The sequence below is a fragment of the Anas platyrhynchos genome, chromosome 3 (assembly GCF_047663525.1).
Source record: "Anas platyrhynchos isolate ZD024472 breed Pekin duck chromosome 3, IASCAAS_PekinDuck_T2T, whole genome shotgun sequence".
Taxonomy (NCBI): domain Eukaryota; kingdom Metazoa; phylum Chordata; class Aves; order Anseriformes; family Anatidae; genus Anas; species Anas platyrhynchos.
In genome coordinates this window covers 114,600,759-114,672,656 of record NC_092589.1, presented here as the reverse complement: position 1 = coordinate 114,672,656, position 71,898 = coordinate 114,600,759, and the positions used below count along the sequence as shown (strand labels likewise).

General features: G+C 42.6%; 2 protein-coding genes across 3 annotated transcripts; both read right to left on the bottom strand.

The window, feature by feature from the left end:
* Positions 1-26,824: 26,824 nt before the first annotated feature.
* Positions 26,825-61,171, bottom strand: CDC5L (cell division cycle 5 like). Of its 2 annotated transcripts, none has more exons than XM_027455331.3 (16): positions 61,003-61,171; positions 57,484-57,587; positions 56,346-56,507; positions 55,790-55,917; positions 54,849-54,948; positions 54,399-54,617; positions 52,875-53,019; positions 52,217-52,405; positions 51,165-51,313; positions 48,394-48,556; positions 46,843-47,007; positions 45,432-45,512; positions 44,850-45,095; positions 42,004-42,201; positions 28,497-28,709; positions 26,825-27,317 (listed from the first exon to the last, which is right to left on the bottom strand). In XM_027455331.3, exons 1-16 carry the CDS (start codon positions 61,045-61,047, stop codon positions 27,213-27,215), a joined length of 2,412 nt encoding a protein of 803 aa, XP_027311132.1. In that variant the 5' UTR covers positions 61,048-61,171; the 3' UTR covers positions 26,825-27,212. The 2 variants fall into 2 exon arrangements, with proteins under 2 accessions (XP_027311132.1, XP_027311133.1); XM_027455332.3 differs by lacking the exon at positions 61,003-61,171 and adding an exon at positions 56,896-57,112.
* A 1,843-nt stretch (positions 61,172-63,014) lies between these two features.
* LOC101790579 (uncharacterized) lies at positions 63,015-69,688 on the bottom strand. The gene is made up of 3 exons (XM_027455330.3): positions 69,526-69,688; positions 68,529-69,143; positions 63,015-67,726 (listed from the first exon to the last, which is right to left on the bottom strand). The coding sequence occupies exons 1-3, from the start codon at positions 69,668-69,670 to the stop codon at positions 65,124-65,126; spliced, it is 3,363 nt and encodes a 1,120-aa protein (XP_027311131.3). The 5' UTR covers positions 69,671-69,688; the 3' UTR covers positions 63,015-65,123.
* Positions 69,689-71,898: the final 2,210 nt, after the last annotated feature.

Genomic DNA, 71,898 nt, shown 5'->3' with positions numbered 1-71,898 from the left:
CCAAACCCAGGCCAACATATCCAATGTGTCAAAGATGTTTTAGCTGCCCTATAGGAACAAAAACACTGATTAAACAGGACTTGCCCCTGTAGATTTTACAGTGTGTGTTGGTGCCCTGCAGGCATTCTTTTATGGGATGATGGGCAGTCCTCAGTGCGGCAGCTTTAATTGTTGTGATGGGGTTTCCTAGCAGGAATGAGGTTTCTGTTAGATGTGATTACGGTTGCTTGTGCTAGGTATTTGACTATGCAGCAGAAATGGCAAATAGGAAGTGTGAAGTCCCAGCGACCTGCAAATCAAATATACCCACAGCCAGAGAGAGCCCACGCATGGGGGAGCACGCAAGAGATGGACAAGGGGAAAGAGAGGAGCTGCAGGTGCAGTCCCTCCACACATGGAGAACAATCTGAGGAAGATTCAGGACAGATTTATAATGAGCTCCTTGCCCTGCATTGGTGGCATTCATCTTTTAGGTACTAACTTAAGTGGCAGTGTTTCCTAAGGCTTGGGTGACCTACAGTTGCCATCTCTGGCCACCAGCATCACATAATTGGTGGTTTTAACACACTCTGCCTTCATTTACACATTAGACTGGGCCTGTGCTCTCCTATGAGCTCTGAGGATGGGTCCTGTCACATGCAGCACTGAGTCAGGAGCTGCATCCTCTGGTCATGCCCCAAAGGCCATCACTGTGCAAAGCTTTTCCTTCATGTGGTGTTGGCAAGGGTCTAATTAGCACAAGGGCATATTAATTTACATCAGAAAGTCTTCAGGAAAATCTACTATCATTTTCTAGTTATTGAGAAGGGAGCAGCCAAGCTGGAAAATCTTACTGAAGAGGCTGACCACCCTGTGCAATGGGGCCTGTAACACTGCAATCCTTGTTGTTTTCCTCAAATACAGGATGTGTAGGTCCTTCACTGGAGAACACACTCACACCAGTGTTGTTTTTTTGGTCTTAGTCAGCACAAGTTCTGCAGAAATCCCAGTTCTTGTTGGCTGAGGGTCTTGTGGGCATCACTCGTGATTCATGTTTGCATGGAGCACCATCAGTGAAAGCACAGGACACTTCCAGCTACAGGTTTTTAATTGCTAATGTTAACAAACAAGATGTCTTATTGATCTTTGTAAAGAGGTAGGGACCCACAAGGAAGAGGAGAGCTGCATTTATCTGGCTGGCATTCCCTGATACATGAGCTGGGGCACACATCATAAGCCTTTTGCTCACAGACAGAAAGTAATGAATAACAGGAACATTCCTCCTTCAGCTCATCTGAAAAAAAAAAAAAAAAAGAAAAAAAAAAAAAAGTGTGCCAAGAAAACTCCTATCTAGGGCCTCCTAGACACTTTCCCAGTGCCAAAGGATGATCTTTAAACATCTGTTACAGCTCTGCAGATGAAAGGCTCCCAAGCACATTAGTTTGCATGTTCAGTCATCCTATCTCCGAGGGGAATGCGCTCATCGGCTGACAGAGCTATCTGCAGGATGTGCTCATTCGTGCTGCATCCAGGTACTTGGCAAGCGAAGCGGGTGACGATGTTCTTGGCATCACACCTGCCTTGTGTAATCAGCCAGGGGCGGCGATTTCCACGTTGCTATCTCCCCCTGCCCGGGGAGGAGAGCTGCTGCGAGCTCACAGCTGGAGCTGGCCAAGCCAGCAGCTCGGGAGGAAGGATTTCGTCTCCCACGTTCAAGGCAGAGCTGTGAAAAGACTTGCGCTCATCAGGTTTTCCTCTCTGGCTAGACTGAAGTAGCTTGGCAGATGGTCTTCAGCTTCTAAAATGTGTTCTCCTGCCCTGGGAGGGGTGGAGGTGACTTGCAGGAGGTGACACACAGCCAGGACACCGTCCTTGCCCCACCAAGTGCATTTGTAGCTTTCCTGGTTGGTGTCAGAGCAGCCTCAAAAAGCATTAAGGCAGTGCCAGGAGCTGAGTCCAGCTGTTATTATCTCCTGTTGGTTTGCCCTGAGTGGGAAACCCACCTTCACATGTTGGGGTTCCTTGTGACATCAATCCCCATCACCTGTTAAAGGGGCATTAAGTGTCGTAAGAGGCCAAATAGTCACACAAATCCTTTCATATCTCAGCCTGGAAATGGTGTTGCTCACAGCAACTGCGTACGGAGCCCTGGGACCCACTGGACATCTCCAGCCTCTGCTTGTTGTGTAAGTGCTGCAGTGCTATGGTAGCAGAAGCATCCTTTCATCTGCCACCAGGATATCAACATATGTCATAACAAGTTTCCTAACCATACTTTTATACTAAATATGGTAGAAATGATCCCAGAAAAGTCTTTTTTTTTTTTTTTTTCTGAAATTCTGCTTCTTGGTATTTGCCCAGCCAGAAATGTTTGCCATATGCAAAGCCTCCCTGGCCAGCTCTTTCAGGTGAGGAGGCACCAACAAAATAGGGCTGCTGAGATGCCCTGGGGTCCGTGTCACACGCACATTCAAGCTGTGCTTTTTCTTACATAAAGCTCTTCAGACAGCTCTCTCTGCTCCTATCTCTTCTCTCTTCACAGATTTATTTCAAAGAAAGTGTTTGGACCATTCATTCATAGGCCAAAGTCCTCTCTTCAGTTCAGTCCCCTGCCATACATAGCAATGAGTCCCCCTTAAGCCTGGATTTAAGAATTGTTGTGTGGTGTGGGTAATTGTCTGCTCAAAACCAGGCAGAGACCAAGGCTTGGTTTCATGCAGCACACTGGGGAAATGCCACATGAGCAACAGTTTTTGCTCACCAGCAATAGGGTTACACCAGCAATAATGGTTTAGGGTTACAGCTACTTGCTTGGAAATGAAAAAACATTGCTTCTTGGGCCAAATGTTGATCTGTTTCTGCATGGTCATGGGACTGTCTCCTTCAGAACAAGGAGGTGCAGAGATGGGGCAAAACTCAATCCTAAATCTTACGAGAGCTTCAATTGTTCTCTCTCTTTTTCCTGTCTCACCCCATTTAATTCAACTCCTGCTTTCCAAATTTGCAATAGCAAGTTATTTTGTATCTGTAGACACAAATCCAAATCCTGATCCCATTAAAGTTAGTGGCAGAACTTCCAATAACTTTAGCTGAACCAGGACTTGGCTCACTGTGAAGAAAATGTTGTTCTAAAGGCAATATGTACTGCCACACAGATTCAGACACCCATAAATCCATCAGGGCAATGAGTACTTCCATCTGCCACCCAGCATTTGGAGCCGGGTGTGTTAACAATATGAGCTAGAGAGTGAAAGTTACCAGCAAACGCATTTCTGCAACCATTTCTCCCGCTCTTATTAATGAATTGTGTTTTTTTTTTCATTTACTGGCAGAAGGATAAAGAACAACTTCCAGAGCCCAGTGGTTTACGTCTAGGTCAAGCTTCTGGGACAGGAGCTTGGATACCAGGGTGATGAACACCTTAAAAATGCTGCAGCTAGACCTCTTTTAAAGAGGTTGGTTTGGGTCTCTGGGTAGCTGAGCTCATTTCCGAGCTCTGCCACCAACCTCCTGTGTGTCCTAGGGCAAATCGTCTGATCTCATCATGCTTTGGTTCCTCTACTGCAGCATTCCTCACTTCCATCCTTTGTCTGCCTGTGCAAGCTATTGGATAGGGCTGTAACACACGTAATAACTGTAATAGTGACATCAATAATGACAATCTGATATATACCCTGCATCAAATCTCAGCCACCCGCATCTGGCCGGCTGCATGCTGGCAGGGCTTACACAGCCAAGCTGCGCACACACGGGAAGCCTTTAGCTGGGGAGAAAAACAATAAAAAAAGAAGAAAAAAAAAAAAGAAAAAAAAAAAAAAAAACCTTTCCCTTTCCCAGTGAGTAATTTTAAGGACTAGACGGGTACCAAAGCCAGAGTGAAACCTGGAGGCAATTTCGCCAGCGTTCGAAAATGAGTTTCATTCAAGTCCATAAACGTGTTTGAAAAGTCTGTTTTAACAGAGGCCAGCGTGCCCTGGGGTGACTCTCTTTAAAGCGCTTTGTTTGGCTAATAACGATTTGTAAATGCTGTCTGTCGGAAGTGCCACTGCCACTATCTTGGAAACGTCTCAGCTGGGAAACACAGGTACCTTGTGTTACACACGTGCTTCAAGTGTTTTCCCTTGCAATAATGTCTGTTAGGGCTGCGAGCCTGCATGGCCACAGCTGCCGGGGCAAAACGATGCTCTGCTGGGTGGGCAAGGACTCAGACAAGATTTGGCCATCCCTTCCTCCGGTGGCACATGGGAGGCCTCCAAGGGGAGCAGGTGACACTAAGCAGGAGCCTGGGGAGACAAACATCTTGAGAAGCTCATCAGATCGTTTCTCAGGGAGGGCTTTTTGTCCCTGGGAGACCCCTGCTGGAACCACAGCAGGAAGGTGCTGTTGTGTGAGTCCGTTTGCCAGAGGAAGGACCCAACTCATGGCATGGGCAGTTTCCCTCTGGGATGGCGAACAACACTTACAGGTATGCCCTGAGAAAAGCAAAAAGGCCAAAACCACCAATCCTCACACTAATTGTCCAAGAAAGGATAAAAATTGGTTATTTCAAAGTCTATATCTGTATTTTGTGTCTGTATGTATTATGAGTTAAGACCCCCGAGCGCCTTTAAGAAACAGCCGGAGTTGTACCTGCTGCAGATATTTCTCACGTATGAAGCCATGCTCACTGCTACTTACCTTTAAAAGCCCACAATTTGTTTTGTCTACAAGCTCTGCTTCAAGCCTCAGGGTCCTTTCAGAGGATCCGGCCTCATCTTCCAGCGATCCGCGGCACTATTTCCGCCCCTCAAATCTACTCCAGCAGCTTCAGTTGGGATAAGATTACAACGGCCATCAATCCCGCCCCTGTACTTCAGAGCACAAGCTAATCACCATGGAGGGGAAGGAAGCAATTTTCTTCACACTTTATTACGGCCCGACCACGTACGTTACGGGCCTGGGTGCTGCTCTTTGTTTGGCTTCCTCACGGAGCATCCGTCATCGGCCGCTGACGGAAAGCCTGACGGAAAGCCAGGCTGGACAGACCACCGCGATGTCTGGGCGGGATTCACCCAGCCTGACTGCAAGTGTCTGAAGCTTGGCTAATGCCAGATATCCTCCTCGAGTCGGTGGAGGGGGTCAGGGGATGATTCATCCCATGCTAAGATAGGTGTCCCGGGCAGCTGAGATAAATCACCCTGCGGAGGCCCCAGCTCTTTGCGTTGGCCGTAGGTGGAGCCCTTATGTGAGATATTTAACTTTTAGATGGCCAAAGTGGAACGGGGTGCCTCCCTCCTGCCTTGGCCATGCTTCTTGTACCCCTGCTCCTCTGCAGGATCCTTTCCTCAGATAGATGAACTACTGGAAGTTGTGCTTCTACTTAATAAAAAGCTGCACCGAGCACGCTGCCTCTTAGCAGATTGATGCCAGGACACTAGCACAATATGAATGAGAAAAGATAATAATAATAATTGCTATTTTGGAATAGGGAGAGTGAGTGCACACTGGAAGGGGCTTGCAAGATGTGCTGTCCCGAAGTGATTGCTGACTGACATGGGGCGAAAGAGGAGGAGAAGTTTTATTAATTATTGTGCTTAAACCTGAGTGAAATGGCAAACATTGCTGCTTTTAAAACCTCCCAGCTGTTCCTTCCTTTGTTCTAGTGACTGCTTGGAAGTTTGAGCAGTGATAAAAGCAAGGACTCTTAAAGCAGTTTGCAAAGTTGTAGGAGACTTTAAACAGCTGGTATGATAAAACGCCCACATTTCCCCTGACAAATGTAAGCTCCACCGGTAGCTTTTAGAGAAGGGTTTCATACCAGAGCCATTAAAAAAAAATGGTTAAGTGTAGAGGTGACGTCCTGGGTTTTCCCAGCTCAGTGAGGATATATCTAACCAGCCATTATCACACAGGTGCACATATATCATTCAACATCAGACATCAAGGAAAAATAATCGCCTGGAGCGAGAGAGTAAAGTTCAATGAAAGTTTGAAAGCATTACACACCAGCACTCCTGGAAGTATAATCAGGCACTGAAAAAAAATGAGTCTCGTGCTTTTGTTTGGTTGATGAGTTTGGGTTTGCTGGCTGCATCAAATGAGATCTCATACAAATCTGTCTTCATTAGACTTCTTCTAAAAACAATTGTACATTTCCTGGAAGCTCATTAACAGGGGAGCATTGCCAGGCTCTCGTTCATAATGGCCTTGATTCAGCAAAGTACTTACACACGTGCTCTGGGCCCAGTGATTTATAACAGGGCGTCTACAATTCTCCCAAACTTTTTCTACATTGTAGATAATACGAAGTCCAACTTCCATTTGTATTTTCAGTGAAAATTCTGTCAAATCCTCTTATCTTTGATCTGATCACTTTTATGTAACGTGTTTAATTTCTGTGTAACTATTATTCTAATAGTGAGCATAAAGTCATGCTGCACTTAAGATTGTTGGGGACTCCACCTCTGCATCTGCTGATTCCTCCTCTGCTGGAATACTTCAAATTCTATTGCAGGACGGAAGGTGTGTGCGGGGACATCTCTGTCATTGTCCTGGGTTGTCCTAACCAGCCAAAAATTCAACACAAACACTTGAGTTAATTAACTCTTAGTCTAAATGTCTCTTTTCCCACCAGTAATATACATTTCTTGCATTTTTTTTTTCTCCTGCATTCCTCTGCTGCAAGCTGTTGCCTGTGTTGAACATTCAACTATCTCAGGCATTGCATCGAGCCTGCCTACTGAAATGCATTGCAAGGTAAATGCAGACCTGGAAGGGCACTGAGTTAGGTCATTCTGAGCTTCTCCAAGTTATGTAGTATGTTCTGACATCACAGTTTCAAAGTACAGTGGCTTTTCCCTGGTTTGCTGTTTGTGTTTTGTTTTTTTGTTTTTTTTTTCTCTTCCCAAATGAGTTGTAGTGGAGATGTTGAAGGTGTTGTAGAATGGCAAAGTTATGAGCAGTGCAGGTCGTTAAGCTCTGCTGGCTGTCCTGCTTCAAAACATCAAAAGCCTCCAAAGATTGCTCAGGGTTCTTCTGGTTTTGATCATCCAACTCAAGCACCTCAGTAGAAGAAAGATTTTCAGAAAGCTGTAAGTTCCGGCCTTTGCAAACCCTCCACTTGGTTGGGCAGTCATCTCTCCTTCTTCTCTGCATGAATATCTCACTTCTTTCAGCTCTCAGGTCTAGGGGATGGCTCCTCGGTGGAATGGACTGCATCACACGAAAAGAGAGCTGTTTCTACACCCTTACCCATTGAGAGGTCATCTCACCCCCATGAGGTCATCCAGACCCTGAATGGCAGCAGGACTGCTCCCAGCTCTGGCCAGCACTGGAATGGCTGTAAGCAAAATATTAAAGTGTTCACCAACATCTTATCTGTCTTCCCCTATTGCATCTTCCTTATCAGAATAGATTCGCTGTTCCCTGCTGAAATGTCATCCAACTTTGGTCTTCTAGTGGAAGACCTTATCTTAACCACTCCTTAGGGAACCGTCTCTACTGATGCCGTGCCCAATTTATTGCTACTTCACTGTTCCTAGTACTGTAGACTGATAACCCCAATTGTGATTTAATCCTCACTACATATTAGATGCTGTATAAACATGTAGGCAGAAGCTACATGTTTTTTTTCCCTCCAAAAATTCTATAATCTAGAGAGAGGAAATGAGAAGGTGCAATGATTTGCAAGGCAGTCAAGGGAGCTCCTGCCAAGCCAGGAGGAAAACTCTGATCTCCTGGCTTTTGGATTTGAACTTGACCTCGCCACATCTCAGTGCCCAGTCATGAAGCTTTGATTGTGCTGGGGACCACATGAGTTACCAGCTAGAGAATTCCCACTGAAATTCTGTGGGAGGCAAATTGCTCCTTGCGTGATGCATAGTCCAATTACAGAAAATGTTTTATGCTGCCAATCTTGTAAAGTATCATCACTGGCAGCAGGGCAACCAGCTTCAGAATGGGTGGATTGTGCTTCCAAAAGCTAATTAAAATCATTAGCAACACTCTCAGATCGGTTGCCAGAAGCTATCCTTCATGACAGTAACCTCATATCCCCCCTTGGCTGCTTGGGTACATTTAAGAGTTACTCTGAAGTTTATTATCTACCTTTTTAAAAATAATTCATGGTTATTTCATGGTAAGTAAGGGGAGACATCTTAAAATGATTATGTATACCCAGATAAGCAATAAAAATCACGGAGGTCAAGAAAGAGAGGGCCTACTTTGGATGTTACAAATGCTCTGTATCTGCTGCTAGGTTCCAGCCCAGAATGTTTGCCAAATCCCCTGAAGTCAGATATCTTTGTGCTTTCTGCCTGCTGCAAGTGGTAGCCACATCACTGCTCAATGGGAAGGGGCAGGAAGGATGAAAGGGCAATTCTCAAGTAGAAAATAGTTCTCATTTGCATCTCCATGTACAATGTCACCATTTAGGAATTTTATTTTTTTTTCCCTGAGTTTCTGATTTTCTCATTCTCTGCTGTTCCCAGCTTCGTATCCTTTGGAAATGGATAGAAATGGGATCTTTGTGCAGGCTAGTGGATGTGTATTTGGGATATGGATTAAAACTTTGGCATGGATTTATACTGCTTACCTGAATACTTGTGTTAAGAGTCCAGCTGCTCTGAGTCCCTGGACAGGGGAGGGTGACTCAGTTCACTGAATATAGCCTATGACCCTCAATAAATCAAAGCAGTACTGCTCCCCTCTGAACCCTTACAGCTCTTGTCTCTTTAGAGTCTATTTTAATGGCCTGTACTCTATCGTATAGAGCATTCCCCTGGTACTGACATCAAGCACTTTGAGATTTGCAAGCCACATTACACCTGCAACGTGCTGGGTGAACCCTGCAAGAGGTGCAGTCGTTTTGGATCTGCTGAGAGCTGCTTGCTGCGAGCACGTTTGGCAGTGAAATTCAGTGGCCAAAACAAAGGATTTGGGGCTACTGTGAGCTATTCTTTGTGCAGCTGATTGCTTTCATAGCTGAGGAAATTTACACTGGAAACATGGTTCTAATCATTAAGTTCGTTTGGATATTTATTATGGAGTGTTGGTTTAGTTCTGTAATGATAAATTAATTCCAGTTTTTCTTCTAGTCTGTTTGCAGAAAATTAACTCTTACTGGGAGAATCATTTCTGTTCTGCTTTCCAATCTCATTAACTCTAGTGCTTTCTACTAAAAGAATTTATCCATCTATGTAAAAGCATGGGATTCCAGTGGTTTCTGCATATTTTATATATTATATTCTATTTCATATATATGTTTATCAAACTAGTGAATATGAATCTATGAATCCAAAGTGATTAAACCATGACCGAAGTTGCTTAATGACCCTCTGGTTGTGCTCTGACTTTTTAGGTGGGCTGTTTTGTCAGGCCTTGTGCAGCTCTCCCAGAATCACAGTCCTCTTATTCTGCTACCCTTGAGCAAAAATCATAGTTCCCATTAACAATGACTAGTAGCAACTATCTTGCTGAAGAACTGATGTTGGCTGAGCACAGCCCAGGCTGTAGGAGAGTGCCCAGGTGAGGAGGAAAAGACCCGCAGGACTATTTGGCCACAAACAGAGGCTGATTTATGGAGATGCTGACAGTAGTCAGCATCTCAGGGTGCACAGCATCCTCCTGGGCACAAAACCCCAGCAAGCTGGACCCCATTTCTCTCTTCAAACTACAGTGCTTGTTGGCTGTCAGCACTGGCCATCGTTGTGACACTTGCTGCAGGGTATGGGTCTTGCTGATGGGCTCCTGGCTGAGATTTTTTGGCTTTCCTTTCCCCTGTCTGCTTGTTGTGCAGGAGGCTGTTGGCGAGGCTCTTCTGGTCTCACAGAGGTGGCTTCTCCGTGCTGAGGAAGCACTTCCAGTGCCTACAAGAATGTTAATCTAGGCCTGAATCCAGTGACCTTTATTGAACTTCTGCTCTGTTAGGAGAATAAGGGTAGAAATAGGAGCAGAGAGGATTTAAAACCGTTTGAGGGAATGCATTTCCCATATGGTGCCATGGGATGGGAAGGAGAGAACCAAAACCTGCCCTGCTTTAGGGCCACACATTAATTAGTCTTTGGCTAGCGGCTCAGCTCTGCTGGTACTCTGTTGGTATGCAAAGAGCAGTCTTGAGGGAACCTCCTCCATCTGCAGTAACCTGCAGTTATTTTGGTATTTAGAGTGCCCTTAGGAAGGTGAAGGGAATCCAAAGCTGTCCTTACCCAAGAAGGAGGAATTCATTCAAGTGATTGTCTTTGATTAAAGGGTTATCCCACTTTGCTCCCTGGCCTGCTGCTCAGACCTGACCCTCTAGATTAAGGTCTGACCTCTGAGTGCGTCGCACACTCAGGACCATCACAAGGAACCTGGAAGATGGGGCTCCCTCACAGCCAGCTCAGTTTGTGAGCATCTCTCCTGCACATAGATGCCAGTGATTTCAGCCCAGCAAAGAGCTGCTGTGGATGCTTTGACTCAAATAGGATCATAGAAACAATGTTCTCTATGGCTGGCTCCTACAGTGAACATTTCCAATGGTGATGGAAAGGGATGGGCCAGATCCTGCCTCTGTCTGAGGAGATGTAACCTCTCTCTCCCATCTGGACAGCTACAGAATAAAACACTCCTTCTTGGTCTTTGGACCTCTGCAAGATACTTGGGCACGGGACGAAAACAGGTATAAGTATGCTTTTGGTTGCATCCTCATCTGGGAGACAGGCTGCCCAGGCAGATTAGGTACTGCAAGTTACACTCCGTGGCTGTAAAATGAAATTATCTCAAGAACCTAGTTGGGAGGGTCGGACTGCCTCCTGCCCGACTGTGGGCTACTTGGCTGCAAGCAGGAGCTACTTGCTGGACTAGAGGTGTCTAAAACCATGTGTGAGTGCTGATTGCCACTGTGAAGTTTGCCCCAAAGGCTGATCGGTTGTCATTTAGTCGGGATCCCTATCTGCTTGTTGGAACACAAGGTTTTGGAGGCAGTGTCTCAGACAGCAGGACAAAAAATATAAAAATTAATGCAATTCCATGGCTTTAACGGGGTTTCTGCTCTCCTGGAATTTGCTCAAACTCTTTGAAGTACCCAGTTCACCCCAAATATGCCCAGAAACAGAAAGAAAGATTTTGCAAGCCTTATTCCTGCCATGCACCATGCACAAAGGCTGTACCTGCAGTGGCTGAGCCACACCACCCAGTGAGAGCCAGCCCTGCAGCCATCCTGGAGGGAAGCAGCAATCCAGCTACATTCATCAGCTCCTGGTGAAAAAATACAGCAGCTCTGTGCATCGTTCACCTAGTGGCAGGCTGTTTTCAAAAGTTTTACAGCTTTTTTTTTTTTTTTTTTTTTTTTGTAGTAGGAAGCGTCCTTTGAGCGAACATAAGACCATTTGATGTTACAATAAACCATTCTGTTGGCTCAAATCAAAGATGAGGCACCGAGGTGTTGTAAAAATCTTTGAGTCAACGAAAGACAGCTGGTTGAATCATTTCCCAGATTTTCATATGACTCATAAATTTGTTACATAGTGAGGAAATTCCCTGAAAGCTTTTTGGCAGGCACCACCAGTCTGACCAGTAGCTAAGAAACACATAACCTTCCAGTTATAGGGGGGTGGTGGTGGTGGGGAAACAAAGAAGGCTCTGCCTTCAGATTTAAGTGTGGGGTCAGTTTAAAATGCGTTCTTGCCACCAAAGCCAGCATCCTTCAGCACAAAGAAGCGGGAAGATTTAAGGAATAGCTTCTCAGTTGTAATGTATTTGTCCCAAATATTCTGCCTTCTCCCTCTCCCTGCTTCCACCTACGGACAGGGGTGCACATGTACATAAAGACATGCATGGGCAGGCTCTGTGGTGGTGACCTGATGGTATAGATACATGAATATCAGTCTGACTCACAAAATTAGCTCCTGTCCCTGTTAACCAAGAACATGACAGAGCTCATCTGGTTTCCTTTCTTGACCAGCAGCCCAAATCCTGTCTTATTTAGCCGTGTAGCTAATGGCAAAATTGTAAATGTTTCTATCACCAAGAGCCACATTTATTTGTATAGTCAGTGGTGAGAACCCTGGAAAACCTCTGAAGAGAAAAGTCCATCTGCGCTTGACTTTCTTCAAATACCTTCAAAGTCTCTCGTGTCACCACTGACTATCGGAAGGGAGGAATGACTTCCTCCAAGAGAACCAAGTCATTAGATATCTACAATTTTGGCATAGACTGAGGTCTCACTGATGTGGACCTCAGCTCCCTCATGTAGTCTCTCCAGTTTGAAGTGTGAATAAGACGCAGAGACCTTCTGCTTTAATATGATTATTGGGCCCAAATCTTTTCTGGCATCTCAGAGACCTTTTCTGAGCCTGGAGTTGTCTCCACTACCCCCAAAAAATGGAGCATTACCCCCAAAACTCCCCCAGTTTCAGTCATCCCTGGTGCAGACATCTGCATCTGAGCTACTCATTTATCTCTTCTTCATAGCCAAAGGAGAGGAGGGGCATGTTCCTTTCATCCCAAGTTAGGAAAGATGAAGCTCCACCCTGAAGTGGCTTTCCATGTCCCTGGCATTGTATGGATAAGTTCACAACAAATTATTTTCATGTCCCCATGTTAGATCAAGTATCAAACAAAACAATGAACATGTTGAAAACTGTGACATAACATATCAGGACCTCTATCATAAGATGCTACCAGGCAACTTTGGGTTGCTCTGTTAGGTCTCCAAACTTTGTGCTTAGTTATCATTTGAGAAACCATGAGGGAGGACATCTGTGGGGCTTGGTGTGCCAACCTCTTGGTGGAAGACCACCTCGTGCTGCGGATATGGGTGTCTCAGGAGGCAGCAGAGAAGTCACGGTGGTTTTGTGTGTTGGGGGCCGGTCATCTCACCATGGTTCCCCACCCCAGGGACCATGGGAGGGCTCCATGCACCACCAGAAGCAATGGGGTTGCTTCAGAGGGCATGAAGATGATGAGGGACACCTTGCAGAGTCTAGGGGACCGCCAGAGAGATGTGGGCTCCAGTATGGGAACCGTGGAGCTTGGATAATTTTAAATAGTGCTTCGGAGGCTCTGTGAGTTGGCAATCTGCCCCCAAGGAGTTTGCACGTGTTTAATTAATTAATTAGGTAATTCAGCAGCCCCAGACAACCAAGTGTAAGACAGGCAGAGGCAGGCACATGGACATTTAATGTAACATTGCTCCGGCTCCCCAAATCCTGCCCTGTGTAAACAAGCCGAAGGAAACACAAATGCCATTTTGTTTCTTCTCTGTGAAAAACACTTGCAAAGTCTGACCAGCAAGAATGGATTGTATTTCAGGCACTTGTTTATTCACCCGAAGCTCAAAAGATTTAAGAGTTTAAATAAAATGTCTGAATGAGGCTCCGTGGATGTGAGCCTCTGAAATGCTCTTTTTAAGAGACAGACGTCTGACGCCTCGGAGAAGCCTGTCAGTGGCAGGGAGGGCTTTAGTGGCTTCAGTCGTGTTCAATTAAAGCTGATCAGGGCCTCTGACTGGTTAACAACACGGAAAATCATGCCCAGCACAGCCCTCCAAAACATTTCTCTGTGCCACATATTTGTCACAGCTTTAGCTTCAAGTTGCAGCCTGAAATACATAGCCAATCGCCAGGTTTAGGAGTAAAAATGTTCCTAGGAATTCAGAAACTTTACCAAACCGTTATACTGACTGCTTTCCAGATTCACTGTTTTGTTTTTTTTTTTTCTCTCTCTTTCTTTTGGTTGCTTTAATTTAGTAGAGGAAGTGAAGGCAAATAGTTTAATCATAACCATCCCTAGGGGCAATTTAGAATCATTTTCTCATTAGTGCATATAATATGCAGTATAAGTAATGTTCAATCAGATGGCTGCTACAAAGGCCTGTGCAGACACTCCAATGAAATGCACTCCAGTGCTATGAATAGCTGAATGAGAATAATCTTGTCTTTTTGCATCTAGCCTCTTTGTTGGTGGGTGAATTGGATTTTTTCTTTCTCTTCTCCCTCTCCTCCACCCCCTCTTTTTTTTTTTTTTTTTGGTGGGGGTGGAAGATCAACCTTTGTTCCAAATATAAGTAAAATCAAATTATAAAAGTGGAGAGACTGCAAGACTATTTAGACTCCAGGGAATTTGAGCCAAAGGCAGGAAGCATTTGAAGGGGGATAAGAAAATAAAAACACAAGAGAGCAGGAAATACGTGCTCCATAAAAATGAGATAATTGGGAGACATGTCACACATCCACAAGAAGGGTCCAACAGGAGAACTTGAGGATATTCTGAGGGAGGAAAGAGCTTCAAAAGCTCCTCCTCCCCCCAGATCTATTCAGCCCATGAAGCAACCCAACTTCATCATCATACCACCTGGTGTGGGTCAGGCTTTCCACTGGATCATGGAAATGACCCCAGTTAAAAAGCAAGCCCTGAAGAACCAGGGTGGTGGTTGCACATCCCTCCTGCAAAGCTGACACAGCATGGGGTTACAGCCCACATTTGTAGATGGGTAGGTAAGCAACATCAAAATGCCTAGCAGTTGGGTGGCCAGGAGGCTCCATGATCACCCCATTGCTCCTATCGTCAGGGACAGGCTGCTCAGTGACAGCTACATCCCATAACCGGGGGCTCGTTGACCATACTGACCATAATGGCAAGCCCAAAGAGCACTGCCTTTGATTTCAGCTGAGGAAAGTAAATATTTTGCTCTTTCTAGAGGAAGTTAGCAGGATTCCCGGTTGTGTGTCTCTCGCTTCATTTCCCGTTAGGCTTCATTTGGTGCTCAGGGTGGTACCTGCTGGCTTTGATGGACCCTTTCTGGCAGAAGGGCAAGCTCTGGGTTTTCCTGCTTTCCAGCTGGCTCCAGGGCGGTGGCTGGGATTAGATGTTGTCTCTTGGATATCAAAGTCTTTGCATAAAAATATGTGGCTTCATAGTGCCTTCACTGGCCTGTTTTTTATAGGCTGGAAGAGACACAAGTACTGCTCCCAGCATCCACAGAGATCAAAGGTATGAAATAGGACTCCATAGCAAGGGGTTTTGCAGATCATTTTTCAGGAGCATTCAATGACGGTTTGAACCTCCCAAGTTTCACTTAATTCTTCATAACTGAATAAAACCAAAAATTCAAAGTGAAACTCAACCCAGAAATCCACGTTCAGCTTGGTTTTGGATGGAAACCAAAGGAAATCATTTAATCCCAACATGGTTTCCACCAGAAGCTCGGTATTGGTCTGGGTTTGGTTGAAACTCAGCTTTTGCTTCCCTTTGCTGAACAGTTCATGTAAACTATGGGCTAAGAAGAAACAAATTCGGGAAATACTTGTGTATTTTCCTTTAACGGTTTTTAAAAATATCTTCTGAATTCTATCAAACACATCAGTTCCATGAATCTCCAGGAAATACATCAGTCCAAATGCTCTATAAATTGAAAGTAAGAGAAATTTATCACTGTCTTCCACACAAATACAGATATCCTAGCACTGGAAGAACTAGGAACATGTAGCCTGCAAACTTGCCCTATAGGAAGAGAAAAAAAGGCAGCTCCAAAGTATATTCTGTCTAGATAAACAACAATGTAATGCCTAGACAATGTGATAAACTAATTTTTCCTCTCATTTTTCCAATGTCTGGAGGAAGCAAAAGCATCACTCTTACTGCTACAGCAGGCTTGGAGGATGTTTTCTGGACTCGTAAAAATGAGGGGCTTATACCAATGTCCTGTTGTGCAAGAGGCTCTGCGTGGTTAAAGACAAATCTAGCTATTGTCTTATCTCGTGGGTCATTGCAAGAAAAACTATTAAATATGATGGGACCATTCAGACAGTGTGCTAATAGTGACTAGTGGGTATTGAAAATAGATGTTTCTTATTTTAGGATATATAAATCCCATGAGAGACTGTCATACTATGGCAAGTTTACTAGACAGGCTTGTCTAGCTCATATCCTCTAGACCATGAGAACATGATGTTTCATAGCAAAGGACAGAAAACCATAATTTATACTTATGGGATGAGCAGTCCTGTGCAGAAGTATTTTGTTAAGCCAGCAATTAGGGGTTGCCTGAACTCTGAAGTATTTGCTGCTTTGAGCTCATGGATGAATTGGTTTCGGTAGGTCTGCAATGCTACTGTAAATCAGTATTTCCCTTTAGGCATGTTGGCTGACAAAAATACTTGTTGCCAGAGTTTGGGGTATGATTGTTACCCCATCGGGAGTGCTCGGCATCTGCAAGCTGTGCGCAAGGCAAACTCACACCTTGGAGGGATTTCATGGAAATTTCATGCTCACTGACTTTTGGGTTGTTTCTCCTCATATTCCTCATTAATATATTCCCCGCTAATAAATCCTTTCGTTGCTCAACCAGCTCTGTAGAAGACAAAAGTACTGCTGGGGGAATGTTTGATTGCAACATTTTTTCTGTAAAAATAATTATAAGCCTATAAATTTGGAAGGAACTTGGCAGAGATAAAGACTCCACAGGGATTGGGTGCTTCCTCGTTGGAGCCTCTTGAAACGACTCGGATTAATTTTGCCTTTGCAGTGGTTTGATTAGCTCTTGTTTCAAATGTGGTTGAGCTTCAAAACAGATTTCTGTCTGTGCAGCTAACCTGCGTAATAGCACTTGTTGCTCCGTTTCGCATAATTTGATATATTAAGTACAGTACATAAGCATATTTTAAAGACATGACATTAAAAAAAAAAAAAGATTAAAAATGTAGCCGTGCACACATGATGTTGTTGTGCTTCTCTCCTCTGACTATTTGCAAGAACATGATGTGTTTTGGCCAGGCCATTGTCAAAACAGACGCAGATTAATTACCATGGCCATTTGTTCTGTTACAAAAAAAAAAAAAAAAAAAAGATAAAAATAACTCATGAGTCATGACAACAGCGAATATTGTGGAGCCAAATCCTGCATCCTGTTTGCCATTTTCTAGCCTCAGCAGAGGAGAAAAGATGTGATTTTGAGAAATGATCTCGTGCTAACTATAGTACCTCTGCAGTGTTTACACAGCGAGGGAAGTCGATGTCTGGCATTGCCACGACATAACGACAGCAGAGATGGTTTGGGAGGAAGGTGTCCTGCGATGGGGTGCTGGATGGGGCTTGGAGGGCTCTGTACATCAATAGATATGGCTGCAGGGCAGAGACGTAACCTTAAAATACTTCAGGACTCAGAAATGAAGGGAAAGCCATGGCTTTGCATGTCCTTCAGCACATCCTTGGCATTTATTAGAGTGTGGTCATTGGGTGTTGACCATGTGCTTAGGTGCTATGTGATGAGGACCTTCAGTCTTAAGGCGAACTTTGGACATGTTCCCCCATGAGGTAAGATAAATAAATAAAATATAATAATAAATTAAATTAAATAACACAAATAAAAATGTTCTTGCCCATTTGCTGGTAGAACCTGACCCATTCAGAGCCTGCTGCCCTTGTGTCACCTCAAGGGGATGGACTTCACCTCTGAAGCATTTCCAGGGCTATAGGTGAACACCTTTGCAAGAAACCACTGTAGCCTCCCAAGGAATTTTGTCACCACCTTCCATGCAGTCTTAGAGCTTCAAATCCACCGGTGGTGCTGCCCACAGAAATACCTCAACGCTGCAGAAATGTCACAGAAACATCAGCTGATGGTTCCTCCTGCCACAGGCCCCTTATGCTGATGCAGAAGGAGGGACACAACGGTGGTCCTGCAGCTTAGTCCCAGGGGGATGGCTCCCTGGTGAGTAGTGGGCTTGCCAAAACTTGGCTCTGGGAGTACAAACGAGCCCCACCTTCCCTTCTGCCTTCCACAAGAGAACAACAACTTGCTAAATCAGCTCCAAGTCTTGGAATATGCTGTGAATGAAGATTTGGGTGCATGGAGGAAGAAATCAGTCAAATCTTAGATACGGTGCACTAAGCCAATGTGCTGATAATACTGGCAGCAAAGGGAGCATTTAAAAATGCAGGCTAGACAAGCTTGACACAACCTAAAACCTTTAAACTATGCTGGAAAAATAATTCACTGCAACGCTCCGTTTGGAGAGGTCTAGCTGTCTCGCAGCCATAAATGATCATCTTTTAAGAGAGCTGAGTGTGTCACAGATTAATCACACTGTCCTACCTGCTTGCACTGTGCCAGCATCTGCAGAGATGGTCACAGACTCAATGGATGCTCCCTTGCGAGGGAGACACGAGCCAGCACAGGTCTGGGAGCTGCACGTGAAAGCAGGTTGATGCACAAGGTAGCTCTGCAGTCCACGGGGAAGGCCACAATAAAGGCTCCTATCACCTTACCACTTTCCATCACGCAGTTGCAGATGCAGCTGGTGAATGAGCAGCATGTTGGACTGGGGGGGGGGCTGTAATGTTCAGCTGGTGGGATGCTCCCTCGTATCACCGATTCCCAAGCATTAGCAGGGGCCAGGGCCAATTGTTAATGCTGTTAAATAGGAGGCTGACATTCATAAAAATATGCCTGTACTCCACCTTAGGGGTAGAAATAGGCATGTTTAGTTTCCTGGCATGGATGCGTCCATGCACTGCAAGCAGGACCCTGCACCCAACAGGCACTGAGCAGCTACAGGCTCTGCAGACAGGTCCAAGAAATGCTATTTTTATTTTTTATTTTATTTCCATTTAACAGTCACTGGATATATTAAAGAGCCATCAAGGAAAAGACGAGCCCCATAAAAGTCTCCTGACCTCTCCCTTGCAGTGCTGCTGTCTGCCTTGTCTGGGGAGGGAGGGAGATGAGCTCAGTGCCTTGCTGCAAAATTGGGCAGCTCAGGGTCCAGGCACTGCAGCTCAGCAGGGAGCTCTCAGGGTGAGGCTGTCCCTGCTCTTGGTCTTTACTGGGCCAAGTGATCCTCTGAGCAACTTGAGCCAGAGATGGCCAAAGACCAAACACGTCACCTGAGTCCCATCATCTCTGGGAGCGTGGTGATGCCAGACAGAAGGCATTCGAGGTCAGCCCTGCACATGTGGCACGAGCAGAAAAGCATCAGGATGTGCTTTTTTTTTTTTTAATTTCCCTGGCACAAGTCTCACGTGTCAGGTCATTTCTTCACACACCCACACGCATGCACTTCAATACAGCCCTCATCTCCCTCCCTTCCTCTTGCTTTGCCCCAGAGCATCCTCCTTCCACCCTGGGACTTGGAAGCCTCTGCAGGAAAACTGCTTCCAACTATGTGCTGTGACAGGCACCCAGCCACCATGCAGCTGCTCTCGGGCTTCTGCTCCCCAGACTCACAGGATGGGTGGGGAAGGGCTGCTCCAGGCTGCAGGCTGACTCCAGAAGCAGTCACCCCCCCCGGGAGTTTGGAGGTCACCTTTGGATGCTGCCAGCAGCAGGCACGGGACACTTCTGAAGGGCTAAATCAATTCACAGGAGGTGAGGGAAGGTCTCAGCAGGGTGGGTCAGGGCACTCATCCATGGCATTAACGCAGGAAGGGTCTAGCAGCTGCTATGGGGAATCTCCACAAGGATCTTGCAGTGGGCAGCTCTGGCTGTGGCTTCCGATTCCTCCCCATCTGACTCCTTTTTTGACCCGTTTCTGACACAGGCTGGTTGGTTGTCACAAAATATCAAACCCTGAAGGAAGCTGTCCAAGCCTCCTTAAACCACTCTCCTTGGTTTTGGGTTATTACCATGATGGTTTTGGGTACTGTGGCCTCAGCAGATCAAAATGCTTCTCCCACAAGGCTAAAATCCCTGTGAACCCAGCTTCCTAAGGCAAGTTTCCTCTTGTGTTAAGGGCAATGCTCAGCAGGGTCAGACAGGTACAGCTCCTTGAAACCAGCACAGAGGTGCTGGATCGGTGCTCCCAAAGGAACCAGAAGCAGCCTGGGTGCAGTTGCTGGGATCAGTGGGATGACTAAAGTCCTTCAGATGGGACTTAGAGAGAATTTAGCTTCAAAAAAGCTTAAAAAAAAAAAAAATGCTCCTGTGAAAATGGCCCTGACCATGTTTATTCTTACACTTGGAGGCTTTTGGAGGTCATGGTCTTTATCTCTTTCTTTCCAAGGCAAGGAAAATGGGAAATTTCTCACTTGGGAAAATCTGCCCCTCAGAAATGTTTCTGCCCTGCTGGATAATCCTTCCCTGTAGGTAGGTAGGTGCCTCCCGACCCACCAGCATCCCTCCACCTCTCCTCGCCAAGTCTCCATCATCATTTGTGGTTATCTTTTACTCGGTGTTTTAGAGACGTGCGCCTGCCTGGCTCAGGCTTGCTCTGTGAACCCTTGTGCTTCTTTCTGGCTGATTCAGCACTTCTTTTAATCCCTGTCACAGCTGCCCCTTGCGTGGCCGCCTCGGCTTGGCCGCGCTCCTGTGCTCACTCGTTAGACTGTTGGAAGAAGGGAAGGCAGGAAAACACTTGTGTGTTCTCTGCTGGGGCACAATCTGCGTCCTGTGGTCACCGGGTGACTGTAAAATTAAAACAGATCCTCGCTGTTAACCCAAAGGCATCTGCAGTAAAGGGAAGGGAGCGAAAGGCAGTGCTGGAGGGGTTGTTTTGCTGCTAATAGTACATTACGGGAGCCACTAGGAGATTGGATTCACAACTCGGTCATTGCCCCCACGATTAAGCTCACCACCAGATTAATGTGATTTAGGACTAGGTGGGATATTTTGTGCTGGTGCTAGATTCAAGGATGCTTTTTGCCCGGATTCAGTAGTGTTGCCATTATTAAGGATGACAGAATAAAATCCACAGGACATGTTGTAGCAGGCCTGTGACACATGAAATACAAGCCTTAATGTCTTTTCCTTCCCCAAGGTTTTCTAAAAAGCTCTTTACAAGGCTTTCTAAAAGACCCTCCTCTCGCTTTCTCCTTTTGTGAGGCAGAGGATGGGCAGCTAATCCCACCGTCCCAGCTAGAGACCAGGCAGGAGGCCCAAGACAAAAAATCCTGCCTTCACTGGAAATTAGGATGCCTGACAGAGGAGCACACAGCCCAGAGAGAAACTATGGAGCCAGGCAAGGAGGCAGGGGTTTGATACACCAGAACCCCCAAGGCTGGATTTAGACAGGTGAAGATGAAGCAGAAAGCTAAACCTTTGGATGTAAGCTGCAGAGCTGAGACCTGTCAAACTCCCCTCTCCCACTGCTCTGGAGCCATGCTAGGCAGGCTTAGCATGGACGGGGAGGTTTTGTGTTCTCTCACTACAGCCAGTGGAGTAACTTCTGATCTCCGAGAGCTGGGGACGTAGATATTTAAGGAACTCCCTCCTCCTTTTCCACAGGACTTATTCCTCCTGAGTTTCGTTGTGCTTTCCTCTAAACTTAAAGCAAGAAGAGCAGAATTGGATCTTTTCATCTAAAGCAGCAGGTAAAAAGGAATGACAATCTTTGAGGTCAGTGTTGTAGCCAAGATGAATTACGGACATAAAAGAAGCATGGCTTGCAGGGAGAATATCTTTGAATAAAACATTTGGAAAAGGGAGATGAGATCTAATCAAAGAGCCTACCTGCCCCCAAAACCTTGAAAATCTTTGGATGAAGCTCAGGCCAAGAAGGGACAGACCTGTTCTGTTCTGGAGATTGATTTGGCTGAGTCTGAATTAAGAAAGAAAAGAGGGGGAGACAATCTGTGGAATAATTTAGCTCCTATTTATAATCATTTTATGGTCTGTCATGCGGATCAATTAACGTAGTCAGTAAACTCGCTCTTTTAAGATCTGGCTACAGTGATGGTCCTGCCCAAGTCTTAAGATAATTCATGAATGTTAATAGATAAGAGAGAGACAGCTTTGAAATCAATGCTTTACATGTACACAGGGGCTAGACACTATCAAGATCAGTGCAATAATTAGTTAAAAAAATCATAAGCTGAATGACTCCAGGGGTGCCTTTGTGTCTGAGGTTCAACCGGTGGATTCAGTCCCTTTAATCAGAATTAGTTCTGGAATAGATTTTGCTGGCCATTGAGCTAAAAATGTAATCCTGGCTGGCTTGTTCAGCTTTATTAAGCATCTATGACCATTTTTCAAAAGAAGATCTTTTTCTTCTCCTGACAAAAAGGCTTATCAAATACAGACAGGAGAGGAGAGGAAATCTCAGCTTCATTGAAGTTGAAGCCAAATCTCCCATTGACTTCAGTGGGGTCAGGATCTCACCTAAGGTGCACAACATGCTTTAAAAAGTTACTGGTGTGATAATTATACAAAATAAACCCCACGTTTCTTTTGAGGAGGAGGGAAGGGAGTGGGAGAAATGGGAGGAGAAGAAGAGGGGAATCTAACACACTCTTCTGTCTGATCCTATGAGGCATTTACCTGTAGCACATACTTGGCAAAAGATCTGATATATGAACTGGATAAATAAGAAAACAGTCTGTGTTTCCTCGCGTCACATGTCATAAATGCCTTCAATGTGCATAAATGATCTGAAAAGAGGAACTTGCATTTCCTTTGAGGAATCTTTAAGGAATCTGAATCCATCAGAACCACAGTTGTAACGTGGAAACCTGAAAGTGATCTAATGAGGCAGACCCTGTCTGAGCTGATACGTGAAAAACTTTTGACTGACTTGAAAGCAAGATCTTTCTAACCCTGACACTAAGGCATCTCTTAATGAAGTATAAGAAAATTGACAAAACATTTCCAACAACAGGCAAATAAACCCTCTAAGAGGAATCCCAGGAGCTGCAGAAGCGAGGCTGTGAAGTGCCTCCTCCTGTATCTATTCACCTATCGTAGCACTCACAGTTGCAAGCAAGGTAGTAGGAACTGGTTAGAACCATTTTCTTTTAATTGCCAAGAAAATAACAAGCTAACTGGAAGGGAGAGGAGAGGAAACCTAACAGTAGTGCTTGCCTGCAACCAATATTGAGGTTCCTCTTTTTAACCCCTTCTACTCCTTTTCACTTCAAAGTCATTAAGGACCTGGTTCAACATTGACCGTATTAAATTTTTTAAGTGATGGGATGACTGCATGTACTTCAGTGGAGCTATAGGGATGGATTGGCTTACATATACTTTAAGCATGTGCTTTATGTCCTTTTCTGAGTCAGGGTCTGATCTTGCTCCCGTGGGAGCTAATGAAAGCACAAGTCTTCGAGACAAGCAGAACCACATCTTCTGTTGTTAGTAAGCAAAGATCCAAGCTGCAGTCCTGGACAGGCAGAAAATACAAGTCTGGAATCAGTTATAAGGACACTTTGCTTTTAGATGAGTATCTGGCTATTTTTCAACACGCGTTTCACTAAACGAAGAAAATGGGGGAAATGCTATTTGATACTTCACTTTAAAACCCTGCTTGGAAGACAGGTGTTGCTTTGAACCCGCAGCATGGAAGATAACTGCAAGCTGGATTCCTGAGATGAATGTGAGGCAGATTAAGTCCAGACCACAATAATGTCATCTTCTCCAGCAGCATCACTGTCCTGGGAGATTGAGGGCAAGCCAAAGTTCGCACACTAGTTTAAGACGCTGCTAGCTAGTTTGCAGCCAAAACAAAAAGTTCAATCATGGGTTTTGATGCCTTTTATTTAGAAATCTATGGTTGGACTGTGCTTGCAAAATGCATTAAGTCTCCAGCGTTTACCATCAGGGGCTCAGATACAGTAAATCACTTAAAGTGCCTGATTGTGGGCAGTTGCCTCACATTAGCTACTTGGAGCACTGCAGTCCCTGTTTCAGGCACTTGAATCAGACAAAGACGTGGCACAGCCTCTGAAAGAGGCAATTCTGCCCCACTTCCACGTTTGTTTGCACTCTCAACCTTGAAAGCTGGCCCAGCTGGTGTCCGTGCAGTGGATTGGACAAGTGAGCTGGATTAACACATTTTAAGCCGAACATGCTCCAATGCTTGTCTCAAGCAAAGGAGAGTGCACAAGCAGAGAGGGCAAATACAAGATGTTCGGTCTGTTGGCACCCTAAAGTCCCTGCTGAAGATAGCCAGGGAACTACAGCGAGTCTTGGCCATTGCTGGCTGGAGTGACTAATTACAATGTCAAAACAGGGCTCATTTCCCTGGAAATCTGCCATGTTTTGGAGGGCTGCCTCCAGCTCTGTTAGACTTCTCACAGGGAACTTAGAAAAGTCTCCCCCTCTACTTCAGCTCCTCTTTTCTTTTTTTTTTCTTCTTTTTTCCCTTTTTTTTTTTAGTTGCTATCTGCAGGGTATGGAGGAGACACTCAGCTGTTACAATTTACGCTGCCCCATTACCTCTGCCAGGTACCTGCTTCCAACTGCACTGAAGTGAGCGGCGGTCTTATCAACTCCCCCGGCTTTGAAACAGGCTCCAGCTGCGGGATTGATCCAACATGTAAATGCCAAGTCTGATTCCAGGAAGGGAAGAAAATCATCGGCTCGAAATTCTTTAAAGACTTGCAGATAGATCTTGGCATGCTGAAAGGCAACGAAGGAATTTCTCAGGGAGAATGTTAAATAATTCGCAAAATTGTTAACACACACACAACACAACCCCCATCCCACCTCTGTCACTCCATCGGGTTATACTTTCCCCACTGCAGTAAACCATTAACTAGCTCGTGCTGTTCATGGTTAAACTTACTATTGTTCTTGGAAACAAAGACCAAATTAGTAGCTAAACTCATAAGGTTGAAATAAAAAATTGTTTCTGAGGTGTGCTGGTTACTCTGCTGTCCACTGAACATCTGTATCCAATAACCGGGTGTTTTAGAAAGAGATTCAGGGAGCATTGTTTGGGATATAAACTGGGGCTAAGTCCAAGAAGGGGATCTAGAAAGCCCGAGCTCCATCCCTGCCTGCTGTTGGAAGCACCGGTAGCTGTTAGCACCCAGCTTTGGTCAGACAAATTTCCCAAGTGCTCCAATTTGGGTTACCACGCCAGAATTCCTTGATCTAAGGGTGTCCTGGCCAGGCCCTTCTGTACTCCCATCTCTACAGCACCCCTGTGATGTTTTAGGGGCTATTTCAGCAGATTTCAGCCTCCTTGCTGGCACCTTCAGGGCAGGTGAAAAAGCCAAAGCAAGGTACAATCAAACTTTGAGGCAAGAGACCTCATTCAATTGTCTTTGTTTCACTGTGGAGATAAGCAGAAATTTCAGGACAAAACCTCTGACTACAGACAGGGAAAACCACAAACTTGCTTAAGCATAACCTACTGGAGAAAACTCCTGCAGGTGCCTTTCAAATAGAGCAACGTCAAAGATCTTGATTGTAGCAGGTATGCATTTCAGGAAGGAAAAGTCTTCTGTGACTTATCAGTCCTTCTGAATTTGCTTCTGAATATTTGCTAGGGCAGAACGTTTGAATACCTGTCCAGCTCTGAAGCTGTCAAAAGTACAAGAGACATCAAAGATGCTCAGCTGCAGCCTTAAAAAGAAAGAAATAATTGCAGTTGTGGTATTGGTAAACCTACAAGGGTTTTTTCCTTAATATTTCTAGCTACCACACAACCACAAGAACTGTCATGATATGCATTTATGTAATTTTTCCTTTTGGGTATAACCCATCCAAGCTAAAATACCCCATATGCTGGAAGATTGATGCCTAATACTTTTTTCCAGATGTGCTCTGGTTTAGTTAAATATTTAACACGTTTTTAGAAGTATGCAGTCTGTAATTGCATTAATACTTCACAAGAACGATGTCCTGGTGAGTAAGGGGAAAGACATTCTGAGGCTGGCTGTATGACCTGCTCCTGTCAGTGATCAGTAGAAATGAGACAGGTTGCACTTAAAAAAATAATAATTAAAAAAAAAAAAACACAACACTCCAAGATTGTCTTTGATCCCTGGACCATTCTGGATGGCATTTAAGCAGCTACACATCCACAACTCTGACTGCTCATGTGTGCAACTTGATGTATTAAATTGCTGAATTCTGTGCTGTTAGTATACAATGTTACCTTTTTCCCTATGCATTTCCTCAAACAATTGCTCAAAACACCAGAGGTACAAGAGTTGAAAGTAAAACCAATCCTTAAAGAGGGATGAACACCTCCACAAAAATAAAACCTGAAAGCAATCCTCTAAATTAGATGCTTGACTGGCAAATTCTAATATTAAAAGCATTAGGAACAATTGGTAACATTCTGAAAAACCAAATATCTAACTTCAGTGTGTTCTGGACAAGCAGTACTGAGAAAAATTTGGGTAAGGTTTAGAAAACTATGTGAACAGAAAAAGATTCATCCACCCCCTTCAGTAAAGCCATCCTTAATATTCAGGATAAAGTCAAAGTAGCCAGAAAATGAAATTCTGTTGAGATGTGGTCACAGAGGAGAGGAGGAGTAAATAGGGAACTTTTGCCCACCCCACTCCTGGGCTGCTCTGGGCAGCAAAGCACACTGCCAAGCCCACTCTCAAGGAGCAACAAGAAATAGTGCCAAGGACCTCAAGAGTGCTACCTATGGGATCAGGATGCACTCCAGAAACCCCTACACGATGTGCAAGGTCTTGAGAGGTGGTATGGCTGTGGCTGCAGTAGTAAATTGAACAATATTCAGCCCTACAACTCAGGTCAACCAGCACAGCATGGACAGATCCAGGCCATCAGGCTACCAGGGCTGGTCACACAGCTCCTGCTTATTAATGTCTGTCCCTGGCCCACCCTAATTCACAAGCCATGTCTGACAGATGCTTGAAGATGCTGGATGATCACAGCCAGCAAGGAGCAAAGGACAATTTTAAGAACTGTACAGAACAAGCAACTGATTACTACCACAGTGGCAAGCCAAAGCACAGTGCAGTTACACTTACTGTCCATTATGAGCATGTGAATATCCTGATATAAAAACTAAAGTTTTGTTGTAGGCACAGAACTACGAGTACTTTTACATGGACCAAAATTACTCTCCACAGGTCCTACCTGTTACAAATGACAATTCAGAGGAAGGAAGGAGGAATGGGGGATGGAGCACAACTGTGGAAGAACAATAAATTATCAGAAACATGAAAGAGACCTGAGCTGGGGGAGGACTCCGTTTCAGTTAAGACAAGCATTTTATTTCATAATTATTTTTAACATTCCAGGTTTATTCAAGAGACATTACTCTCAGGCATGTTATCTCATAGGTCTTAAGACTGATAAAACACTAGGAATAATGTGACAGTCCCAGCAAATGAAGACATGGCTAAAATCATATCAGAGTGACTTCTTTTAATAAAACTTTGGACATTTTGATCCAATGTTTTTTAATCCTGGACAAGGCCATTCATATCGAGAGCATTTGAAATAGTCCATCAAAGGAACAAAAGTTGACAAACAGCAGACTACACTTGATTTCTGTGACTGACGGCAAAAGCTGCTGGAGAAGTATCTGTACACTTTAAAAATGTTACATCAGCGACAAAAGGAATTTTGTGCTTTAATACTTTGCTTGAAAAGTCTCTTTATCCAACATGAAATCAGCAAATCTCTGCTGGAGCTCCTTTTCTCTCTCCTGCTGCCGCTGCACATCTTCCTTTAGACACTGAAAGGAAAACAAACAACCAGTCACATGCCTGAAGATCATTAGCAAAGGTTGCATTTTAGTTCCTTCACAGGAAGCTGAGGTAGAAGAATGCTAAAATTACTTTAAAAACTAGAACAGTTAATATGAAGTATCAAGAATCATGGCCATCTTACTTCAGCATCCTGTTTTTGACCGCAGCTAATACAAAATGCTTCAAAAGGGGAGATTTCAAATTAGAAACCAGCCGCAAGCAGTGCCCTGTATTTAAGAGTTATCTATTGATTCCTCTCTTTCCTGAGTTTGTCCTGAACCTTTTTTTAGGTAACCTTCCTCATTAACACAGCATCCTGCAACAAGGCCTTGTTCCACTAATGATGCAGCGTGTGAATGAGAACTACTGCTCGTTCTGAAACTGCCAGCTGCTAGTTCATGGGATATCCCTTCACTCTTTGAGGCTGCTCCTTCCTTCTCAAAACCATACTGACCAGCTAGAGCCAGTAGGGCAGGCTGCTGTTACTCAGCAGCATTGGTCCAGATCACCAAATGCAGAGCTAGTGGCAGGACTCACGGCAAAGAGCCTGAGCTCCGAGGATGGCTCAGAACTAAAATTACACTATGGCTGCTCAGCTTCTGAAACTGAGAGCTGTGATGTCGAAAACCAGTTCCAAAATGGGGTTCTTGCCAATTTATAACAGTTCAGCTATCTGCAAGTCTGGTAATAACAACACAGTTAAGGGAGGAACACAATCAACATGTGAAAAGAAAGGAAATTCTCCAGTACTCTGAACTAGCATTTGGTCAGCTGATTTTGAAGGTAATGGGAGGCTGTGCACAACTTTCCAATCTACCCTGAGTTCTGACAGTAATTAAAACCAAAACAAGCCGAATTAAGATAGACATGGAACCTCTGCTAATACATATTGCAGAAGATTAATAAAATATACCACATTAGAAATAAAATAAAAAGAAAATGAAAGTACACACTAGTAGATTAGTCCCAGCTTGTAACATGTCACAGAATCTTTGATATTGAAGTGAACAGCAGAGTTTTTTTTTTGGTTACAAGTATAATTTAAGACTACCAGTAAAAACTTGGTACAAACTCAGGCTGTTAACTTCAGAGTCTGTGCATTGTAAAAAACATCTTTTCCACAATGTCTGCATTTGATCTAAGGTATCACATTTATGCAATCTCACCTCCAGTCTCCTTGGGATAGCAGCATCTTCATGTTTCTTCAGCTCCTCAAAAGTACGTAGCTCCAGATGAGCCTGTTCAATTTGGTCCCACAAATCATTCAACTGTTTGATGAGGCCCATTGCTCGAGACTGATAACCACCAAGCAAAATCTTCAGCTTCTTTTCCATCTTGGCAGCCCTCTTTGCTTCAGTTGTCATATGACCTCTGTTTATCTGTCAGAACGAAACCAGGAATTGTTTTAATTATCCAGAATCCAAAAGTTAAAAAAACAGAGGTAGTAAAAATCTGCAGAACACTGTATTGAGTTGGAGTTCTTTGATTTCTGTTAACAGATCATACACTGCGCGCTTTACAAAAACTTAGAAGAGATTTATGGATTAAAACCTGTACAATGCATGTAGCTAATTGAAGATGAAGCCCACTAACCATAACAGAGGGTGATTACACTGTATGAGTATGGTTTTTAGAGACAGGAATTGTTACAGTTGTGAGCTCAGTAGGCAGCCAAGACACACAACAGCTTGGTATGCCACCTCCCAGTCACACAGGAGATCTGTGCTTTAGTAAAGGCAAACTAAATGAAGAGAGTGTGTTCTTTTTAAATTATATTCTTTATCTGCAAAACCAGACATCTTTCAGTCCTTCTACCCCAACAGGATTAATCTAAATCATATTTTACAGAGAAAAAGAGGCAATCAGGAGCCTGAATGCAGCTCTGGATCCATCTTTTTATTGTAGAAAACCACAATGGAAATGTTCACACTGGTCCTGCTAATGAACGAATGGCCATGTCAGGGCACAGAGGCACCAGAAGGAACCACGGAAGAACCATCAGAACAGCAACTAAATTCTACCACCTATCTGCATGTGCTTTCTTAGGACAGCCAGATCAGGAGACAAAGGACTAAGAGTAAATCCTGATGATTTGCAGAGGTGGGATAGGATGGAGATGCCAACCACTGTTGGCTTCTAAAGGTACGAAAGGCATAATATAAAAAAAAAATCAACACTAATGAAAAAACACCTCAGCAACCCCCCAAAAAACCCACTGATATGATTAGAAGTCAATAGCTAGTGACCCTTCACTCCTGATAGCATCATAAGGCATTCCAGGAAAGAAGACTGCTGGCATTCAGATGTCTGGGTAGCTGAATGCTGGACTGATGACTCCAGTACACATCTTTTGTTTTGTGTTTGGGACTGTGTGAGTATGAGACTGCAAAGAAGTGAATTGGTTTGGGCTTAAAATAAAGTCACCTCACCTATCTACGAGATCTCCCATTCAGATTTACTGCAGAACCGTAATGCTGCAACCTTATTCCCTCCTAAAACATACTGAAAACCCGGTAACTCCTCGGTGGCCTCTCAAGTAACACTGCTTTTTCACAGGGCTTTTCCCTTAAGAATCTCAGAACAAGAAGGTAAGATTATCTTTAGCGAGCAGACAAGCACTGAGATAGCACAATGAATCAGCTGCCTAAGGTCAGTGGCAAAAGCCAGAAGCAAAACCCCACAATTTACAAGCCAATACCATACACAACAGATGTGAAGTGATGAGATTAAAATGTGGTATCAAAACCACAAAGCAAGTGGCATGTTAGAAGTGAAACTCTCCTTCCTGTATCATTCTGGTAAGTGCTGCCTGGTGCATCCTGGATTTCAAAGTCTTGATTTCCCCATAGTTTTCCCAAAGGACTCCACGTCAGTCCTCTAAAGCCGTAATCCAGAGTTGGGATTTGAAACCGACAAGTGATATAAATTATAAAATTCTGCCACCTGGGATACAATGCAAATAAGCCAGCGTGATCACGTTAACATGTTATAAGTGTTTCATTCAACATTTAAAAATAGAAAAGGCACCAGAGCCCTTTGCATATTTTTATACTTGTATTCAGTTGGGCAAGGTTGAACCGGCAGGCAAAGAAAAAGCTATAGGCAGTTTTGAAGCCTGATAGACAGCACCGAAGAGATCCTTAACTCTTAATACACAGAATATACCTCCGCAAAGCTGGGGGGGAGGTGCAGCATTTCACATCTCTGCACAGGGACATAAGGGCTCCTGGTCGTTCTTTTACGCTACCTTCTTAAAAATATTAAAAGCATAAAAAGAGCTCACACTTTTCAGAAAAAAAAAAAAGATTCCAAACTCAACAAGAGGATTTTGGGCTTCTCACATTTTGATTTTTGCCATAATAACAAGTATACTAGCATAGGAGATGAAAAAAAATGCTTCACATTCTCAACTGTTAGAACACAAGTCTACCTCAGAAACACAGTGGCTAAAGTAACTATCCTTGCCTCATTTCCTTTAGATATCAAAAGGATTACCATTGATCAATGAGAAAGTGGAAGTTTTTCTCTGCTTTGAACCCCACACACCATGTGTTACCCAGCATATCATCTTTTTACCTACAAAACTAAATTCTTTGTGGAAAAACTACTTTATAATCTGTTATAGTCTGATGCTACTGAAGTATGCTTTATTACGCAGCTTCACCTTTCTTTAAAATGCTTCGCTCCTTATCAATTTATTCACTCATTGAAAGCAGGTTTAGTACGTGGTGCAGTGATAAACAAAGTGAATAGTAAAGAGACAAAACTGTTAATGGGGGAATGAAAGAGAATTTTGACCTTCTAGGCTGCCTAGTTTGCTCCTGGGGAGACAGATGCAGACTGCTACACTTTTCAGATTTTGTTTGCAATGTAGTCTTTCAGTATGCCCAAGGTGCTTTAAGCATACAGAAAGGTGCCTCTTTTTCAATATTTATACAAATCTAGAGAAAATTAAATAAATAGATTAGGGATTTGTGAGGATACTCTCCGATGGAAAAGTATGAAAGCTTTAAATGTCTTCGCTGGTAAATAATATGCCATTACTGCAACAACAAATACAGCTGGGCGGCAAATGAACTGCTTTCCAATTACTGCTCCTCGATGAAAAACGCGTGCTGAGAATTCTTGATATTTAGAGATTGTGGAAGAGATGGATGCACAGGCAAAGAGAACTTTGTTTATAACAGAGATCTAATGTAACCCAGATTGCCCCACATTGTTTCAGTGTTAGAGATGATAGAGTGCTCTTGGTGTGAAATAGAACTCCAATCAGAACGTCGTCATCCTAGAATAGGTTAAAAAACAACCATTTAGAAAAGTTCCCCTGCCTTCCTAAACGAAGATCTCTCGACAACCCAATTTTCTAACCCAATGTTAAGCACTGAGGACCTGAGGACATGAAACAGTTATAAGCAATATCTCCATTGTACACAAAAGAGATTAGAGCAGGGCACCGAGCTCAGAAGCTGTAACTTATCTGCAATTTTCACCAGCAGTGGCAGTACTGGGTTGGTCTCACACTTTGACGCACTTCAGCTGGGACTCACCTTGCCTGGCTTTAGATATCCCTATCTCAGCACGGCACCCAAGCTCCTACCATATTCAGGAGAGAAACTGGCAGCTCTAGGGCACGGCTCCCCTGATCCACAGCCTCAGAAGAGGGCTGAAGTGATGCCACCACAGTCCTTACTCCTCTCTGCTGACTAGGAGAAGAGCACGGGCTGCCTGCCCCAACACAAATACCCAAGGCCAGGTAGATCAATCCCACCCTAAATGCCTACTGCTTTAATCAACGAGTTATTATAAAGCATTCTTTCTCCAAGAAAAACAAAAACCAGATCAAATCAAATGCTTGTTAAAATATCACACCCTGATGATTTAAGGATTCTGAAGTTTTCAGACACTGGGAGTTGGATGTAATATTTCCAAGTTTTTTCTGGATACACATTCTTGCTTTTAGCTACTACAGCTCCTTAGGTTGTACACTGCTATTCAGCCCTTGTTTTTCTGGTCAATTCCTTGTCTATCTTGGATTATCACAGGCCATGGGCCTCACTGCTGTGTTAAAAAAAAAAAAAAATCTCTCAAGTTTTGAAAACCAGAAATAACAGCCCTTTCTTCCTCCCCTACTTACAGAGAAATGTGAACACTCACCACCTTTCCTCCTCTCTCCCAACTACAAGATTTTAGGACCTACTACAAAAAGGTCAAAAGGAGGTCTCAGCTTTTGTAACAAATACTATTTATTAAAAATTGCTGACTTCTGCATTAATGCCAATAACTGCATATAATTTTAGTTCAAGCTTCGTAAAATTTTAAGGCTCAGATACCCAGCTAAAAATTCCAAGCAGTTATGAAGAGGTGTGTTTAAACAGTAGTCTACATTATTTGCTTTAAGCTAAGAAATGGATTTCAGTAAAATCTGACAACCGTTTCCCTCATGAACCTAGCAGAAAATGTAAAGACATTTCAAAGATTTCTCCACTTCATTATTTATTTTGTACAACTTCTTGGCCAGCTTTGGCTTGGTTGACTTTTGTACCAGCTTTAGCAAAACGGGAATAGCAAATACAGACACGGGATAAAATGGTGCCCGATCTTAGGGGAAGTGCCTTCCCCTTCATGCTCAGTAAGACTTGAACTAGAAAACAGTGTCCAGTTTTTAACACTGGATCAGAGATCAAAGAAAGTCCAAAACAGAGAAAAAGATATATTCACAGGTTCATAAAACCATCATCTAGAAAGGGAGACTAGATGAAAAATATATTTTTTTTCATCTAACAGCAACACAGAAAATAGCAGAAGACACAACAACATGTTTTAGATATCCAGAAGATCTTTGTGAAATTAGTCTGGTTTTATATCCACTTAGAAAGGAGAAAGGATTTGAATTTGGCAATGAAGTTTGAGATCGATTAGTTGTAAGGTTTAACCAAGGACAACAAAGAACAGGGAAAGACTGCATATGAGAACAAGCATCCACCAGGAAATATTTAGGAAAAAAACTCCAATGAAGGTAGGGCTCAAACACGTTTAAAACACATTTTTACACTTCCTTGTCTTGCCAAGTCTATCAAGGCCAAGTCTACCCTTCTCAGTTCAAAGGATGTTTTTTTTCCCTTTATTGTTTAGCTTTCATTCCATTAAACTTGAAGCCTCCTGCAATCCCTAAACAGCAGCAAGCACTCCTGTATTCTGCTTGATCATGCCTGATGGACAAAAAAAAGCTGAAAGAAAATTGCTCTATGTTCTTACCAGAGCCATAGTCAAAAGTAAACCAACTTATCCCATGACCTTGGAGAATCAACACATCACCCTAAAGCTGGTTAGCTTTTGCAGAGAGAAATCTTTTGCCAGTTCCTCTAGTGTGGAGGAACAGTGATACGGTTTAGTGGAAGACTGGTTAGTGTTAGGTCAGAGGTTGGACTCAGTGATCTTGGAGGTCTCTTCCAACCTAGATTATTCTGTGATTCTATACAGGAATACTCCCAACACTGCTCTAACTTCCTGCCTCTCCTCAGACCCACAAGCAACCCTTCCATGCGCACTTCTGCTGGTGGGAGCTGGATCAACTTAATTTAAATAGCAGGGTTGGTGAACTTGCCTTGTTTTGACTTGGTAAGCCAGAGCAGCTGAAAGGAGTTAACGAGCAGCAAGATGAAGAGATGAATGTCATGTCATGCTGAGCAGCTTTTGACAGCATTTCACACCATCCCTGAGCCAATGATGACTGTAATGCCCTCTGCACAGAGGTGATCTGCCTTAACGAGTTCAAAAGGTACGCTCTACAATAGCACATTTTTTAAAAAAGTTAATTACTCTACTTAAAAATATTTTACTGCTTACTGATCATTACCATTATTATTTACTGATATCTGCAGAAGGCCATTCCATCCGTCCCCAGCTGAAACCAATAACCCAAGTGCAATCTCCATGTGAACTGTTCCAGAAATCACAACACCTCGCTTTCAAGCATCACAACAGTAGCTGGTAGGGCTGTGGAGTGATGGTGCAAGGTACGTAAAGAGCAAGTGGTCTCACAGAAGTTCATAACATCCAACTGTCTAGCTTTACAGAAAGTTACTGGCTAAGTTTGTAGTCACTGCTGATCTACAAGAATGATTTCAGAGATTTTTTTTAGCTGTAAGCAAACATAGGTTATTGCAGCATCCAATAAGATAATAGGGCTGCAAGCCAAATACAGGTAACTTCAGAAAGCATCACTGCAAATCCAACATTCTCAGACCAGCCTCTTCCAGAGGCGAGGCAAAAATCTTGTGGAAGCCCATGCCACAAACCATTAGCAGGCAGCCCGGGTCCCTCTTCATACACAGCAGAAGCCCTGCAATGAGCTTACCACAGTCATTAGCGCTCCACTCCAGCAGCTACCACTACACGAGCATAAATGCAACAAGTTACTTCACAAGCAGCAACTCCCACTGGCACAACATCCACAGGCTCTGACACTACTCCACATTCGGACAGGCTCTGTAGATGTGGTGGCTTGCACCAACAAACCGTATCGATTTTTCCCTCTTTCTGTCAAAAATCAGTTTGCAAAAGTGATGGGGCGCAAAGACCTTTAGCAATGACGAGCTCTCTTAATGCTGAACTTTATTCCTCAGCACACGGGTTCCCATTCTGAACTCCGTTTTCGCATGCAAAACCTGATTTCACCAGGCAACGCACAGGAAGTCAATTGTTTTAGGCACCGAGGAAAAATTTCCCCATACTAGGAGCAACTGGCCACAAAAAAGTAACTGCTACGCAGTTCAGGTTTATTTTTACAGAACTTTTTTCTACTCTCCATTTAAAATGTTTTGGCAGAACTGGACTGAGGACATGAAGTAAGCAAATGGAAAAAGGCTTTTTTCCACACACATGAGTTACCAAGCCCCCAAAACATGACCTTAGAAGAAAGGCAACCACAACATACCGGTCCAATTTGAAGACGAATTTCAGACGTAGGCAAGATCACAGAAATAAGAATATGAAGAACCCTCTTACTGGCAGTCATCTGCTTCCTTCCAAATGTCCCCAAGTAAGTCAACAGTAAGAAAATTGCTATAAAATCAAGTATTTGCATTTCTCTCTGAAAGTAACAGTTTAGCAGCAAAAGCATAGTTTTGTTTCTCAAAGCTGTTCAACTGGCAGCCTGAGCAATGTCACCTCTGTAAGCCTTTAAGTCCTAGAGAACAGCCAAATTTGAGTAAAACTACATCTGCTTTCTTCCTGCTTGCTCATGGTGATGAAGGTTTCAGAGTGGGGTAGAGGTAGAAATGTAACTTATGGGGAAATCCAAGGACTTAATAAGTCAATTTACCTAATGGAAAGTTAAAAATGGTTTTTATTCCAGGCTTGCAACAAACACAGATGCAAGGCTCCAGCTCCATTCAGCCAGCTGTGAATTGAAGATTACTTTCCAGGTATTACAAAGCACACCTAAGGCTTAGAGGTTTTACTCAGCGATTTCCAGTCACAGGTCTGCAAGTGCTTTGCAAACACACTTCACAGAGCTCCATAAGGTAGACATCAATCCTGTTCCAGTGACAGAGGAACCGAGGGAGACATTAAGAGCTAGGTTCGTTTCACTTATCTGAGGTGCTCTAGGTGCCTCTGCAATCAAAAAAGAATAGGAACCCCAGGAGGGAAATTCAACCCTCAGGCAGGCCAAGCTGCTCTCAGGAGGAGCCTTGTCTCCCTACCAAAAACACAGGGAGCCTACGGCAACGGCAGCTTTGTTTGAGTTGGGAGGCTACAATGAGCTGTATTGAGTCGCAGCTCACAGGACTTGCTCAAAAATAGGAAACGAATAGCCACCTGCACGAGAAAGAGAGTGCATAATTTCTGGCTGTATCCATTTATCTTCCCTGGCAGGGCATTTTTTTCTTACTGTACACAGAAGTCATCCTTGGCAACAGACAAACTTTTATTTATCATATCATAGGTACGGAGGGTAATTTCATTACAGACCTCACAACTATTCCTAAATTCTGCAAGCAAAGATGTGACGTGTAATAGCCTAGGCTGATCTAATAACCAGCTGCTATGGAAAGGGGTCTGCTTCTTAACCTCAAAATAATTCATTTTCTGACGGTTCAACAAACTGAATCAGGTTAATGCCAAGTTGCAGCAGCACTGGTACAAGATCAGAGGTAACAGCAGGGGGCTCAGAGAGAGAAGGGAGCAGCACTGATGGGTTTTGGCATGAGCTGAAACAGTGGAGCATCCTAGCTACAACACAAACTGCATGCTAACCACGCTGGTACATAATTAGAAGTGTTTTCACACAGAGGTAAAGACAGTTCCTAAGAGATCTGCTATCCATCAGTGTTGCCCAGGAAAAAAAAAAAAAAAGTGTATTCCCTATAAAACTGGAACACTAAATAGATTTGCAACCCGATGAGCAAGTGCACATTAAGCAGAGATCAGGCACTGTAGTAGTGGTCTTGCATAAACAGCCAGATCTATCAAACTCTGAACAGCTTGACAGTGGAGACCACTGATAAGCCTCAAATGTGTTCTCTGGTGCCAACTACATTTCAACAAACCTTGTTTAAAAAAGAAGAAAACACTTCATAACAGCACCACAATAGTACAAATGAGTATATGTGACCAGAAAAGCAGAGCACCCAGGGATTCCACCAGAGTTTGAGTATTTGAGTTTGTGTAACTTCTCAATTCCTAGTCTTACATATTCTTATTTTCTACAGGTGTTTTCTTAGAAACAGCACGACTGAAAATCCAAGACAAAATGCAGTCTTTAAAAGCACATAAGCTAGAGATAAAATACAATCTCCAATGACCTAACAACTGATACACCTTGCAGTGCAGCACAATCCATAGATCTCCAGCTAAGACACTGGTTTGCAATGAAAATTAATTCAGAGGACTTGGGCTGCAATCAAAAACTGGCTGCTTTGGTCTGGTGCATTACCAGCTCGTTCATGGGGACAGTGCACACCGTAGTTACACAACCAGATATTGCAAATCCTGCTGCGGGATGGATATTTTACTATGCTTTGTGTACACAATGAACTAGTTTCCTCCTCTGTAGACTTTCATGAGGGATGATTTAGCAATCAACTGAAACGAGGACATAACTACCACAATGCTAAGAAAAATATTTGAATATTGCAAGCCAATATTATGAACTCCTTTCAAATACAAAGCAACGCTGGTAGGAAGTTCCTGTGTTCTGAATTACAAAGGAAAGAACTAGTTTGTTAAACAGATGCCTCTACTGTCTCATTGCACCTGATAAGCTTCCTAGCTTAACAAATATCCCAGGTAGGAATAGTTTGCTTTATAAACATGTTGCTTGGAGGAGAAACAAGTATGAGATGCTGCAGAGAAGTGGTTACTCAATGCTACTGTGCATGAGAAAACTCCATTTCCTGAAAGGCTTAATCCTGCAGGGCAGCTAGCCTCGAACAAACGTGCTAGACCTCCAGAAGTTGCTGCACAGATCAGAAAATCCCACCTGGATTCAAGCAAATCTAAGCTGTACCCCGACTCACAGCGAGGTCAAAGGGATTCACTTGCACAGACCTGAAGCACTTGCTGTTAAGGCAAAAAAGTTCACATACTAACATCTTCCCACTCTAAAGCTATGTAAGTAACACATTCAAAGAGTCTAAAATCCTCAAACAAGAAAAGAAATGAGAAGTACGACCACATGGCTGTACATTCCACTAGGAAAACCATCAGTGTATTGCGCCTTCCTGCTGCAGATGCCTGGACAGGGTATCCAGCCAAACGGAAGCTGTCCACAATTGCTCCGCTTCGCTTGCTCAAGCCCATCAATAACAGCACAAATCTGTTTGTGATATCACCATCAATTCCAGAGAGATAAATGTCATGTCAACATACACGAGACTGCCACCACTAAATCACTCAGGCAGCGAGAACAGGCCAATTAGAGGAAGACGAGCGTTTGTCCACACCATCAATCCAGCCAGTAATCTCTGAGCAATGAAGACAGTGCTAGAAATAAGCTGCCTTTTTTTTTTTTTCCCCTCTCCAGAGGATCTGCAGGGTGTTAGCAGTCCCATATGGAAGTATTAGACAGTGACTACCCAACGTGCAGCTGTCTCCAGCAACTCCCACTGAACACTGCGGGTTTTTCCTACCAGACTCAGTGCAGTCGGGAAGGGAACAGGCAGCCCCAGAAGCTGACCAGCATCAGTTTCTGCTGCTGGCAGACTATTTTAGTTTCCATTCTTCTCTCAAATGAAGTTAAGAGTACAAGCAAATATCTCAGGGTACTGAAAGGAGAGCTAATATCACTGCTTTTCGTTAAGGTTGTCAGATACTTCCCATTAAAAGAGCTGATACTGCTGATACTTCAACTGATACTGCTTTTAGACAATTTTACTCGGAAAAAAAACTCAAAATGAAGGTGAGTTTTGCCATTTCTGGAAACAGAGTAGAAAAAAATGTCATGCTTTTTTTCCTGTTGTACACTCATTTCTTCATTAAGCTGCTACACTTTTGATTTATTATTAACTAAACTCAGCCAGTGACCTATGCTGAAGGGCCTTCTAAAACAGGTCAGGCAACAGAGCTGCGCTGAATCGCAGTTTGCACACACTTGGGGAAATTTTCAGCTCAAATTTAACTCTGTCCATCTGCACTCAACAAAAAGCAGTGAAAAGCAAAGCAGGACTTCCACTGCACCTGTAGCTAGCTCTGCTGGCCCCAGCTCATGACTCGGCTGGGGTTTGGGGTATGTTGAAGGCAGCCACAAGCTTGCTCTCCCTCCTTACTATGGCACACCAAGCAATGACACCTTGGCTAGCAGAACTCAAAATTCCCAGCTAATCTGAAGCTGTTATAGAATCACGGAGCCTTGTGATCGCAGCAAGTGATCACAGCCAGAGCTAGCCAGACTTTGTTCACTCTCCCTTCTGTGGAACCCCACGCGATGTTGGTAAGTGAATTAAAAGTTTTTTCTTGACAGACCCTCCAATTTGTACTGCATTTCCTAGCTGACTACAGAGCAATGAGCGAACGCACCAGGAGTTTGACAAAGGGATGATTTGATCTGTCTTTGCTTCAATACCCTCAGCGAGCACGCCACTGGCAACTTCTCATTCAAATATTGGGCGGAGATAGACTAACAGCACGAGGAAGCCCACACAGAAGTAACCAATTCAGACTTCAGCAATAATCTGCAGCATAAAGGCACTGGGCCACACACTGAACAATGAAGAGAAAACAAAATATTCAATAGCTACTCATTAAGCAAGCACCATCCATCCTGTGCAGTAAATGAGTCTGTGGAAAAAAAAACTAGGCTGTAATCACGAAATTAAAGGCTGTCTCATAACGCATCTGCGTAGGCAAATCAAGGCTGCCAGAGGAAGGCTGCCTGTGCATTCCCTAACTTCAACCGCTTGACTTTGTGACTTTAATAATAACTCACTCTCCTAATGCAGTTTGGGGCGTAAAATACTGAAATTTCAAAAGCGTTCATACGCAAATTAGGTACAGCCCTCAGCGTGCTGGCTCGAGGCCAGCGCAGCCCCTGCTGCCCTGTAAGCCTGGGTGCTGCTGTGCTCAGAGTTTTTCTTCCTTTTTTTTTTTTTTTTAAATGGAAATGCAGCAGAGCAGAGCTCCGAAGGGTGCAGTGACAGGCTGATAGCCTTCGGCAGGGCGATGGTGCTCTCTGCTGGGCAAGCAGCAGCACGACAGGGGCTTAGCATCAGCACGGATGTGAACGGCTCGCAGCCCAAACAGGAGGCTAACAACTGGGGAAACTACGCGTGGACAAGTCACGACCAACAGACTTCACAAAACACATGCTCTTTCTGTATCTCATGTGGGAGCCAAGTGAACATTCAGCCTTTCTGGTTTCCCTCTCATGTAATTTCTGTGTCAGTATCTGTTTGAGGATGTTTACTTCCACCAATGGTAGCTATGTTGACGCTAAATACAGAAGAACTTAAAAATTTGAGTTTCCTTTTACAAAGGAAGGAAAAATGCTCACATGCCTGCATAACTTAGAGAATCTTTTAGGCTAAAATGGTATTTTGGAGAACAGTTGATGATTTACTGCAAGTGTTTTGTGGGAAGAAACCATTTAAACCTAGCTTACCTTTTATCATAAAAGCTGCGTACATTTGCATTTTTAGTGGAGCATTTGGGTGACGGTCTAGAAATCAGTGTCAAAAGGTTTGAATTGCTCTTTTTTAGTTAGTGCACTATACCTCAGATGATCTCTTCCCCACTAACACCCCTAACCGATCATACCGGGAAACTGCAAGCTGTACGTGCAACATATATACACACACAGCACTGCCAACTACTGCTGAACCAAACAAAAGCCTCAAAACAAGGAATCACCCAGTCTCAGTAAACCCACTGTTGGCTTAGTGGAGTCCTACACTGTGTCACAAACCAGATCAAGAAGCTGCTCCAAGTGGTACAACCCATCTGCAAAACTCTTCTTTTTCCTCAGATGAGGGCTCTGATGGGATTTGGATGGGTGAGTCAATAGAGTTCGTGTGTATTCCTTGTAGTTTACATTTCAAACAAACTCTCAGAACCCTTTAACTGTGCAGTTACACTGCATTCTTCCTCCAAGAAACCTGACAGAGGTTGGGAGAGCTCAAAATAGAGGAGCTCAGCAGAGCTGGAATGGAAGATAAGAAACAAATTGGAGGATGAACATGTGAAACAGACTGTGAAGTAACTCAAAAAAAAAGAAAAAAAAAAAAAGCAGCAACCCAGGAAGGGTAACTTCATCAAATCTTAAAGCCTCGTTAAGGCTTGTGACTGCTGCATTTTGAATAAATGAGCACAAGCAAGTTGGCACTGGAGAACGCTGCCCTGTACAGCTCAGAAAGCAGCAGGAAGGTCTCGTTTCAGTTCTTGCCCCCCTCGTACCAGTGCTCTCCCATAGTGCTCAGACTGCATGCAGGCACATCCGTGAGATGTTGCCATCTGACCTCTGTCATTCTGTGCTTGTAGGAAGTATTTGTGAAGCAAACACTGACACCAAACTCAAGATTTGAGTTTTAAATGTAAGCATAAATAAGCCTTGTACTTCCTGGTAATGGAGAAACACAAATATCCACTGTTTTCATTTTGGGGGACCACTGGAATTGGCTGAACCTTCACGTATGTAATAGTCAATGGCAAAGTATGCCATAAATTTCTATTAATCAGAAACCAACTCTGGATTTGAAAACAACTTGAGAGGGGTTTGGGACAGAGGTTGTTTTAAAGCATCCTTCTCTGAAGTATCTTGTACTGCCCACTACCAGAGACAAAATGAAAAACCAGAGAGAGCTGGTATCTCATCCACTAATAGCAGAGATTAAGAAACCTGCAAACAAACCGCATGGAACTACACGAGAGCAGAGGCTGACCTTCTCTCCAGGTGAGAATAAAGGGGTGACATGAGCAGTCAGTCTTACAGCTAATAGTGCAAAGGGACATTGTGCAGGAGAATACTGTAAGAATACTTTGAGAAAAGGACAGAAGGCAATTTGAACACCTCAAGAACATCTATGAAGACCCTAAGAGAATTTCTTAACAACCTTTTCAAAGGAATCCCACCAAGAGACCTAATTTATAAAGTGACCGATACCTCTTATTAAAAAAAAAAAAAAAAAAGGAACAAGAAAAAAAAAACCAGATGCAAAAGCAGACAAAAATGACACTGACCTCAAGTCTCTTCTCAAGTGACTCTATCCTGTCTTTTTTGCTGGCCAAGTTAGCTCTTGTGTAGCGGCTCTGTCCGGGCAGATACAACACTTGGCTGTAACATTCCTCCCACACCTGGTTATAAGCTTCACTTGAGAGCTCTCCATGCCCCATTCCTTGCTTTACCACTTCCATCTCTTGTGCCAGTAGATCCTGTGCCTGTTGGAAATGATGAGAAATAAATTGCAGTTACAATACACAGGGACAAGAAAATTCCTCGTTTTCAGTCCTTCAGCGCACATTTCATGGGGGCAGTTTCTCTTTGCATACCAAAAGCTCACCATCAGGTTAAGCTAACTACAAAATCTAACACAGATGCTGTGGATTATAAATGAAACCCAGGCTAGAAGGCTACTCACAGCACAACTATCCCTCATTTTATATAATTTGGCCAAACCTGACATCACTCCGCTGTAGCTAATGAAAGCTATGGCACAACCAGATATTTCATCTTGCTGCAGAAGAACAGAGATAAAAGCAGGGACCTTGAGGGGAGGGAGAACTACACAGACAGAAGCAGCTGTTCTATGCAACAAAAATCACTTTTCATTTCCTTTTGCTTGCCCTTTTCCACACAGTGTGGAAAGTCAACTTTTAAACATTAACGGATGAGCTGCATAAGCTTTTATGCAGGAAAGGCTCCTCTAACAAGCACACACTGTTTGTAGAGAATTACTACTGAGCTAGGAGCTTTCTCCTCTTACCAGTTCAGTTTCCAAAGTACATCACAATTAATGGGAAGGACCCATGTTGTTTTCACAACTCATAATACCGACAAAGAATCTAACCCACAGAGCTACACAGGCACCAAGCTCTTCACGATTTATTTGCAACTGAACACGTAAACATGTTTGCTGATCTGGATTTTGTTGATTACAAGTGGGTCTCCACCCTTTCAACAGGATTTACAAGCATTCTGCTAATTTCTGTATCACCAGCAGATATCTCAAAGGATGCTGACCTATATTGTATAACAGGAAGCACGTACTGTCCAGGAAGCATGTATTTCAAAGCATTGCTAGATTAAATCACTCCAGAGATACCAGGGAAAGAAAAATTAATCACTTGTCCTGGATGGTCAAATCAGATAAAGTAGAAGTACTCCAGCCACACCTGACAAAGTTGCAGCTTACATAAATTCAATTTCAATTAGCAGCTGTTTGTACACTGTAACTACTTAGACTAGTTGTGACAGCAAAACAGCTCCACAGCTCACAACACTGCATATACCATCACTGCTAATCCTTCCCAAAAGAACACTACATATCAGGAAAAGAAAGGTGCATTTTTTGAAGGGATTTTAGTAGAACATGCTCTAGAACAAAAAAAAAAAAAAAAAAAGGGAAAGCAAACAAACCCCAGACAGGGGTACGGATAGGAATACTACTTGGCCTGAATTTGATTTTAAACAAACAGGGAGTATTATTCTAAATGTTAGAGAGCAAGTATGAAGAAAGAACTGCCCATCAGTTAAGAGAGAAAAATTTCTAGGGACTCTGAAGGAAATTTCCAGACAAAAACTACTGGACTGTGTAACAAGTCCAAATGAAGTGACAGCAAACTCAGTTCTTGTTGTACTTCAAAACAAACAAGAGAAGGCACTCAGAGGCTGATCCTAAGGGAACAATTTGACACTGTCAGAGCAGTGAGATTCATCATCTAACTGCATTTTCCATCTTTAATTTCTCCTGCTAAGGAATCTGCAAGTGTAATCTTTCACTTAATAGCAAATTAAAGTACATACTGTGCAGTGTTTTTTTATTTTAGACTCTTGATTCATTGGTCAGCTATGGTCAAGGAGACAGATCTAAAATCTGCTTGTTTATCTGTAGAGTCACTTTAAAGTAATACGCGATTTAGGATCTGAGCTACCACAGCTCTTGTCAGAATACAAGTTACAGATAGCAGGAGTCTGCATAACAACACATGATTTGGTGGCATGTGATTTTGTCCTTTTCAATCATTTTTATTCCTGTAAGCATTTCGTAAAAGGTTACTGGCACAACTTCACAGGTGAAGCTCTTTGAAAGAGCTAACCACAGCCTTGTGTGTCTAAACTGTCTGTCACTTGGCAGCAAGCACAACATCTGTAGATGTTTAAATAAATGAACAGCCCGAACTGGAAGCCTCAGTACAAGGATATTTAGCTTGGGATTACAACGCAGAAGAGGACAGAATGCCTAGACACTCTCATTTTGTCCAGTGACAACCTGTTCTGCCTATTCAGCACTTTAACCAGGGGTACTTTAAGATCAGTTGCCACAGCCCAGCAGGCTTTGCAAGAGGCACTGCTGTGCTGGATCAAGCCTGAGAGGCATCATTAAACAACCCCATTTGCTGCTTCAAGTTATAAGCTAGCTACCACTGTCATACTTCGTCTGCACTGCTATGAAGAAAACAAATGCTTTGTAATCCTGGCTTAACAGTCAACACAGGCAGCACAGGGAGGATACCACATGGAATTGAAGTGTCTGTACTTTAATATCACTTTATAGGTCAGGCAAAGTAGAATTTGATAAATGTGGAGGGCTTATAGCTCCTACTCTCACTTCAAATGATAAACAATCACAACACATTCAAAATTGTATCCAGAAGACTGTGTCTGTGGACAAATACATCATTATCATCCTGCTGAGTGTTGAGATGAACATTAGCCCATAAGAAAAAAAAAAAAAAAACATACACTTAAGTTACCCTTACAGCTCCTCACACAATGCTCTGGAGATTTCTCAAGTCTGTACAGGCTTGAATCCACTTTCTTTTTCTTTTTTTTTCAGGTTTTGGTAATTAGGCTGTACAATTCTCACCTTCTTGAGATCCTCTTTGGAGAACTTCTCGTAAGGATTTTGTTCCAAGTAAGCCATATGTTCTGCATTGTTGGTTCCAAATCCTGGGCCTTTCCCCTTCTTACCGCTAGACTGGTCTCCAAACGGATGGTGTAAAAGATCAAAATGAAGCATAGTAATCATCTCCTTCTTTATTAGCTCTTCACTTTTCTGCAAATCTGTTAGAGGTGGCTCCACATTCAAGGGTCTCAATATTGTTTCATTAACCTGCCCAAGAATAATAATAAAAAAAATCATAAACACCGTATTACCAAAGAGCACATTAAATTCATATACTTCTATTTAAACATGATTTTAGATCAGTTAAACCACGTGAACAGGTGCCAGAAACCCTTGCTGCATGAAACAGATACAGCAACCCAAACCCAGTTGTATTTTTGGCTGCAAGTATGAAATACCTTAGAACATTTTCAACGTGAAAAGCTGAAATCAGCATAGTCAAATAAGGATTTCATTCTTTCATGATCTACCTAGGCTGTATTTCCTCCTACAATGGTTAAAACCTGCATTGTTTTCTTCAAAGTGAATTTTGTTTCCACTTACTTCTGAGGGACGTGGCAGATTTTTCTGAACAGCTTTGTGCATTCTCTTCAGTTCCTTCGCACGCTCTGCCTCTCGGAGAGCCTAGACAAACAAGCTAAGTGTTACTCCAGCTGCTGCAATACAATTGGATGCTTCTTACAAATACATGTGATAAAAAGAACTAATTCCTGCAGCAAAAGTTCCTTGAAGTACTAAAACACAGAGAGTAGGTCACACTTCGCATGACATAATTTACTGCGACTCAAGTTAACAAGAAGACTACAGCAGACTAACTGTGACAGCGATCCTAAAAAGCTATTTCAAGCCATCATATTTTCGTTCATCCCAAGCAGACTTAGTCCTTTATAAATTTTTCCACATCAGGTTTTACTTCTGCTCTAACTCTCCAAATAGGAAACCTGCCAGTAAGAGACTCTTAAATCTTTGTCCTCTTTTACGACATACTTCAGTGAAACAATACTTGTGAACATATGAAAACATGAGATTTCTTCTTACATACTGCTTTTTCTCCTTAAGTTCTTTTTTTTTTTTTCCATACAAAATAAAAAGGAAATATTGCCTAAAACTTCAGGGATGATGACCAATACCTCCGATATTCTGATCCTAGACATGTAATGCCTCCATTTGAAAGGCAGTTTGCTATTATTTTAGTTGATATTAGAAATTGATTTTTTTCTCTATTCCACACACCTAAATTATCCATGTTTATGCAGACTTCTATTATTTTATTACATGCAACAGATGCCTATATGTGCACAATTTGTTCCTCCCCAAATGGGACGCTTTAGGATACACTTAACAGATATCAGAGCATAGTTTGTGTGGTCTTAATTGTTTTGTTCACTTGTTAAAACAAACTATCACTTTCTCCAGGCTTTAATTCTGGAATAACAACAACAGAGACCCATGCACAACTTGGCTGCCTGAGTAATCCTGTGGTAACCCCCTACAAATGGGGAACAATTCACTCCTTAGTAGATCTCTGAGTATTCCACCAGCCTGCCTGAATTTGTATCTATTTTATAAAACAGTAACTTTTAACCCTGAGAATATAACCTGAAACTGAAAAATGCACAGTACTCACATGCTTAAAATTAAGCACATATATCTACTAAAAAAATGCTTTTAATTATATTTTTGAAGGAACAAAAGGAGGGAGGACATGCACATGTTTAAAGACTATCACAAAAAATGAGGCATGCTACCTAACATCAAAGAAAAGGGTTCAGAGAGAAAACTGATTCTGCTTGTATGTATGTTTTCTGTGCTGCCACCACAGTAAACAAGTACATTTTCCTGTTATTCTGTAGAAGCTGTACCACCTCCACTTAACATGTATGACACTATGAAACCATAAAATGAACATATTTTGTTTTAAAGAAATAGCACTATCTGCATTACATACACCTACCTGCTTGCGGGCTTCTATATCAGCCGTATCTTCCACAAAGGCTTCATCTACTTCATGTTCCTCAAGTTCTTTTTCTGCATTTTCCGGTAAAACAATCTCAAAGTCATTCTTTGGAGCAGGAAGGGACATGAGCCCGAGGCGCAGGTGTTCACGAGACTCTCTCTCCTATCAGAATATTAATAAGATGTGTTTCTGAATTCATGCATTGATGCACAGTATGACAAAATTCCATTCATCTGCATCAACAGATGTAAACAACACACAAGTAATACACAAATCAAATAAAAACAGAATTTTTGAGGTCTGAAAAAAGGGGACACATTACTAATCCAGGCTAGCCTATATACCACTACCCAAAATTTATTCACATAACTTACAGAGAAACTTTCTGATGCTAAAGGACAACTTTCAGCTTTCTTAAAGACAGGTACTGAAACATACAAATATATAAAGTATACAAAACAACAGCTTGGCGCCTTCCCCTACCAGTAGTGTCAGTACAACAGTGGAGACTCATATATTTGCCTTTCCAAAATTGAAAATATGTGAAAATGCATCCATACTGATGATGGACATGAGACTATTTGTAAGGCTAACTAGAATTTTTCTCACAGCAGTTGGTCACATATCTGTGGATTGCTGCACAGGACAAAAATGACGCAATCACCACCGGATCCGGAAGTCAGTGGAGTCCATACGGAAACCAAATCCCCTGTTTTCCTTTCTTATGACAAAAAGGCTAATATAGAACCAAAATACAAATAAGCCTTGTCCTTTAAGCTGAAAGAAATTCTGAAGTCAAAGAGTTATTTCTGTGAGAAGAACATGCTAAAAATTCGAAGAGGATATTCTTAGCTAGGACTAAAAAGAAACACGTCAATAGCTCTGGTGGGAGATATGCAAAGCCACCATTAGGGCTGCAGAATCAGCCACATAAAAGAAGTTCCCAAGGTGCTACCCATTAGTTATATGCCCTTTTTATGCCAAGTCTAATTGGCAAGGTACATCTGGCTGCATCTCCAGGAAAGGAAACATCTGTTGCCAAAGGTGATGAAAGAATCACGATGGACTCAGATTAATGAACACCTTAAAACCAAGTGCTCCTTATGGCAAAAATTAAACTCCTTCAGCTCAATGTTGTCAACAAGACAAACTGATTAAAAGACCCTGTAGGTAAACTGGGAAGCCAGGATGATGAGGAATTTGAGGAATGAGTAGGACTGCAAGAAAACTGAATCTTTAGATATACTTCCTGCTCAGCTTCAAAGATAGAAGTAAGACTGAAACTTAACTACATCTTCTTTGATGAGTAATTCTGGTGTGCTTTCACTAAACACAGTCAAAGCTGTTTTAACTGGCAGTATCTCTGTTCTTTCAAATAAATTCTTGACAGTATGACAATGCAAAGATTTGATTTTATCAGGTGATAAACACAGACCTGTAGGCAAATGGTAGAAATAGCACTTGTTATAAAGTTCTGGTCAGAAGATGAGAAATTAAAAACCTGAAAGTTAACAGAACATTCACCTCCACTCCGTATACAGTTCTTACCAGTTGTTTTGCATAAGATGGATCACTGTAGTCTGCCATCCCCTCTTCTGGGTTGATGTTCAATTTATCACGTAATGGAGTTCTACCAGGAGTTGTACCAACCACAGGCTTAGGAGTTAGTCCTCCACGAGGAGTTAAGCCTTCTTGTCCTTGAGAAGGTGTTCTAGAGGAAGTGCAAATACGACTTTGATTTGTTTTTTTTCCCCAAAAATATTTTTACTTTCAAACATCCGAGTGCTGCAGAAAGTTACACAATACAATTAACACATTCAATCCAGTTGCATGTGTGAGGCTGTGAAAACATAATATGCAATTAAAAGAATCAAATAAGTTATTTAAACCTATCAAAATGTACACAAGGATCTTTCAGGCACATCAACACAGTAAGAGAATCTTTAGGAACTACATCAACCCCCAGCACTGCTTTTGAGGAGAGATCACCCAGTCACCAGTCCCCATTCTGGGATACAGCAATCAGGATTTAATTGCAACCTCTGACCTCCCCACCACCTGGGGCAAGCCATTCACTCTGAATTCAGATGGCTTAACAGCTGTCCCATCTTACAACCTAATGAATTGCCCCAAAGACAGGTCTTTGCTTTAATTGATTATTGAAGAGATAATTGTATTATACTAATCACTTTTAAACACCCAAGGTTAGGCAAGATGGAGTAAGTTTTAGATTCTGTAGGCCTCAATTGCTACTTCTCTAGACGGACAAGAAATATTGTTTTCCATCCTACTGAACCTACTGCATGAAAGAGTGTGACTGTATCCCGGGCCATGTCTGTGCACTTTACAAGTTTTCTCTTGGCCACACAGTGTGAGAAACACAAAATTAAAAAAAATAAAAATGGTAAAACACTGGTAAACATCCCAAAGAAAACAGGTTCAGGAAGGGGTAAAATTGGTATAAAAAAACCTACGCTATGGTACTCATCTGCACCTAAGTAAACATGTTCAGGCAGCAATGAAAACTGAATGTGCTGTAGAGAATAACCCTGGCAGAGACAAACAGGACAAGATGGTTTAATACATTATTTCCACTACTAGTAACTGTAATTCTGCAGTGCCAGTAAGATGCCATAACAGTGGATAAACAGTTGCATACAAGGCCTGACATGCTCTACTGGTCCTCTTCTAAGGGATACCACAGTGCCTTATTAACTGAGCATGGCTGTGAGTAGCCAGTGACAATTTTCTTTCACCTGAGGCTGTTCAGACTTTTAGGAACTCTTTTAGAATAACAAATACAGACAGTAACATTTGCAGGATGATACCCACAAAAAAGCAGAAGAAAAATCATTTTGTGTTTTCAAATGACTGTTTCATAGGATATATTTACTTTGTTGATCATACTAGCAAAAAAAAAAGCTTTATGATAACTTTTCAGGAGAAACAGTTTCTAGGTAAGTGGATAGCTTTTTTTCCAGTTGTCTCAGTTACACACAATGTTTAAATACCCGTTAAATTTTTCAACATGTAAGATTCAACTTTGTAATTCTTACTACTATGACCTGACACAATAAAATCTAATGGAAGACAACAACTTCCATAAGGAGCTTACATCAAAATATTACAGATTTCATGACATCGTAGGAAAAAAAGGTGTACCTAAATACTTCCTCTATTTGCCATTAGACAATGGCTCTACTTTACTACTCTGACTGCTTAAGTTAGAGCTTCCTTTTATTTATTGTTAACAACCTCGTGGATTTTTTTTCCCCTCTCAAGGTCTTGGATTTTCAAACTGATATGGAACTATGAATTATAGCAAGCCAAATGGACACAAAGCTACCATACTTACACGGGCAAATCTGAACTTCAGAAGCTAAGAACACACACAGAAAAACCCAAACCCCACACCGCAGAAGACAAACAGACAAAAAAAAAATCAGAATGTCTTTAGAATCAGAATGTTTTTTTGATATAAAATAACCCAAATGAGCAGCCAGATCACTCCGGGCCAAACCCTATATTCATTCTGCACTCCACTGACTCCAACAGATCATTTGTGTAGATCCAATTAAAAGAGCAGGGCTTTTGCATACAACTTTTAAATAACAAAATAAAGCTGCTTTTGAAAAGCTGCCATAAAGGTCCCTTTTATTTCATTCTCTGCTTTTCCTAACGGCACGGTACAAGTATAAATAGAACCTAAGTTGAAAAATTTGACAGACAAAATGTACAAAGTGTAATATTTTTTAGCTCTATGCTATTTGGCTTTTGTGGGATATATATTTATTCAGGACCCACTCTAAGAGCTAAACTAACAATTCCATACTATTTAGATTGGCAGTATAAGAAATATTTTATTTTGGATATATATGGCTTATAAAATATTTACCCCAGCTTTTCAAAAGTTCCAAGTGGGTTTGGCTAAGGGACCTCCCACACCTTCAGCTCAGAGGTAATACTTTGGAAAGGCTAGAATCCACACGCAGAATGACATGCCATCTTACTATTTATACTCCTGTATTACTCCCGTATAACTTATATTGCTCCAGACCGCAGAAGAGCTCATGTTGGACCAAAATTCCTTCAAACTATACATATACAGATGAAGATAATGTGGCTGAGCTTGCAAAAGACACAGAAAAGGAGAAAGTTGTTCAACAAGAGACTGAAATAAAAGGGGGTTAGAGTTTGTTTTGCAGCACTGGTCATATCCTGTTACTTTACACATTGACAGCCGCTTCCTTCAGCCCATCAGATACGTGCTCAGCCAAGCACCCGTTACAAAAACACATCTTTATTTTATTTTTTTTTACCTGAAGGGCGTGGAAAGCACAGTATTTGGAGTCTGAACAACCTGCCTCTGGGGAGTTACCCCTGAAAAGTCACTTTCATGCAAGGGTGTGTTAAGACCTCCTTTCAGGGGGGTATCCACATTGGTGAGAGCCATCAGGTTCTGTGCTTCCTGTGGAACAGACAGCACAGACAGTACATTAACCAAGACTTTCAGAATCACTCTGCTATACATGTTTCACAGATTCAGTATCAACAAGAACAGCTGAAGGGCTATTTGAATATCAACCGGTTTGTAGAAAATGTTTAACCCTTTTTAACACCAGTACACAGGTTATTTACAAACCCTACAGTTCTCCTGAAAGCAATTTTAATCTTCATTGCCAGTCATATATGTTAACAATTGGAATTGCAAAAATGAGTGGGTTGACTGATGTTTCAAATTCCTTTGGTTTGTCAGACTACGTAAATTTGCAAGATTCATTACTGACTCAATACTCAAGTCATTATCAACATGTCCTTTTAGTTTTTTACAAAATAGCAGCAGTGATTTCATTTAGCCATTTCCCCACATACAACAACACATTACCTGGTGCTATCAGTTTTTAAAAGAACTGAGACATTCACACAATCACTGCAACACGAATGTAATTCAGAGTTGCACAGCTAGGGTTTTTAAGAATCCCCATCTTAAGTGTTTTTAAGCAAGTAAAGTGCTAGAAAAATATTATTTTATTGTTTTAGTTAATTACTTTTGGTTAATTGAAAAAAAAAAAGCTGGATACCAAACTAAGTTGAAAAAAACATAAAATAAATTATTTAAAGGATGTGAGTTACACAAAGAGAATCTATACAAGGTACCAGGAGAATGGTTAAAGCTAAACTTGCCAACAAACAACTGATCAGACAGAAGTGGGCCTGCATCTATGCCTTTCAGTGTGTCCTGCAGATCGTGTACCAGTTCAAACCCCAGTAACATACAACATCTAAGGAATGTTTTGGTGGTACTTACATATTTTATTTAACTGACCACTGCACTAAACCCACAAGATTATTCTGTCCGTTTATACTCTACCTGCAGGATCCTGTCTTGTGCTGCTGGAGTTTTCGGAGTCCTCAAGGCTATGCTGTTGTTGGTCACATTGTATTCAGACAACAGAGTGCTGGAAGCTGAGTTTGTAATTCCAGATTCTTCAGCAGTTTGGCGTGCAATCTCACTCGCCTGGCCGACTTTTACAACTTCTTCAAGTTCTGTATCAGATATCTTTAAAAAGAAAACAACCACAAACACATTATCTTTAGAAAAACTAAACGCCTGTTGTACATCAGAAGGTACTTGACATTTGTTTTAAAAGCACTACAGAACAGTCTCCTCACACCATTACCCACTTCCCAGGTGTGTACTACATTAGTGCCACTTGTATGCTGAAACCAACTAAGGAATAAAACTTTGGTTTCTAAAATATTGCCACAAGATACACCCCATTCCCATGCACAGAAGGTCCAAACACATAATACAACACATCTCCCTTGACATTTCCCACCAACTCCACTTGAAAAAAATCACTCCAAGATCAATCTTCCACCTAGGCTTATGGGTTTTGATCAGGTTATGCCTTCCTGCAAAGAGAAAATCCCCAGGTATAGTATGATCACAAGATCCAACTGACAGAACAGAAACTGCTGATTGGCACTGGGCGTTTAAGTTGGTTATTGATCAATGCGCTATTTACCTGAGGTGCTGGAAGCACTAATTTACTTCTTTTTTTTGTGAACTCTGACACCCCACTGGTCTGCAGAATAGCTGAAGGCAAGTCTGATTCTTTTTTCCGCTTCATATGCTGTTTGTCTTTTTTGCGCTCTCGTCCTTCCCTTTCACTATTAATACAGAGAAGAGAATCATTTTAGAACAGTTACAAAGTAAAACAAAGAACAAAAAGCCTGTACCCTAGCAAAAGCTGGATATGCTGAAATCATGTTTTGGGAAGAGTGAACTGACTTGTGGTGTACAAGTTAAGTGATTAGATAGGGTCTACAGATCTTGCTGCAGAACCTACAACAACAGTGTGTAATGCTTTTACATTACAGAACTAGGCAACAGGTGGTTGTTGCTTCAGCTACAGTCAACAGGGTTATGAAGCAAGACAAAATGCCCATTCGGGAATTTACACAGTTAGAATCAGTGGGTCCTCTTCCTCCGGCAGCTGCTAAAGGAAGAATATTTTCTGTGGAATATGGGACCTAAGTTCTCAGCGTTTAATGAATATGGTATTTTCTTCATACAGCAATGGAATCAGTCTGTGAGATCATAACTTAGCAATACATAGCAGTTTGAACCTCCTACCAGACTCTCTAAACTAAAAGACATACATAAAGAATTAAATATACCACAAGCTAATAAACCAAACTGCATGTAGTACTGGACCTACCCTCTCTGTAAAAAGCACAGGGCAGGAGGAACAGGGAATGCAATTCTACAATTAAATACGTGCCATACTGCTGCTGCTGAAGATATGCCTTTGAATTCTCAACTGAGTGGTGGGAGATTTGTGGCAGGGGAAGAAATTAAGCATTTAAGGAAATTCTACTTAAGATTATTAATTGAATTATTACACTATTTTCCTATCAAAAGTACTACTGCAATAAGTAAAAGTTACTCCTATAAGCAACATTTATAATGTTTTGACTTGGAGAAAGGACTGCAATATTATGAGTAATCTATTGCTATAACAAAATGAACCTCAAACTCAAGATTTCCATATAAAGAGCGCCAATGTCTATAAGGTCTTCTATTCTCATGCAGAAAAGGTTAATAAGATCTTTTAGAAAGATTAAAAAAAAAAGACAGATAATCTTTTTTTTTTTTTTCTGCACAAAAAAGTGCAGAAAAAGACCTGCACTAACATCTGTCACATGGAAAACATAACCCCTGCCCAAGTTCTATTTCAGACACTTCCAGGACCTAGTACATTTCATTATTATTTATTGTATTTATCTTTATATACTTATATATATGCCAAATACATGCTTATGTATGTATAACATATGTATATTGTTTATAAATTTATAGACTTTTGACTATACATTTTATGTTTTGTATAAATACGTTATATGATTTATTAATATATATAACGTACATAAAATATATATAAGCACATACATATGTATATAAACACATCAGCATGCACATATTTTTTGTGTGTTTGTTGGTTTTTCCCCCAATACACTGTTCCCTCCCTAATATAACACATACTTACGATCTTAATTCTCCATCCAGGTCTTGCTGACGTAGCTTTCTGAAATCTGCATCCAGAATCTGATAGTTTTCCTCTGATGTATCATAAAAACCAGGTGCGGGTTTCTTTTCAAATGGAATTTCTGCATTATAATCCACACCTCTCTTCTTTTTCCTTTTTTTCTGTATCTCAATCCCAGCAGCTCGAAGTTCTCGTCTCTTCTGAAGAGCAGCAAGACGTCTAAAGAAACAGTAATACTGTGATTTGAAGTGCCTACCCATAGGTGGCTCCTCTGTCCCAAGAGCTGGTACTATCATCAACTGCTGGTGTGATAGCACTGCATGTATTCATACGAAAATGTATTCATGAAAAAGTCTGATTCTGAAATGACTTAAGCCTGACTATATACATTCTATATGCTCCAGAGTCCACAAAAGAAGCCCCAGCATCTAAAGCTAAGCACAAGCTTACCTAGCTTCTTCCAGCTGCTTCTCTCTTGCTTTTCTTTTCGCCTTCTTTCCCTGCGTATTAGCCAGACGAGCTCGAGCTTCAGACAGCATTTCAAGTTCATCTGCAATAGTGTAGATAAATACAATATACTTAAAAATAGCAGTAAGGGGAAATGTGACATTAGGGTTAGAAAGCAACGTTTAAAAGCTGAATGAATCAATGTTTTCACAGGAGCTGTGCATGATCGCTAAACTTCAGTTTTCTTCAAGTTGTTGCAATATATTTTCTAATTAGCCTGATGAAGCAAAGATTTCAAGTTAAAACGTCTACTGCTAAAAATAATTCAACTAATTTCTACAGCAAATCAAAATATATTTAGAAAGTGGCAAATTGACTGCACTAACAAAATGAAATAACTTCATTTGTGTCTGGATCCATGAGTACTGTATTGGTTAATTTATTAATATCATTTCCAGCTAGATCCAAGGATGCTGTATTTGTGAACCTATGACTGTTCAAAACCACCACTGGTCCATTCATACAATTTTATCAACGTGCAATTCTTAATTCCTAAAATTGTAATGTGCAAGGAAAAAAGCCACGCACTGTTGCACTTCAGTACGGATTCAACCAGGAGGTATCAGCTGGTGGGAAAAGATGAAGATACAGAAATAACAATCATCATGGGCAGTGCAGTCATTAAAGCAACAAAGAGGAAGTTGAGGCAAGAAATGACAAAAACAAATGGGAAGGCAGGAAGCCTACCAAAAAGAGAAGATTGAAAAACTAGAACCAATTTTCCAGACACATAAATAAGATAAAATACATATGAAAAAGAAACAAAAATATCTCTAAGGAGGAATTAAAAATAAGGCACAAAAAACACCCAGGGTACAGAAGCTGAGCAAATAGAAAAACCAAAGACAGAAGATATCCGTCAAAAGCAGTGAACAACTTCTTGCCTTCATCCATATCGATAGGATCTGGCCTGGCTGGTTTGGTTTCTGGATTTGGATCAATTTCTCCAGGTTTAAGTTTCCGAGGATCGTCGGCAGTTTCTTCCTCATTGTCTCTCTGAGCAGCTTTGTCCCTAAAAACACATTGCATGTATGTCAGAACTGGCTTTGTATTCCCACAGGTGCATAAAAAGCAACCCTTTCTTAAATCTCCCCTAAACAGATGAAAAATTAAGCTTGTACCATGTATTGTAATTATATATAAAATTATATAAATTATAAAAAATTATATAAAATACTGACAAAGCCAATGCTAGAAAATTCGGCTCCGGTAACCTTTAACAATGAGGACAAGAAATCAAACCTCGTGAAAAAAAAAAAGAACACTTGAGATGCTTCTTTCTTGATGTTAGACACACTAATTGAAAAGAAACAGTCCTTAAGGGCTTGCTTACAAAAGGACTGTCAACTTCGGCACCATGGGAGAAGCAAATGACATATCAATACAACAAACTCTGCACATTTTCCTGTAATGCACCTCCAGCAAAGCACTGTAACTCACAGCAGAAATTCATAGTGCTCCAAACACTGTGCAGCAGTTCTCCCAATAATTGGGGCAATAGTTCTCCACTGGGTTGGCATTAGCTTGGCCAGGTGCAACAGTTTTTCCTCTTCTTCCCGTGACCACTCTGTCTTTTTGATGCTTGGGTCTAGCCATTCGTACCTGTTCAAAAGTGAAAAAAACAAAATGAGATACAATTCCAAGTTATCCAATGATTTGTCTTGAATTAGTTCACAACAGTCTTTCCCCAAATCATCACAATGACATTTCAAAATCTTGTTATGCATATTTCAGACATGTTGTGTTTTTTTTTTCCTATACAAAAGGATATATTACTACACGGTATTTTTATTAAAAAAAAAAACTATTTGAGCTTTAAAATGTATTTTTAATCCATTAATACAGACACTGACTCCTAATCCATTCCCCTGTTCTATTCTAGCAAAGTAAGGAGACAGAAATTTAACTCAGAAAAAGGTAAAAATCTCAATAACCAAAGTTATCAGAAATAAGCTCATTTGGTATGGCTTTCAATGACTCTTTCACTCACCTTTAACTGTGCCAGTACAGTTAATTTATGCAGAAATATTCCAATAAATACATGTACTACTTCAGACTATGGCAGATCAGCTGGATTTTGAAATGGGTTCATGCTGCATCTATTTGCATTAGTTTTAGGCTTCCGATTTTTGACATAAACTGAAATTTCACAGTGCAGTTTCTAAACATTCATCCTCAAGCGAAAACTGCCGTTGTCAGAAAATTATCTGAAAGAGAGTTTAGTACCTGACAATTGGACTCAATGATCCTTGTGGGTCCCTTCCAATTCAGGATATTCCACTAATTCTAATTTTACTTCATTGGAAATACGCGTTTTCATTTAAAACATGTGATACGGAAAAAGAAATCATGTACACACTTAACACGATCCTGCATTTGCTGACAGTCACTGACGAAGTGAACATTTATACTTTTGTTCCCATTACTGTTAATCAACAGCAATTTGTAATATCTACAATAACAGAATCAAACAATCTTAAACTATTGTTCTATTGTGGACATAAATTCATCTGCAGTAGCTTCTAAATTGCCACTAATTACGAACCTCACATTCTGAGTAATGGCATTTGTCACTTACCATCTGGCTTTGCACTGCTTTGCTGATTTCCTGTGCAATAAGGAAGCAATACGAGACCACTGGTTTTTGCCATATTTCATCACAGCTGCTTTCAGAATTTCATCCTTAAAACAAAAACAATTTATATTGTCATGGATCGTGAGCACTCACAAAGCAGCAAGGCTGAGCTGAAGCAGCCAACACAGTGGGTTTCATGCAGTTGGCTGAGCCAGTGCAAACAGCACCGCTGCTGCTTTTCCACATTCTACTCTCCAGATGAATGAGGATTTGCATTCCAAAGGCCGCAGAAATCAATACAAGGGATGAAAAAGACAAGAGATGATTACTGGGCCTACTTCACAGGCCTGACAGAGTTCCAAAATGATTAGTTTCAGTGCTCTCTTTATGCACTTTTTTTTAAAGGTTCTGCATTTCTTCCTTGAGAACAGCAATACAGAGGTAGAGAAGTGTTTGTCCTTTTGGTGATCGCACAACATTTGGGAAAAAAAACAGATACCTTTAGGTGACTTTTTTTAAATAACATCATAAAATTACCTTGTCCTCTTTTTTTTTGCACAGGTTAATGCAAATGGAATCTATCAATTGAATATGCTGTTATGTATAGATATGCTTCATGAAAATGAAGGAACCTTGTACTAAGTTTCTCTTTTCCAAGTAAATCTTAAAATACATCACTTCACTGTTTAGAGTGTTACACCCACAAGTGCTGATCCTGAAGCCCATAAACTTCTGGGGAAAAATAAATGGATTCAGCCTGGGAGCCAGGCTGCTCACATCCAACAAGCTGCTGGCACAGTTCTGGATTTCACAGCGTTGGGTAGCTGTTTTATATTCCAGAAGTCTCTCTCTCCCTTTCCCCAGATAAGCAGATTCACAATTTTTGATGTCTTCAAAGGTCAGAAAGCAGAATTTTAAATGCCTCAAAGCTGTTCTTATAGCCTTGTTCACCACAGATGTTTCTCTTCTGTACTCAGTTGTGTTCTGAATCTGTTCAGCTGCACAATGCAGATGCGAGCCATCAGGGACAGATCCTCTGTCCAGCACAGACAGCTCTCAGAGCACACAGCAGCTGTAAATAGATGAGGAGCTCTGGCTTTAGCTGCTACCCGAAACAATTCAGGTCATTTCTATGAAAAGCTCAAAATTACCAAAATGTCTCTAAATCCTCTCTTGTTTTTTGAATTTTACATGGTGTCTTGTGCCATGCTGCAGCCACACCGATGACATTAGCAGGCTTTTTGCAGGCAATCAGTCACTGTCCTGATGACCTGGTACCCACTGCTCCCACTCTGAATATCCATAATGCTGTACATATAATTGAAATATTAATTTAAAAAAATAAACACTAAAATGAGCTATTTCACCTCTGATAAATAAAAAACGGGTGAAATGATGATCTGTTTCTCTTTATAACACCACAATTAGTCAATAATGGCTGAATTTAAGCCCAGGGTAAGTGCATACGACTATTCCTGTCCTCTGTCAGCCTCCAGTGCAGCAGCCTCCTGACACAGAGCTGGTACAGCACAAGGGCTTCAAGGCACATAAAGTACATAATATAGTTATTTTCTGTTAATTTTTCTCACTGCTTTCTGAAACTATGTGCATGTCAAGTGTTCAGAGTACACAGTGGCATAGTTCTGGATTTTACAGTGCAGGGTACCTCCTTTTGAACATGCCATCTAATAAATACATTTCAAAGTCTTTATTTTTTGTTATTATTTCCTTACACTATCACTTGCAGTTCTGAAAGCAAGTGATGTCAAAAATGGGAGAGAGTTTTGTTGATTTTGGAGGGTATTTTGCTGTTTTTCATTTTCCTGAAGGAGACACAGATTCCTGTGTACAAGACACTCAGGGCTGCAGATGACGATCCCGTACACGTCCGCACCAATTCCATCTGAAGGGGTCTTCATGGGGAAGAGATTCCCATGCCCTTGCTTTCCCAGGGAACAAAACCCCTCCCTGTGCAGTACAGAACATGCTCTAGGACCATCTTTCCAGGCTAAACAGGCCCAGTAAATGGGCCTAGGAAAATAGAAGACTGAAGGGAGACCTCATCATTGTGTATAAATATCTGAGGGGAGGGTGTTGAGAGGATGGTGCCGGTCTCTTCTCAGTTGTAATCTCTTGTAGTAGCGTTCAGTGACAGGACAAGAGGCAACAGGCACAAACTGAAGCACAGGAGGTTTCGTCTCAATATGAGGGGACACTTCATTACTGTGAGGCTGATGAAGCACTGAGACAGGTTGCCCTGAGAGGTTGTGGAGTCTCCTTCTCTGGAGATATTCAAAACCCACCTGGATGCCATCCTGCGCAATGTGCTCAGGGTGACCCTGCTTGGCAGGGGGTTGAACTAGGTGATCTTCAGAGGTCACAGAATGGCCAAGGTTGGAAGAGACCTCCATAGATCATTTAGTACACACACACACACCCTCAAACAGGGTTACCTAGAGCATGTTACACACATTACCCCTTGTATTTACATGTATATCCATTATCCTTTATCCTATCACTGGACAGCACTAAGAAGAGTTGGGACCCATCCTCCTTACATGGTCCCCTCAGGTATTTATAGAGGTTGATAGGATCCCCTCTCAATCTCTGCTAAGCTAAACAGGTGCAGCTCACTTAGTCTTTCCTCATAGTATAGATGCTCCAATCCTTTAATCGTCTTTGTAGCTTTATGGTGGACCCTGTTCTACATTCCCCTTGTACAGGGGAGCCCAGAACTGCACACAACACTCCAGGTGTGGCCTCACCAGTGCTTAGTAGAGGTGGAGGATCACCTCCCTTGACCTGCTGTCCACACTACTCCTGACGGGGATCCCACTGGCCTTCTTAGCAACAAGGGCACACTGCTGACTTATGGTTAACTTGTCCACTAGGACTCCCAAGGCCCTCTCTGCAGGGCTGCTCTCCAGCAGGTCAGCACCCAGTCTGCACTGGGTTGTTCCTCCCCATGTGCAGGACCCTGCACTTGCCCTTACTGAACCTCAGGAGGTTCCTCTCCAACATTGGCCATTCCGTGATCTCTGAAGACAACACAGCTCACACATATCCCTTAGCTACTGCGGGGGTGGTTCATCTGTGGGGCAGAGGCGAGCCTACGCACGGCTGAGCTTCCTCCGCTCCCCAGCACGCAGCCTTTGGGCTGCCCACAGGAGGGCTACGAAGGTGGTGAAGGGTCTGGAGGAAAAGGCATGTGAGGAGCAGCTGAGGTGCCTTGGTTTGTTCAGCCCAGAGCAGAGCAGGCCGAGGGGAGGCCTCATGGCGGCCTGCAGCTCCCTCAGGAGGGGAGCGGAGGGGCAGGCGCTGAGCTCTGCTCTCTGGGGACACCCCAGCAGCCGCCCCCCCCCCCAGGCGCCATGTTCCGCACCACGTGACCACCCCCCCCCCCGCCCCTCCGCCCGCGCCTGCGCAGTGCTGCCGCGCAGCCCCTCCCCCACACCGCTGAGGGCTGAGCCGTGAGGGGGGCACAGGGAGGACTGGGGGGGGTTAAAGCAAACCGGGCCCTACCTCGGTGTTCCGCCACACGCCGCCCTTGATCATAATCCGCGGCATCTTGGCGGCGAAGAGGGGCCCGAGGGGCTTAGCGGAGAAACGAGCGGCGGGAGGGCAGCAGCGGCTGCGGCGGGGCCGGGCCTGCACCCAGCGCAGGCGCCGCTCGCCTTCTGCGCATGCGCGGAGCGGGGAGGGCGGGGGCTGCGCGGCGGAGGGGCTTGCGCATGCGCACAGTGGCGGGAGGGGGAGCGGGAGTTGGCGCTCGGCGCATGCGCACAGCGGTGCCCGCCCCCCCCGCGGGGGACTGCGCTGTGGCGGCCCTGAGGGGAGTGGAAGGCGGGAGGGATTGGAGTGCCTCAGCCCTCAGCTCGTCGGGGCGGTTTCTGCTTTCTCTTGCCATTTCTTTCTCCTCTGCTAAATAAATAATAAATAATAATTTTTAAAAAACGCGTACAGGGAGGTCGTCAGCTCTTAAAGGAGCTCTCAAATTCCTTAAGTTGTGTCAAATTCCCGAAGGGATAAGAAGGGGGGGAAGAGGAGGAGGCAGCAGGTGGCCAGGTTTCACCGACGTTCATGGTGTAGGAGCAATTAGAAAAAAAAAATAAACTCAAAACCAAACCAAAACAACCGCTATTTACATTGACACACTGTAACTGAAACAAAAATTGAGATAGCAAGGCATGGTGACATCCAGATTTTAACTGCCGTTAAATCTGCCATCCTCCTTCACTCAAGGTTTTGTAACCAAACCACTTCATCCACATCAGTTTCTGACCCCAAAGTAACCCCTACAGCCCCCTCCCCCTGCAACAGGGGGACCAAGCCCCACGTCCCTCACTTCTCTTCTCCCTGTCAGCCTTTCAACCTTCTACTACCGCCCCAAATGTGTGAATTTTGTGTGGAAAATGTGTCATGGACAAAGCGTCCATCCTGCCAATGTCAGGGCAGTCCCTGCTGTCTGCCCTCACAGTTTCAGAACTATACTTCTTTCCTCATGCTCCTTAGCAGGTGTTCTTGCCACCTTCTTCCCCGAATTTTGTCAATAAATCCCCACACAAAGGAAATTATTAAAAACAGAGTAAAACGTATGCAAAGTGGTGTTGGTTCTAGGTGGGTGCTACATTATCCTTCTAGATATCCTTCTATCCTGGCTACAAAGGCTTTCAAACCCTCCAGAAGGGCTTATATTAGCTCAGACATTGTAAAAATGGCTTTACCAAGAAGTCCACGGAGAAGGATGGTTTCTTTACTAGATTGCAGTTACCACTGCTTGCATGAGCAGCTGAAGGAAGTTCCAGTATCCCAAGGGTTGTAGTAAATGGAGTTTTATCAGTCACTAGTGGGTTCCCCAGGTCTCCATTTTATGCCCAATTCTCTTCAATGTTTAGATAAATAACCTGGATTCAGGAGTCAAGTAAATACTTGAGTAAGTACTAAATAACTTTGCAGAATATACTGAATAAGGAGAAGCTGTTGACTTCTCCAGGGGCAGAGAGGCCTTGCAGAGATCTTGACAAATTAGAGCTGGGCAATCACCAACTGCATGAAGTTCAACCACAGCAAGGGCCAGATTCTGCTCCTGGAACAGGGCAGCTCTGGTTGTACATACAGACTGGGGGAGGAGAGACAGCATGGGGAAAGGCATCTCCATGCTGGAAGGAGCAGCATGGGGAAAGGGACTGGGGGGGTTCTAGCTGACAGCAAGTTGGATCTGAGCCAGCAGCATGTCCTGGCAGCCAGGAGGGCCAGAAAATTAAGCAAATATTTTGGACCAAATAGAAAACTTCACAGGATGTTTTAGGAGAGGCTCAGCTTCTTTTTTAAAAAAAGTCTAGAAGGACACCTTTAGCTACCAATAATTTTAAAAGAAACAAACAAACAAACAAACATGGACAGCCAATGTCCTTATTTTAAAATGAATATGCCTTTGCATTCAAATACCTCTGACTTGACAGACAATCATTTTCAATGCCCAAACATCCAGTGCACTGCATCAAGAACAGAGGGGAAGCTCAGGAGTCATGAAATACTTTACTGAATCTTTTATTAGAGGCAATCACCTGGAATATTTATTTTCTACAAACTCAAGTTCCATCTGAAAATGTCTTCTACTCCTTACTTGCAACTAAAAGAAACTTCTACTGTTAGCGAGCCCTTTTTAGAAAAATTTCTATAGCAAATTTATCACCCTTAAATCGGTCTCCTCCTTCTCTGTTGTACAACATAGTTTTTCATAACTATTCTTCACATTCAGCTTCCCTATCTCATATAATGTATGGGCTGCAATTCTCTTTACCATTTTTGTTTCTTCTTTGCACGTGTTCTTTTGAATTTTTCAAGTGATCAGAACCATACAGTAAGCCAGGTAAAAGTTCTTCCATGCCTGCATGATACCATTAATATTTCCCAGAAACATTCATATTAGGATAGTGCTTTTCTTTCTCACAAATGCATCAGCTGGATAGCTCAATCATTTTAAAACCTGAATCCTTTTCGTTTCCAAATAGTGACTTCCCAGCTTACAGTAAAAACATCTGCAACCGCTGGGGTTCACAGTCACAGATACTGACTTGTCTGACTACTGAAACTCGAGAACTAGATCACTTAAAAAATACCTTTGTTGGTCTGGCCTTAAATACATGCATCAATTCATGAGCTTCCATCCACTCCTGAAAAACTGTTTTCCTGTCACCAGAAAGCTTCTTAAATATATTATCTGTATTTATAAAGAAAATCATAAACTTGAGCGAAATAAAATAGCAGTGGCAATTTCATGTTTACATCGTGTAAATTAAACTGAAAGCTTACTCTGCTGTTCTGTGGTCTGAGCTGCAGCATTAGGGAAAATAAGTATTATCCCAATTATTCAAGAATTATGAATTTTAAGAATTATGCAATAATTCCCAATATGCAATTCATTTTCTTTCCTTACACAAGAGGGTAACAGCGCTTTTATAAATCCCACTGAACGTACAGTCAGTGCTGTCTGCGCAAAAGTTTCTATCACCATACAATTCCATAGGACAAGCATTTGCCTAGATTTGAACACAGAGTGGAAGAAACATCCAGCTCAGCCTTCACCATAACATATAAAAGTGCCGCTTGGCATGAGCAGTTCTTACATGTGGTATTACAGATATACAATAAATCTCTTTAACAAATAAGTTTTACAGTTCAAGCTAGGTGCTAAGGTTTGCAACGTAAATAGTATTTTTTGCAATATGTCACCAGAAAGGTTCTTTGAAAAGAATGTTATCTATTCTAAGAAACAGAACACAGCTGACTACCAGCCTGAGAAAAGCAAAGGCAGTTTATACTGAACTAATATTAGCCATCTACATAAAGCTTGTGAAGATTAACTTAAGGATTCTCAGTATCATAAAATATCTCATTCCGGGTATTACTAATTCTGTGAGACTACTCAGAGAATTACCCGGAGCAACTGCAGACTCAATGAGCTGCCTACTTCATATTTTACATATACACACATGTACAGAAAACATCTTCCTATCCCTGTAACCTGTAGTGAGATTAAATTCATGTACCTGTAATTTTTTGAGACACTGATTTGTTCTCTTGCAGGTGTTACAGGAGAATCCGGTAGCAGGGAATAAAACTCAGAGCAGATGGGAGTAAGCCTCCAAACCTACTGACGATTCATAACTGAAAAATTATTACTATACAGCATAATGTGCACTTCCATCCCTCCCTTTAAACATTCTTTCAGTTAGACAGGTTGTTTTGTTTTTTAAAGAAAATAAATGGAGCAAAGTAACTGTTTACACTGACAAATATAGGCCAAACCATAACTTTGACCTCTTGGAATATAAAGGTTACCCAGGAATGAAGAGGCACCTCCAAGATCTTCTTCAGCACAACCTACACTAGAAACTAAAGCTCCTAGCAGAACCTAGAGCAAAGAAGCATCCCGAGTTTCCCTCTCTTCACCAAAACACTGCACGCACCCGTTATCAGCCAGCATTTCAAGTACAGCAGAGGAATGTACAACAATGAACAATTCTGAGACATGTACAGTTCTCAAGACCTGAGTGCCAGCTTGCAAATCTCAAGCTTATCTACCAAGGTCACATTGCTGGTTATGTTCTTTGAGAAGCTTTTTGTCAGACAGCACCACATTACAGAGCTGTAACGCTACGCTTGTACTTTTTTTTGTGCACCTTGGCATGCTTTTGGAAAGCTCTTTTATCTACCGTAGAAAAGTCACACTTTCTGCAGTACAGCTTCAAGTGAGTCAGCACGTGGCGCTTCAGGTGGCTCGACGTGCGGAAAGCGGCGCCACACTGCATGCACTCGAACGGCTTCTCCCCTGTATGAATTCTTAAGTGCTGCTTCAAGTTGCTGTTGTGGACCGTGGTATAGCCACACTCTTCACACGTGTATGTTTTGACAGGGAGAGGTTTTTGCTCGTAGAGACACACAGCAGAGGAGCTTTCACTAACCGAGTGCAAAGCCAGGTGCCGTTTCAAGGACAGCCATTTGTCTGTGGAGTAGTCACACTTCCTGCACTTGAGGTGCTCCATATTAAAATGGATCACTGTGTGTCGCTTCAGGTGACTGGAGGTGCGGAACTCCTTTTGGCAAATGCTGCAGCTGTAAGGTTTCTCACCTGTGTGAGTCCTTACGTGTAGTTTAAGGTTGCTTAAAATGTAAGTGGCATAGTCACACTCTGCACACTGATAGAATCGGGGCTCACTCTGTGCCAGCAAATCATTTCCGTCATCCCTCTGGATAGCTGTCTGTCCTCCATAGACTTCTGAACCAAGCATGTAATGGACACTGCTTGAACCCTCCAAGGAACCAAAATTTCTTTCTGGACACAGACCTATGTGCATTTCAGGATGCAATCCAAGATTCTCCTCTAAACGGCTATCCATGTAGAGGCAACGGCCAAATTCATACTGATTCTCTACATGGAGAAGCCTGTGTCTCTGCAAATGGTTTGAAGTTTTAAATGTCTTTTTGCATTCTTGGCACACAAATGGTCCTCTATCTGTGTGCGTTTTGAGGTGCAGCTTAAAGTTGCTATGAACAGCAGTAGCATAATCACAGAATTGGCACTGGTACGTTTTAAACGTAGACAACCTGGAAGGCCACATATCCTCAGATGTATAATATGCAGCATCTTCACCATCTTCAGGTTGCCAATCATCATCTTTGAATTGCCACTGAGAGTAATCAGGGTTGAACAGAGGGTCTTCTTTGCACACTACAGTGTCCATTTTGTATGAATCCAGAACTTCTGATCTACTCCCAAAAACAGGTAAAGTGTTGCTTCCATAGCTGCTTTCAGGAAATATGTTTCCAGAGTACATTTTCTTATCCTCCTGCACATCATCTGCCTGCTCAAAGTCTACTTCTGAAGCCAGCATTTTACACATTCCCCCAGTGAGACTATTATCTTTCTCAGAAGCACAGTCCTGGGAATCGCTGTCAAATTCAAACACTTCGCTTTTATATTCATTGCTCTGATTCGTATAACCACTATCGGTCACCTTAAACTGTTTGTGAAATTTCTTATGAAAGCTGAGATGTCTTCTCGTGTAAAACACAATGTTACACTCATCACACGTGTAACTCTTTGAAGGTCTTCGACTTCTCTTTCTTTCATGTACAAAGCCGAGCTGTGGCCCTTGGCATGTTCCTTCGCCTGCGTGCAATCTTCTGTGCCTCTTTAACCCGCTGGTGCTTGTGAATGCTGACTGGCAGAACTCGCAGGAGTACGGTTTAGCCCCTGTATGTATATAGCTGTGCCTCACCATGCTTGCAAAATACAATGAAAAAAAGGTACAGAACCTGCATTTGTACAGCTCATAGCCAGCGTGCCAGTACATGTGATTTAACATGTAGGATAAGCTAATGCAGGTGTAATCGCACTGGGGACACTGGTAAGGTGGTCTCTCTTGATGCCCCTTCATGTGATGAATAAAAATCCTGGGATTTGATGAACCAAAAAGACAAAGTCTGCAGGAAAAAATAACTGGAACGCCCAGAGACGTAAAGTCCCTTTCAATTTTGATGAAAAACTTCTCATATTTGCTTTCTTTTTTCTTGGTCTCTGATTTTCGTTCTTCAGTTCTTCTTTGTCTAACTTTTCTAGCATTCATTCTATTTTTTCTTGCCTTTTGCAACCTATTCATTTTCTTATGAAACTTAATGTGGTTCTTCAGGTTGACAGAAAAGAAAAAGGTCCTTTTACAAAAGCAGCATTTATGATTTTTTTTATCTTTATGAGCTGAATGAATGTGTCTCTTCAGAAGTGCAGCACAAGTATATACAGAACTACAAAACCTGCATTTAAAATTTATTTTTTCATGCTTATTTATAGAACAAGATGCTTTAGAAAAAGGTTTGATGTTCATACTGGGCCATGCTAAACCTTCTTGCTGGCCCTGTACTTCATTTGGGTTTTCATGAGGAGAAACAATATATTGTTGCTGATGTCTTTTTTTAGAAAATGGTGTTAATGACTTATAAACATGCTCTTCGGTCACATTTGATTCATCAGAAATAGAGGCATTCATCTCCAAGTCCCCTAAATCTTTCACCAATTCTTCTGAAGTAGGGGAATATCTATTAGCAAACAGAGCAGGATGACTCTGGGTAGGTTCCGTTTCTTCTTTCAAGATATGTTCCAAAACTGAACTCGGGGCTTCAAATTTACTTCTCTTACTTGCTTTGTTGTTAGCTTCATTACTTCCATTGAATGAAGAATCAGTATCTATGGGGATAAAAAGTCATACGCATGACATGTCATACAACAACCGATGTTCAGAATTAATTGGTAGCAATAATCCCAAATAGCCGAATGTATATCACCTTGCTATACACGCACGCTGTTCACCTTCATTTTCCTATCTCTACTTCCCTCCTAATGTCTCTCCCCACTTGCCCACAGCCTTCCTCCAATATTTAAATCATGTTTGAAGAGAAGAAATACTTGTTGGATTCTTACTCGAAGGAAATCCTTCTTTCACTTCATCTTTTCACTCTTTTGTCTTCTCAGAGCTCTGAATTTCACAAGACAAACGTAATCTACGCAGACTTTTTGCAGAGCCTTATGCCAGAATTGCTGTCGAAGTGCTGCCACTCAACTGCACTAGGGCTCAGTTCTTCAAATAGCCGTTTGCACGGTGCACACATGATGCTCCTTTTGCTATCCTGTCTGTCAGGAGTACAAGTAGTCCTGCTATTTCTTTATGCCTTTTCTAGTACCTGACAGGAAAATGAGAAGTACCCCAAATTTATACTTTCAGATCTTTTCCCCCCTTTTGTCTCAGGCAGCCCTTTCACAAAGTGTGGCAGATTATAACAGTACGAATTTCGTTCCACTATTTTTCACATCAGTCGTCCATAAAAGAACCATGCATACTCGTCTTTTCCTGCTGCATATGATAGAAATCTATATTAGAATGATTAATCTAAAATAAATTATTTTGAATTATTCCTGTTTTCCCACCCATTTCAGGATTGAGATTTACTGGATTTCTTCAACCCCCGCACTAATCTTATTAACCAGTTACCTTCTACTTTAACAGTTGCCTCCATCTCCGTGAGGATTTCCAGTTGTTTCTCTTGGGTTCCAGCAGAAAGAACATTTGCAACATCAGCACGTTCTTCTTCATCTCTGCACACTGCTGCTAATGCCAACTGTTCACAGGTGTTTACAGTCACATCTCCACCCTCACTGTCAGCTGCCAAAAAGAGAGGAATCTTCTGACAAGCATCATTATCAACACCTTCTTTCCGATCACTGGTTTCATTTATCTCATTAAGGTCTGCTTTGCGAGGTGACGTCGGCAATACATTCCGATTGCACTTATCTTTGCTTGTGTCACACTGATCACTTCGGGATAACGTCAACTCATTACACAAACTCTCATCAATCCATTTTTCTTCAGGGTATTCCATACAATTATCCTTATTTGCAGCAATCTCTTTTCCTTCCAAAATGCTTAAACCACTACTGGCACCTGAAGGCGCTGGGTCGCTTTTTAGGAGAACGTTGGTACTGAAGCCTGCCTCCTGCTTTAGCTCAGGAACAGTCACTGCTTGCTCCTCAGCCTCATTATAGAGACAATCCTCATCGCTCAGCACTAAGATTGTTATCGGGAGCATGATTTCAAAGACATCCGACTCTGAGAAGAAAAACACACGGCGTTAAGAAGCAAACAACTTTGACGGCGCAGATCTCCACGCTGCAGTCCATGGAGGAGCCCCCGGGGGAGCAGGTGGATGTGGCCTGGAGGAGGCTGCGGCCCATGGAGAGCCCCCGCAGGAGCAGGCCCCGGGCCGGAGCTGCAGCCCGTGGAGAGGAGCCCACGCAGGAGCAGGGGGCTGGGGGGAGCTGTGGGGGACCCGTGCTGGGGCAGTTTGCTCCTGACAGACCCACAGCACCGCGCTGCGCATGCGCACTCCCGTTCCGCCGCCATATTCTGTCCCCCCGTCTCCCGTCCCCTCAGCCCAGCGCGGCCCGCCCCGCCTCGCCAGCCGCTCCGCACCCCCTTACACAGCACGTACCGCTCTCCACCGCCGGACCGAGTCCCTCCGGGCCCAGCCCCACCGGCTCCTCCGCCGCCATCCCCGGGCCCAGCCCGGGCGCAGCCCGCCCCGCGATGCCAACGAGCAAGCCCCGCTCCACCTCCATTACGGCCCCACTGCGCATGCGCACAGTGCGCAGTTCCTGGGAGGGGAGGGGGAGGAGGTGGGGGGTGGCGTCGGCTGATTGGAGGGAGCCGCGTGGGGGCGTGGCCTCAGGAGAGAGGCGCGGGATGGGGGCGTGGCTTTGGTTTGGGGGCGGGGCCTGATTCTGGCGGGCTGCCCGCCTCCCTGAGGGGGCTGCGCCCCGGCACCAAAATGGCTGCCTGAGGGGATTGGTGCTGGGCAGTCCCTGCCCGCGGGGAGCTCGAATGTTTTGTAACATCTACCCCCGTCCGTTCTGTTTAAAAGGCAGCGAAGGAAATAAATCGAGTTAAAAAGCAGTTCAGTAGTGAAATCAGTCACATTTACCCTAAAAACATATTAATATACATATATCACGATAACGTATCAACTGATCCCATGAGCTCTCAGGTGCTGCTGGCAGCAAACCCTCAGTCCCTTGTGCATGCTAACGGGTACATAACCATGCAGACTGGTTTTCCTGTACAAGCTGGTAGCTTTTATTCCAGAAGCCCACACTTAAAAACAAGGTGGCTTGTCCTGAAGGCAGGGCTGCAGCCTCCTGTTAACAGATGGTGAGGTGAAACTCCAGCTCAGTTAACAACAAACGGCTGAAATACCTGCCTTTCGCCAGCCGTTGTAGGCAATATTCCAACCCGTAAATTCAGTCTGTGCGGTGCAGGTGGCATGGTGATATTTTCAAATAGGAGCGACAGAGCCTCTATTTTTGACAGAGCCTCTGGGCTCTGTCAATAAATAAATAAATAAATAAATAAATAAATAAATAATAATAAATAAAGAAAACTCCGAATTAGGCAAAGGTGAGAGGAATATTGTGTAATGAATCTTGTACACAGTTAGAAGATTTGTGAGAAACAGCTGCCAGCATGGGCTGGATGTCTTGCCTGGACTTTTGCCCGTCACAGCAATCCATAGGACAACCTTCTGTTCTTCCTATGGGGGGAAAACAAACAAAAAAAATATTACCAGTCTTCCCGCCAGAACTGGCTGAATCGCCACAAGAGGGCTCTGCGGCCACGAGTTCAGTCTAAGGCTCTGCAACGAAAAAACAAAATGAAAACACATGAGAGATAGCAAATAATCTTGTCCCCATTTAGCCAGTCCTGTGGAAAGGGAGGCAAATAAGATCTGAATTTCAAATAAAAAGTGAGGAAAAATACATCTCATCAGTTGTGATTATCAAAGCTAAGAGGTAATAACCCACACACTTGCTCTTCCCATCCACAGCTGTCTCAAAATGCACAAACCCCAGCTGTGAAAAAGAGACTAACCTGCAGGAGATCCACTGTGAATAGGATTACTTTTGGGGCTATGAGTCGTGTCTGAATTCTCAGTGATGTGTAGGTACACTGATATCTCAGAGATTTGTGTGTCTCAGATGTTTGCTGAATCGTTTTTCCTGAGCTTATCCCAAGCTTGCATTTTAAAAGCACAGCGGTTAACAGCCGAAAGGGATACTTGTCACAACACAGACAGCTGATGCTTCTTGTAACCTGGGTCTGCATCTGAGGAAATAAAGAAAATGAGGAAAAAAAAAAAAAAAAACTTAACTGGGAATACTCTGGCTCATATATTCTCCCTGAAGGGAGATTGATACCCGTTTCAATTCTTTTTTTTTTTTAAACAAAGAGGAGGTGGGATACATGTGGCCCTCTGCATTTTTATCTGTTTGCATAGTATCTTGCTTTGCAGAGCACTGTCTAATTGCAGCAGACTGAATGCTTCTGCTGTCTAAACATTATTATTGCACTATAGGTTGCATTCGCCACCTCCTATTTCCTGCTCCTGCTTCCATTTCTAGGAGTGGCTGTGTGTTGTTAGCACTCACACAGGTACCGGCCCAACCTGACGTTTGTAAATGCTGGCAGGTGGCAACTACAAGTCTCTTCCTAGGCATTAAAATGTACTGTTTAAAACCTCAAGACAAATATGGTCAGCTGGAGGCATTTTCAGATTGTCATTGGGCCATGGACATCAACTGCTTCTGGAGTAATTTCAGAAATTTTGGAGCTTGACACAAAACAAAAATAAATAAATAAAATCAAGCTTGAAATATCCTAGTTGAGCAAAAAGCCTGAATATGTAGGGATAAAAGATAGTCACTTTCAGACTAGGGAAAGTCAGAGAATTGTTCCTAGCAAAGTAATATAAGAGCAGTTATGGTCTGGCAATTAGAGAACAAAAAGGGGAAACTGAGTAGAAATCCATTAA

Excerpts from the sequence above, each read along its gene's own strand:
- CDC5L (XM_027455331.3), bottom strand. The coding sequence starts at position 61,047 with ATGCCGCGGATTATGATCAAGGGCGGCGTGTGGCGGAACACCGAG. Across the intron at positions 54,949-55,789 it reads TCCTATCGATATGGATGAAG|ATGAACTTGAAATGCTGTCT; the intron begins GCAAGAAGTTGT and ends ACACTATTGCAG. Across the intron at positions 54,618-54,848 it reads AAGCAGCTGGAAGAAGCTAG|ACGTCTTGCTGCTCTTCAGA; the intron begins GTAAGCTTGTGC and ends CTGTTTCTTTAG.
- LOC101790579 (XM_027455330.3), bottom strand. The coding sequence starts at position 69,670 with ATGCGCAGTGGGGCCGTAATGGAGGTGGAGCGGGGCTTGCTCGTTGGC. Across the intron at positions 69,144-69,525 it reads CGGTCCGGCGGTGGAGAGCG|AGTCGGATGTCTTTGAAATC; the intron begins GTACGTGCTGTG and ends TTTTCTTCTCAG. Across the intron at positions 67,727-68,528 it reads GGCAACTGTTAAAGTAGAAG|ATACTGATTCTTCATTCAAT; the intron begins GTAACTGGTTAA and ends TTATCCCCATAG.